The 60,948-nt window shown below is 41.2% G+C and overlaps 2 protein-coding genes across 2 annotated transcripts; both read right to left on the bottom strand.

Annotated features, from left to right (window-relative positions):
- Window positions 1–250: 250 nt before the first annotated feature.
- On the bottom strand, window positions 251–1,545 carry sf3b5 (splicing factor 3b, subunit 5). Its single transcript, XM_046402874.1, has 2 exons — window positions 1,390–1,545; window positions 251–955 (listed from the first exon to the last, which is right to left on the bottom strand). Exon 2 carries the CDS (start codon window positions 925–927, stop codon window positions 667–669), a length of 261 nt encoding a protein of 86 aa, XP_046258830.1. The 5' UTR covers window positions 928–955; window positions 1,390–1,545; the 3' UTR covers window positions 251–666.
- Window positions 1,546–7,723: 6,178 nt separating this feature from the next.
- On the bottom strand, window positions 7,724–33,377 carry oprm1 (opioid receptor, mu 1). The gene is made up of 6 exons (XM_046402572.1): window positions 32,912–33,377; window positions 13,975–14,324; window positions 12,909–13,084; window positions 11,875–12,053; window positions 11,486–11,669; window positions 7,724–11,369 (listed from the first exon to the last, which is right to left on the bottom strand). Exons 1-6 carry the CDS (start codon window positions 33,181–33,183, stop codon window positions 11,364–11,366), a joined length of 1,167 nt encoding a protein of 388 aa, XP_046258528.1. The 5' UTR covers window positions 33,184–33,377; the 3' UTR covers window positions 7,724–11,363.
- Window positions 33,378–60,948: the final 27,571 nt, after the last annotated feature.

Below are 60,948 nucleotides of genomic sequence, written 5' to 3'. Positions count from 1 at the left end.
AAGAGTAGAAGAATCAAAATCATATGCTATGACTTTTACAGTCGCCAGATTTGGAACCACGTCACTGTCATAAACACACCAAATTTGAGAGGGAGTCTTATCTTTAGGGCGAATGATGTTCATCCGTCCTGCAACATTAGACTTTTGAAAATATGAGCCAAAGACCAATGAAGCACTGAATTTTCCCCATCTGTGTGCAGTCTACTGACTACTATGAGAAGTTCCTAGATAACAAACAGTAACACATGAATGACTTGTTGAAGAACTGTCAAAAAGACAAATTTTAATCAAAACAGAAATTTCAATCACATACAGATCCATCAGTTAATGCAGTCACTTCACAAATACGAGGACACCACTCTGTTATCTTCTCCAGCTAATGTTCAGAAAGCCGCAGAATTGAGTGGTGCAGGAAACAATTTTCAATAGCCAGGATGTAAATATGTATAAACACTGTAAATATATTTGTGTCCAGGTAGCTTGTGAAACTGTATAATTTATTCGTTGCTGGCAGGGTAATAAAAGGTTCATATTGTCAAAGGATGTCAAAGGTTGTCAAAGGAAAATAACATTGCATATTGTTAGCAGAAAATAAAAGCTGAATGTCCAAAAAGATCCTACAAAAACATCCATAAAAAAAGCCTCCACAGATCACTCCAGGGTACTCTAGGCATCTTCAGGTTTGTCTGCTGGTGGTCCACATGGCTGAAGCATCTTCTCCATGAGGTTGAATCGGACACGCGCTTTGCTCTCATTCTCGGAGATGGAGAAGTAGTTGAGCAGGTCAAAATGTCCCATGTAGGAGCAATAAGAGTCTCTGTGCTGATTGACCAGCCATTCCCATTTGCTGGTGTCGGCATGTCCTGTGCCGATGTACTTCGATTGAAGATGCTCCAGTTGACTGTGGATGTTGTATCTGTCTGTCATTCTTGCTGCGATGTGAGATCTTGAGGCTCTGGGCAAAGGACGAAAAGTGAGAAGGTGATACAAATGTATGTGTTCATGCAGAGGCACGCAGATGACACTGAGATGACAGAAATGCCGTATAAGTTCTGAGTCAAGTGATTATCTTATTTAAAATAAAAAGCAACATGTCGGACTTGGTTACTCTAATGAAGTAATTTTTCGGTGCTGAAATTGATCACGTAATGAATATAACAGTAATATATAAGCAATTACTCCCTCGCTTCGAATAGCTTTCTGGCGCTTTCTCAACCAGCTAGCATGCTAACGTTTCTTTCAATGGATTTCTAGCTAAGAGTAACGTGTGGCTAGCTAGCTAATGTCAGCCCAAACAAAGTTGTCCCGAACCATAACTTAAGCTCCTCTTTTATTTAAATATCAGCTTCTAACTGGAAAATATAACTCCGAAGTGCAAAAGATACGTACTCAATGAAAGGTAAAGAGCTCAACAGCGAAGGAAGAAGCTGTAAATAATATGTTTGTCCACTCGCACTTCGCCGTACAGCAGCCGGACGATGACTTCCGGTCCTCTTTTAAAATAAACCGTGGAGAAACAAAGGCTGTAACATTTGTTCTCGTTCAAATTCGCCGTCAAATTTGCTTCATACGTGGAAATGTGGGCTAACCAGATTGTTCAAGGCTTAATAACAGAGTGTTTATGATGACACAGAGGAAATAGTTAACTTAAAACTAAAAGAAGGAGGAATCCCTTTTCAAAAGAGCTCGCCACAATTTAATCTGTTTTTTGTCTGCTTTCATTCAGGCTTTTTTTTGAATTTCTGTTATGCTGCTTCTATGGCATTGTGAGTTTGTCCAGTATTATTACATGTTTTTAGTGCTTTCATTTTGGCAAGAGTTTGTTGTTAAACAAGAGTTTGTTTATCATACTTGAGGAGGCTTTATTAAGTAGAGTAAATCTCATAAACTGGTTTTCTGTTCCCACATGTTGAGTATGTTTTCATTGCCAAAGGTTATTTCCAGCTCATATCCCCTGGGAAAACTTTGCACTATAGATAATTATCTGATTTTTGCACTTTTTTTCCCTTTTACAGTTTGAATTTTTTTATGATTAGCACATTGCTTGTTGAGTTGAGTCAGCTCATTTTTCTTGTTGTTTCCTCATTAGAAACAGCAGTGAAGATGATGGAGATGAGAAAGCAGAAGCCAATAGTAATGATATAAATAGCTAGTGGCAGCGCTGTCTTCAGCAGACCACTTAACACTTGAACACCGGAGATGTACTCATCTGCGGTGGTTACATGAACGTCTCATACATAAAATGTTTTATCCTTTCACTGCTTTTACCCAGTAATGTTTCTGCTTTTGTTGGAGCCATGCTGGAAGATTTACTACTATTTTCCAAGACTTTGTTCTGGCAAAAAATTGTACATGGAAAATTGACTTGGGCTTTTGTTCCCATGAGCCACACAAGGAGAAAATAGCCTGAGCATTTACAAGTTAAGCTACATGTGGGTAAAGACATGAACTGTCCATAAATCTATTGTGTTTCAGCTTGTATGTGTTGAGTCTGTGACGACTAGAAAAAACTGGAAATCCAGAAAGAATCAGCAAGGTGTGCCGTGATACTGGAGCCCCTTCACTGTAGATTAGAGTAGCTTCAGAGGTCAACTTCCACTGACGTTCTGAAAACTCAGCATTCAAGGCATTGCAAGAAGCTTATGTATGGACAAAGCATCCATCCAGGTATAAATTCGCTTCTTAAACTAGACAGCACGCCCTTTACAGAGGGGCCCCGTGAGGACTCTGCTTCATGACTATTGATTGTCTGTGTAGCTCACCCACTCTGTAGAAATACCTGATGAGAATAACATGGTATGAAGGGTAACAGTAATAAGGGAAGAAGGTCAATTTATCACACTGCACCACGGAGATCTATGCGGATGAAGATTACATTTATGATGGCACATCCTGGCAGAAGCTGCTGTGTGTGAGGTCAAAGCCATACAACACTTTCACTGCGGTGGAGACGTGATCTTGTCTTTATTTCATTAAAGAGAAGAAAATGGGAGTAGCCAGAGGATCTTGTGAACTTTAATTAGTTTCAGTACCTTCATGCTCTTGGTATAGTGCAACATGATCAGTTCAGTTCAGTGTGGTTTGAGTGATAAAACTGGACTGCAACTTCAATCCTTTGTCATAAGAGAAGCTGATTGTACAATGGGGGTGCAAGACACTTGAAAGGATGTGGAATTTGCATCATAATGAGTCTGAATATAAAATTACACAGTAGGTGTGTAATTAGTCTCCTGACATCCACTTGAAGCAGGAGAAATGAGCAGCTGAGAAGTGCTATTAATACAGCCGGTTACATTGTTCTGCCCCTGTCCATAAAAATTCAACGGCCTTTTCTTGAGTTTCTAATGCTCATGAGTGTAGCACTCTGTATCTTAATATTCAGCAGTTTGAATAACAAGCAGTAGCACATTTTAATTAAAGGATTTTGAGGAGACATTGCTAGGAAAATATGTTGTTTTTTCCTGGACAAATTGGTTGTGGCCTTACTTAAGAAAGTCTAATTTAATGTACAAATATTCCCTAGAAAGGAACTGATATCAAAACTCTAAATTACTCTAAAGATTTGAGGAAATGAAAATCTGATTTAAGCCTAAAATTAAACACAATTAAGGATAAGATTTCCAGTAATAAATGAGTTTTTGATGAATACTTAATCTGGTTGAAGTGGAGCTTTTCTTTCAAGGAAACAACATGTGCTTATGAACTCAACTCAGAGGATTTGGTTTCCGTCTCTCTCTGTTTGTTCCAGGAATTTCATCAAATGTATATTGGAATATTAGTGATTTTCAGTATGGAATAATCAGCTTTAAAGTAATACTCCAACAAATTAGAATCAAACTTCCAAAAGTCTGGGAGAGATACAAGTTTAAGTAAGAGTAGTCAAAACTGAAGCAGCAGAGGTGGATAGAAGCTGATTTACAGTCTGTGGAGTATGGGTAAGCTCCAAGATGCAGCTCAAGAGCATCTTTCACTTGACCAGCCCAGCCTGGTAAAGACCTCCATAAATAAAACCCCACACTACACTTTTGCAGGCTTACTTTTACAAAATGTTGTCTTAAGCACCAATAAAGACATTAAAGAACTGCTTTTACAAGCTGAGTAGTTCTCTCAGTGTCTCACAAACTGATCTTCATTTGTACCTGACATGGTGCACTCTGCACCCAGTATGGTTTTAAGGCTTTTCTTGATATGGCATTTAATTTCTACAGAAACGATCTATTTTAGCGTATTGTGAACGAGACCAATGTGTGTACCAGTGCAGCTGCGCTTGTGCATAATGTTTTAACATTCAAAAGGGGGACCTTCTCAGTGGAAGGTGGCTCATTAATGTAAAAAAGGTGAAGATGAAGCGCATGAAGTGTTTCTTCTGCGCTGAAAAAACACTTCACGCGCTTCACTTGGACGAAAATGTAATTACAACTACTCTGTACCTGCACCTCATGAAAATCCCTTAAGTAAGCAAGTGTGTCACTGCTCCAAGGTCTGCAGAGGACATTCTGGCAGAAAATGTTTGATGCACTGAAGGAGCGCGCGCATGTGTGTGTGTGTGTGTGTACTCTGTAGCCATGAGACATAAGCATATTTTATACTGTAGCATACATTTCTTACCTCTTCCGTTTTGTTTTTGCACTCTGCCACCAACTTGATAGATGTACTTTTATCTCACCTTTTTGCAGAGCTACATGGTAAAATAATAGTCACAGGGGCATGATAATCAAACTTTGATAGCCAATCTTTTAGTGCGAAGACCTGGGAACTGCAAAGCAAAGCACTAGCAGGAGGAAAGGGTAATGAAATCAGGCGGATAGATGGGAATATTGCCTGACTGGATGGCTCCTGTGCCTCACAGTCCTGCTGAGTGATAGCCTAGTAAAAATGGACTCAGCGATATTTCCAGTGATTTAAACTAACTGCCTAAGACGGAACCCATTCCCAACCACCAGGCATCGGAGTTGGATAGAGAGAAGAAGTAAAAACAAACTACACCCCATAGGGTTGTTGGAGGGACGGCTGGTTGGTCGAGGGACAAACTGAAGCGCCTCATTGGTCAGATGTCAAGCTGCCGGCTTTTGCCGGATAGCTGGTTTACTGGCGGATGGAGTAATGAGGTGCATGACAGCTTGGCTGGACTCAGTGGTCTGTTTCACTCATTTGCTTACTGATAGATTAGCTGGTTCTGGGTACTTCCTGTTTGTTTACTGTGGACAATCCATGACTTTAATTTCCTAACCAAACTTGAGATTTTCTCCCTTGCGTCTGCCCCTCACCCTGCCGATGAGCCATGAACCACAGCAGCAAAATGCAATGTTCCTCTTGGTCAGATGATGAGAGCAGCCATTCATCTTGGTGTGAAATAGCCTGAGGAAACTATTTCTCTGTGACAGTGCTGAGTTGCGGGGGTATCAAGGCCTGGAGGACTTAAATTGGATTTGGCATGGCTCTGAGCACACAGTCTCACTCCTTCATGCACTTGATGTTTGGGGTTTCATAAAGGATTTATGTTTATTTGCTGATAAAAACTCATTTTGTCCTCCGCCGATCACATGCTATGATCAGTCAAGAGCCTGTTTGCTTGAAGCTTTTTTTACAACCTGAGGTAAGCCGCTAGCTGTGGCAAAGATAAAACAGAGACTCTTGCCTTTGGCTTTTTCCCTGAAGCCTTCAGAGCAGAACAGCAAGGTACAGTATGAAACAGATAACCACAACATCCAGACCACTGCATGACTACCTTCAATAAATAGGAAACACATTTCCTATACGGACAGACGCAGCACTGAATCTCATTATTTAGACTCTGCCCGTTGCAAACATTGTGACATGATGTACTTGATGTACAAAACATGTGCCTTTAATCAAACATATCAGATCATAAACATATACTGTACATAGTCAGCCTGTGTGCATCATAACAAGTTGATTAACCATCAAATACATCCAATTTAGGCAGAACATTAACAGAATGTGAACATTTAAATAAGTTGTCAGCTGTTAAGGTTCCACACAGGGTAAAGAAATGGGGCCACAGTATCACATTTACGTAGGATTTTTGTTACAGCAAAAATGTAACCTTCAGACCCTGATTTGTTTCCCCTCAAGACAAGAGGTCAATTAATTTTGGTTTGGTTGATTGGCTTTCTCTGCAGACAAGGGCAACTCCACAACATCATGTCTGAGTGAGAGGGAGACGTGACATTCAATGGCACTTGATAATAATCGCTATGACAGGCATAATCGTGCTGCCAACTCCAATAACATAAAGCCGGGCTCCTCAACAACCCCGTATACATGCCGCAAACACACCGACGCGCTTCTGAGACAGCGCTGATGTCATACCCTCGCGACCACCTCATGCACACACACCCAGGCAAAGACACTAAATCCAAATGACTTCACAGACTGTCAGGTTCTCAAAAAAAAATTGTGCTTGAAACAGACAAAATCCAAAGTGAGATTCTCCAACACCGGCAATCCCAGTGCCATTGTGAAAAAATAAAAAGGTGTGGGAACAGGTTTCAGTCCATTCAAATGTCCTCTTTCACTTCCCCTCCACACGTGGCAATACGTATAGCACCATATGTCACGACAGTGGTCACTTGCTGATTGAGGGGGCAGAGGAGAGAGGAGCAGAGGACTGAAAATGAAAAGCACCTGCTCCCAATCAGACCTAACAACTGAGAATAAAAGATGGCAGATGACCCACTTTCATCTACAAGCCCTTTGTAGATTAGATAGCAAATAAATTAACAGACAACATATTCAACATATTGCAGAAAAATGATGAAAGACTGCAGCACATGTGGCCTTTGAGTGTATAGAATTGCATTCCTTCAGTGTGTTAAAACTGGGAAACCACAATGAATAGGACTCAAACGCATGAGTCCAAAACCAGGTCTGAATTCAAAAGAATGACGGTTTTTAATAGTCAAAAAAATAAATTAAAGAAAAGGTTCAGTACGCAAGTGGGCAACGAGAGAAGGCAAAGAGAAATGGCAGAGGCAGCATCAGTATTAAAACAAACCCAAAAAACCCCACATGAGGGATGCTAAGGCTGCAACCCTACACGCAAAGATACTACAATGAACTGGCACAAAGTGGACACACATTAAATACTCTGGTGAAGGGATTCGAGACGAGACACAGGTGGACCCAATCAGAGTGGAGCAGACAATCAAACTGGTGGGATAATACACAAAGACACAAAGGAAGCAGAGAAGTCTGAGAGAACTCCACTTGAGTTTTCACCAGTTTTCCCACAGAGGAAAGCAACAAGGAAAAATTAACTTGCCTCCTCACAGACAGGGTTTACATTTATCATGTTTAATTTATTTGTATTTTGGTTGACTTGTGTCAGGGTCCTGCTGTTGTGCATGCTGGCTCGGTGCTACGTTTCATTTCAATCCACAGCCTAATACAAACACACCCGCTGAGCTGATTCAGCTTCTTCTGGCTGAAATAATCACTTAATCTCACACAAGTTTTTTCCATTAATCAGCTGAGCAATAACTTATAGTTCTAGTAAGCGGTGACTGATGGGCAAAAGCTCCTGCCTCAAAATGACAGTTGTTGGATTTGTTTTACCTCCTCTGACCTTACAAAATATATTCTCATCATAATTCATTTTTATTGTTTGTTGTTTGTACTCGTTATCACTGAGTGCACAGAGATGGAAAGCTTTGTGTTTCAGGTTGAACATGGAAGATGTAATTGTATTTGAAGAAAGGTCAGACCGCAATGCAGATAATGCTTTATTCAGTGAATTAAAAAAAAAAAGAGAAGGCATTCATTGAGACTCAGAGTTACATTTTATTTCATTGCACTTATTAACATGTTAATTATATGTATTGTGTTACAGGGTGTCATCCATAAAATAGAAATTACCGTTTGTACAGGACAAGAAACTTCAAGAACAGAATACAAGTTGAGTCATGATTGGGTCGTGCAAACAAGCAAGTGATATTAAAAAGCCATTATGTAAAGATCATCATATTAATTTTATTTGAATTTACCCTCATGACTATATCCGGCATGATGCACCAAATATTGCGAAATGTGTCTGTAGGTAGCCCACATTAGCGGGTCTCATTAGAGGGACTCGGTCTCAGAACTGACCGCATTTTTACTTGGTCTTGTCTCGATCTCAGACAAAAATGACTCGGGATTAAATTTCAGGACCACAACTGCGGGGATATCACTGCGTTGAATGATCGTTTGATACATCCTGTACTTGTAATGTTTTCTAGGGCAAGACAAGAGTTACCCTGAAACCCTAATGGTTGGACAAAAAATATTGTATTGTGTTACATGGATATTAAAACCTGGAAAAGGATTGTTGAATAAAAGTGATTTCAGCTCCTTAGTGTTTGTTTGTTTGTTCATAGAAAACAAAGGAAAATTCCCTTTTATGATCTTCATGCTATTTTAAATCATTTTATCAAGACATTTCATTTCTTTTTACATTTATACATATGCACATACAGTATAGAATATCCATATTGTGAAAGTGTCCAAATGCTTTATTTGCTTTCTATGGGTGTCTTTCTGGGAATATGGATCTTATGTTTTGCGTGTCCCACATTTTATCATAAGTGGGTCAGGCAGTGTGGGACTTTAAAGTCTTGGTCTTTTCCTCGGTCTCTATCTGGTCTTGGTCAAGACTTGGTTTTGGTTTAAGAGGTCTTGACTCACGTTACTTTAATGCGAAATGTCACCCTTTGTGCCAGACAGTGTGTGTTTGGTTGATATTAGTTTTCCTGGTAAACTTTAAATCTTGTTCACTATTTAAACAACAAATCCTGCTTTTCAGACACTTCCATGCAGACAGCAGTAAACTTCTTATATCTAGCGGTGACTGGTGATTTGGCAGCTGTAGCTACCTACCAGACTATGCTAATGTTAGCTCCGTGAGTTGGCTGAAAACATTTGTTTCTGGCTGACCTTTCAATGTTTCCGGCTGACTCATTCTAGAACGAGCATCTGGTATGGTGGCATGGCAATATGAATACTGTGCTAAAAGACGGAAAATGAAGCCCCAGCTCTCCTTAGCATCCTCACCAGTTTATTATCCATGGAGGTGAAGAAAAAGAACGGTTCTCTTGAGGCATAATTAGCTGGTAGTATAATTTTGTATGCTCAGTAAAAATATAAGATCGGATGGTTCATACCTAACATAACTTTTAACATTAAACTGCTTAGTTACGAGGTGCTTTGTTGTTTTAAACAGTATTAATTTCACCTTTAATGTTGAAAGAGCTTTTAAGATGAGGACTAACCAATGTGTTTGGCAAATATAATGCTGTCTCAGGTAACATTGGCGTTGGCGTTCAAGTCCAAATCCAATTCAGTCCACTGCTTGGACTTGGACATGAAGATTGGCTGTTTCTGTAGAAGGTTAGGTAACCTGACATGCTAATGATGGCTCATTCACGCTCATAGCTATGGGCACTTAAGGGTTTCCAAGACACTTAATCTGCATTTAGGACATTTCAGTGTGCTCACATAAAAGTGGTGAGGAAATAACCTTCTTGTTTGTTAAGTGACAATCTCTCATCTTTAATGGCCTGAAATGCATTACATAGCACAAAAAAGGTGACATTTAGCTCATAAACATTTGTTTTGGTCACATTGCGCAAGCTGAAACATACCATTTTGTTGCACATTAAACACTTTGAGCACGAAATAACCCACGTAACATGACACTCAGTCCCTCATACAAGTCAAACTGTCAAAAAAAAAAAAATTTCTGTTGTGGTATAGCTGGTGGCCTGAAAGACGGGAAATAAAAACACTGACATTATGTACAGCATGACATAGTCACACATAAGTTTTCAGTCAACACAAATTACACATGAAACAGCCCATAAGGTTAAACAGTTACATGGTTAAGGTTTTACACTCATTTTTTTCAGATTAATATACATTTCTTTAGTTAACAAGGCAGATTCAGTATGATGAAAGTTATATCTAGAAGCACAATAACTTGCTGTTCCACCATCATCACCGCAATTCATTTTCAGGCAAATTTCATGGTTGTAAAAAAAAAACAAAACAAAAAAACACTATTTTACATGTTAGATTAACACAGTCATGTTTATCTTTACAGATTGCTAAAAAAAAAAAAAAAATACTGGTACACGGGATATCAAGTACAGCTACTGTAAAGGCAACTGGCAAGTATAGCATACAGCACAACACGTTAAGCACAAGCATTTCTAAAAGATAACAACAGATGTACAATCCGGCTTGGCTCACATGTGACTCCATTTCAGCCCATACCTCGTGTAACGGCTGTTAAATTGTAGTTAATCATACACAGATAGTACCATATGTTCACACTGTATGCAACAATAGCATGCTCTGTGCTCTGTGCAAACACGCCTTCCTTGCAGGTTTCGAGGATCCACGGTTCAGTATAAGGATCCAGTGTGATAAACACGGCTGGTTTTCCTTCTTTACATTCAGAAGTTTGTCAGATTAAGCAGAGAGAACACACAGTGCTCTGCTGTATGTCTACTCAATAATTCAGTCCAACAGAACAAAAGTAAGAAAGGAAAGGAAAGGATGAATGATGAAGAAAGAAGCGGGATTATAAATGATGCAAAGCCCAAAATCAGATTACCTGCCAGTAACTGCCATAAATCCACATTTCCCACAATCTTAAACTGTAGAAAAACATCATGATGAAAAGTGACAGATTGGCATTAAGTCACATGAACTCTACGAAGGACAATTGATCGTTTTTAAACCCAGGAGACTTAGCAATAAGATGAGCAATCGGACAGGAAGCGTAGATCAATGAGGCAGCTTTGCACACGGCAAAGAGAACAAAACAAAATTGCGTCAGTGTCTTGTGTAAATGGCTTTCGTAGATCTGAATACATCTGTCTTTCTTTGTTGCACATATTCAGTCTACACAGTCTTTATTGTCACTCTAATGATAGCAATAATTAAGTTATAACAGCATTAATGCACAAATTAGTGCAACAACTGCTTCATTTAGGAAGCCAAGGCATGGTAAAGATGCTTGGTTTACTTTTCAGTCTAGCCTGTATACATTTCAGAAAGAGTAAAAGCCTTGCACAGCCATGCGGTTAGTGAAAGTCAAACAGGTCGGCAGGTTAATGGCTTCATCTGATGCTGGCAAGTTAAGCTTGCAACACATCATCAAATGGTCTGTGCTGTTGAGTCCCAGACATGCCCTGGATTGTTGATGTGTACACGTGTGTGTGTGTGTGTGTGTGTGTGTGTGTGTGTGTGTGTGCGCGTGGTCAGAGCCCTGTGGTGACCTGTGTGATTTCTGAGTTGGGATCGTCGTTGGCAACGCTGCCACAAAAGCGAGAGTCCACCGACGACCCCTCCAAGGTTAGTCATACCTGCGGAGAAAGTAGGAGATGTGCCCTCACATGAGTGTCTGCTCAGAGCCATATACACAACATGAATCTGGAAGTTATTTTTTTTTTATCTCTGTGAGTTCTTTGACCATTTCTACCTGCTGATTGGACCTTTCTCCTGTGTTTGCAGTGTGGTGTTCGCGCTGTGGGAGCTTGCGGATAGTGATTCCGGTCCGGGACGAGTTCTGCATCTCCAGCACCGAGGGACTGGGGGTGCAGAACTCACGGAAACAACGCTTGAAGTTCTCATCCAGGTAGCCATAGAGAACCGGGTTAAGACTACTGCAGGGGGCAAAGACAAGGTCACAGCTACACAACAGAAAATCAGCTTAAACCTTCATTTTAAACCTTCATTTTCACATTTATATAACAAGGGGTGTGAAAGCAAAGCAAAAAATCTAATATCAGTCAGAAAAAAATGTCAGAAAATCTGATCTGAAAATCAATTTCTAGGACAGACAGTTTCAACATAATGCCAGGAGCGTACCTGTTGGTGTAGCCCAGGGCGATACAGAAGTGCCAGGTGATAGTCTGCAGTGTGGAGCTGGGGATATTGACCAGAGCTGTGATGATGACAAAGATGTGGATAGGCGTCCAGCAAATAATGAAGACGGCAACCACGACCAGAACCATGCGGGTGATCCGACGCAGGTTCCTGTCCTTCTCCTGCGTATGTGTGAAGGAAGTAGGTGGGTTAGTGTTGGACATAAAAGGAAGCAGAAGTGGACAACAGAGGGAAGCAGGAGACGGTGAGGTAATAATGATGGAGGAAGGGCAGAGGAGAGTGGGGGATAAGGAAGGAAGGAAAGTGGAGAGTAGAGAGGTCGAGAGGGTAAGCAGAGGACAGAAGAACTGGAGAAATTATAAGGGAGTGTGTGAGACAGAATGAAAAGAAAATGGTTAGAGGGGAGGTAAAGGGGAGAGAGTGAAGAGCCAGAGAATAAAAGGAAGATGATGAGTATTGAAGTGAGAAGTGCAGCAGTGATTGAAGAGCTATGAGAAGGAATAAATCATATGTCTTTGATTTTCCGTTTGGCTCTACTACAAAGACATCCTTTTAGAGTACGCATGTTTTTGCAACCAACGTTTGTCGAATTTTCTCAGCTTCTGAGTGTATGATTCTTGTAGTTGGAGGGGTCATCTGTGTCATTTCACCTCAGACTGCAATTAATTAAAACTGAGCCACAACCTCACGCTTAAGCTGTTTTCCCCTAATCGTTTTGTATTGAGAGCAACGAAGACGCCTTATTTGTATGCATGCTCAGGGCAGCCTTCTACTTTGCTTTATTATTCCTGAAAGATCAAATCGATCAATTATTCAGAAAATAGCCATGTAGTTAGTAGACCCAAGCTGTAAAAAACAGTTTCACAAATTGCTTGCTAATGCTTACATTCTAAAATTCTCATTTGCATTTAACTGAAAGCCACTGGCACAAAATCTAGAAAAGAAAAACCTCACTGGTCCACTCACTAATTTTAGCTCGTGTTTGTACAGGAATAAAAAAAAAGCTTTTTCTTAACCTGGGAGCCCGAGAGCATGCGCACACTCTTGAGCCGCAGGATCATGAGGCCGTAGCACACGGTGATGATGAGGACGGGCATGATGAAGGCAAAGATGAACACGCAGATCTTCAGCAGGATGTCCCAGTACCAGGAGGGGTGGGGGAAAATCAGCTTGCAGTCCACAATGCTGTTGGCTGTGCAGGGTGGGGAGACACACATGAACACACACACGTTCATGTGTTCACAGACATTCAGCCACTCTGTTTTCACGTGTCCTGTCCTCTTTTTTTAAAGCATCTTTTCTTCCTTCCTTCCTGTGGAATTAGTTTGTTTGATCTGGTTGTACACAATGCAGTCAAATGTAATAATAGTATTTATTATAGTAGTATAGTCGTATTATAATAGTATGGTGTGATAATATCATGGTGGTATAATAATAGTACTTAGCTAACTGTACAGAGATTAAATCTTCACTGTTTTGTGGAGCTTTTAATTACTTTAATTACGAGATCACACTTCAGTGATTTCAGCTTCAGCTACACACAGACGTCCTGTCAGAGAAGTCTGTCACTGCAGGTAGCTCCTTCACAACGCTGACGGTCACATTAGTCACCAGCCAGGCATATAGCGTTAAACAGCTCTTTCGTGCAATTACACACAACAAGCTAAACAACTCTTGTGCGTTGTCTCCTTTTATAGAGTCAGAGTTGCTTTTTATAGCTGAAGAGAATACGCTGAATGAGTTTTCTTTGTGTATTGAGGCTTGTTTCTGAGCCCTTGTTGATCTGATCGCCTACCAGTGACTGATGACGAGAGAGAACTGAGTGCTTTTCATGTCATCCACGGCTGCTGAATGATATATTTTGACTTCATATCGTTTTTTTGTTGGATAAAACATTTTCCCATAAAGATGTTAAGCTTTATCTGTTTGTAGTCACTGACAGTAGTGATGTACAGTACGTCTATCACATTATCATCACACACATTATAAATGTTTCCACAATCCTTCCATAGTAAAAGCCTGTGTGAGGTTGTACAAACTGCAGTCTAGGAATAACAGTGCACATGTGTAGCGTATGCTTACGAGTGACGGCGGTGGAGGCCATGAACATGACGGGCAGCCCGATGGCTGAGGAGAGAATCCAGTTGCAGACGTTGACGATCTTGGCGTTATGAGGCGTCCTGAAGTCCAGCGCTTTGACCGGGTGGCACACTGCGACGTAGCGGTCGACGCTCATGGTGGTGAGCGTGAAGATAGAGGTGAACATGTTGTAGTAGTCGATGGACATGACCATCTTGCACAGTGCGTCCCCGAATGGCCAGGTCCCCATCAGGTAGTTGACACTCTGGAATGGCAGCGTGCTGGTGACCAAAGCATCAGCCAGGGCGAGGTTGAAGATGTAGATGTTGGTGGCGGTCTTCATTTTAGTGTACCTGCACAGAAAGCACAGATTTATAATTAGAGACAACGAGCCCCTTGCACAGACATGCAAAAGGCCTCCCATCACTCCTGCATAGGAGCAAGACATTCAGACTGACTACAAATAATGGCGCTGCATCATTTGCATTTGCTTTGTGTAGTCTTTCTGTTTATCTTCCTAATTGTTTTCAGTCTCTTCACGGTACATTTGAGTCTCACTTAAGACATTTTTTGTCTGCTTGAAGTGTTTATGTCTCTTTATAGTTCTTTTGTATTTCCTCTTCAGTAATTTTCAATATCTTTGTGTCTGTATAACCAACTCTTTGAGCCCCTGAGCCTTTGGGCCCTTTGGTATTCAACAATCCCCTGACGAAAGGAGGGAGAACATAAGGAATAACGAGAATAGGAAGGGATTGAGTTCATTCAGTTTGAGTTTGAAATGTTTGATCTCATCTTGAAATGAACATCTTTGATCAGGTCTCAGTTCAGAATTGTGGCCTTCCCATTAATTCTATTATATGGAGACACATACACCATTTCCATGCAAATTGTACACTTAAGTGAAGTGCCAGTTTGAAACCACCATTGCAGCTTCTTTGCCACATAACACGATAATGATATTATCACTGCTGCAGAATTTCTTTGATTAACTGAAGGACTATGTGTTCTTCAGTGGGCTGAGAAAATTATCCCATTCCTTAAGCTAAATAAACAAATACAAAAACCCTGTGACTTAACTGTAAATGCATTGTCACAAAGCTGAAAACAGGGCTGTTTTTACTGATATGGAAATAGAAGTGCGGCTACTGTTAAGTTACGTATGTGTAAAAACAAAGTAAATAGCAATTTTTAATTTTTTCATCATTTTATGAGTGAATTTCTTATTAAAAACCTCAAAACAAGCCTGGTGAAAAAAAAGCCTCAACCACTGAGCTCCTGCCTTTTGAACATCATTTGCAGCATTTGAATGCACAGTTAAAACACTTCTCTTTCTCCTGCAGGTAAGTTGCAGTCATAAAAAGTAAAACTGCAGCAGCTTTTCCTCATCTGAGCGATGTGTGATCAAAGGACTCTGAGGGACTGTTCTTTTGGAAATACCACATAAAAGTCCCCTCAATCAGTATACTGGGGAGGAGGGGGGGCTGTGGTGCTTCAAAGAGTATGGAGGATAGTGGAGTGTTTACAGAAAGAAAGAAGGAAGAGTGTGGATCCATTAGCAGATGGGATGGAACACAGACGATTGAAATGGCTTGACTGTTTAGAGCACTTGTCAGCAAAGAAATATTCTCTGTTTATCATCTGCTGCTGCTGTCTGCAGGTGTGAGTGAAGCTGGATCATGTCAGAAAGACCTGAAATGATTTACCTCGTATGTCAAAACCTATATTCCAAGTATTTTTAGAATTTGTAGGTGACATCCAGTGTTCATGAGAAAAATGTGGAAAAATATTGATTAAAATGGAGCAAATAGTTCAGCCACAGCCTGCAGCTCTGCAGCCACATGAATGTTTGACAAGGTAGAGTGAAGTATGACATTTTCAACAAGCTGCTTTTGTTTTTCATAATGTTTCCATGTGAGGAGGGATTTCTGCTTTTGCTGAGCCATGCGGTGCCTGCAAGCTATTATAGAGCTCCACAGAGAATCCAAATAAATAAGCTACAATGAAGGACTCTGAAAGGTGGTGAAATTCACTTGCAAATTCTTGAAATATATGTTCAGATTTTATGTTTAGGTTCGTACCATTCTCCTATCTATGAAGCTACAACCAGCAACTGGTTAGCTTAGCTTAGCATAAAATATGGAAACAATTCAACAACAAGCCTGGAACAAAGTCCACCTACCAGCACCTCTGAAGACATGTTATACCTTATTTGGGTTATGTACCAAACTATTTCTTGACTCTGTGGAGGCAAAGGCAACCAGCGGAGACTCTGGTCATAGCCAAGAAACAATCCAAGACCCTGATGAGTGAATTATCATTTTTACACTTGAATTTTTGTCACCTACAGCCTCAACAGAATGGATACAACATGTTAATTCAGGAGAGTCAGAGCTGCTGCTGAGTGCAGCCTTCAAAGACATGTCAGTGGCATCAGTATTTGTATCTCACTCTCATGCCAGAAAGTGAATAAGCACATGTAACTTAATGATGTAATTACCAAAGCAACAGTGTTTGTACTGTTGCTGCACTATTCCACATAAAAGACTACTTAAGACACATCCCCTACCATTATGTTATTCAATTAATCTGGAAGGAAGAAGAACAATGATACATTACACCCTCCAGCTTTCGCTTTATTAAACCCCAACTGTCATTCTACCTGCGAGGTAATTTACTTCTGTTTTGTTCTAGCCCTCTCCTAAACAATCCCAAATCCTCTTAACAGCCAGCGATGACAGTTAGTTCATTAAATTCTGATTAACTTTTAACACTGACAGCTTAAGTGTGTTTGTTATCTCAGGCTTTATTTGCGCGGGGACTGACGAGGCGCCTCCAGATGAAGTCGGAGCTGTCACCCTGCACTGAGTAGTGTGCCGGAGCTGGAGGTAATTTCCAGCAGCCCTCTACTGACTTTGTGCCTGTCGTTAACATGGCTGCAGGTGTTTCACTTGTGTGTTGTATGTCTGAGGTTTATGTACCACCGGCAAGCAGCGCGCGGGTGAACGGCCTCATCCACATTAACTGAATGAGGTGTTTTATTAATGAGTTTTCAGAGCTGATTTATTATTCGCCCTTGAGGTAATGTCACACTGATTACTCATTTATTGGCATAAAATGTCAATTCCAATTCCCACCATAATGGCAAATAAGGGACAAATGACAAAGAAATCTCCCCTTTAGTAAACCTGTTTCTTATCACCTTTAGAATGATGTGTGATCAAAGGACTCTGAAGGACCTTCCCTTTTATAGACATCACACAATATCCCCTCAATAAATATACTGGGAAGCCCCTCCTGAGAGAGCAGCTGACAGTAACAGCAGAGTTTACATGCGTTTAAGTAATCAGGCTACTCACAGAAACCGGATTGAGCAGATTATCGCAGAGCGTTGTTTGTATGCATTATAGGACACTGGCGGGTCAGAGAACAGATTCCTCCTCCACATCTCTCTTATTTTGAAAGCGTGGATCTCTCATTTCAAATATATTTGCAAGGGAAGCGGTAGGTCATCCTGACTCTCTTGTGAGCCGAGGACAACAGTCTGCAGTCCGCTGTTACGCACATGAAACCCTGTGAGGAGAAACATGCCTGAGGAAACCAGATTTCTCAAAGTGCTCTGGCTTGATGATGAGTCTCTTGTTTACGTGATGTTTATGTGATGTTTACTGATGCTTACTGCTTATTGGAGAACTGGATTCCAATCTGTTGTTAGTTTCAGGCTAAAAAGCACTTAGGTCACAATATGTCCCTCTTCAGGTCGCTGTTGACTTCAAAACATTTTTTCAAATTGACGATACGTTCTGTACTCAATACGTTCTCTAAACGTTATCAAAAATATTTTAATAAAAATGAAATTCAGGTGGCACTACATTTTAAAAAATGTAATTTCGCTGTTGCTAATTAGCAGTACATAAAAGTAATTCATAAGAGGTGCACGAGATGTTGCACCCTGGATTGAAAAGGCAACCCACCAGCACGTATATCACCAAAGCTCATAACAGTTTTATGAGCTGCGTCTCTCCTCAATGACTATTGTGTTATATTAATTGACAGCATAGAGTTACAAATTTGATATTTGCACAGGAAATCTAGCACATTATTACTTTATAAAGTGTAAAATTGACCCCCATGCCGGCAACAATCATTTGATAAGTATCATTCATAAAGAGGATACAGATCTCCTGTGGATGGTTCCTCATTTTGGAAGGAAAACTTTGAAAAGAAGCTCTGGATATTGTATCATTATAGGCCAGTAAACAAACAAAAAACGTTTACAGCCTGTTATTGATGGGAAAGTGACAGAAAAGCCACACAGAAATCAGACAGAAGAAACCATCTGCAAAGAGAAGATCTGCATTACTTTTGTGAATGAACCACAGTCGATAACAGGGATCATTTAGTCCGCCTCTAAACGGCCTCGCTTTGTTTTTTTTCTGGACTACTGAAGCACAGTGGCTGGACGTAGATGTGCAGTAATGGACCTTAAAATCTTCCAAAACAGTCCTTTCAGTGAAATCATGTATAATTCATAGCCTTCCATCAACCCATTAGCTGGTTCCCACCTGCGAGAGTGAAGCTTCCTCCCGTTTCTCATCTATCACTGCTTCTGCTTAAATAAGTCCAAATGATTCCCAGTTGAAAGAGAGAGAAACTTCAGCCAAATCTCACAAACCGGGCGTGTTATTCAAACATCCAAATCACCTGACACATCCCATGTTCATTTCCCCAGCCGGATACATTTGCATGAAAATACTCATAAAAGGCAGTTGAAGATTGGTTGCTTTAATAAGCCGAAATTCAACAGAGCTTCATGATTATATGAGCAAATTTGAAACTATGATAAAATATTTTGGTTTTACTCCTGCTTTGATCAAAGAGCTCAAATAATCTTTTATGTACGCTGTGTGACGATTTATTGAAGAAAAAAACCCATAATCACCACTAGCCTGGCTCAGTAACGAGCCTGGTGAAACTGTAATGTAAAAACACAGAAACAGCTATTCAACTGGTAATTATTCTTTTGAATGAGATTTTTTTTTTTTTTGTCTGTTTTGGGCTCACATGATGCAGAGCAGAGTGAAATTTTCGGTGATGATACATTTAGAGTTGGGCATCAGTAAGGGAAATAGAGAAATCATCTTTTTATGATGGTATATGAATGTTTAATGTAATCATCTGCAAGTAAAATTTGGTTTACCATCCATCCATTTTAAGTCTGCCACATGGTGCAGTCAATAAGAAGCACTAGAACCCAAGAACCGAAACCATTTAAAATAAAAAGTACACTTATAAATAACAATTTGCCACAAAATGGCATTTTGTTTTTGTTATAAAGACATTTTTTACAATTTGAGCTGTGCTCAGACCTCTCTTCACATACATGTTTAAACTCTCCACTGGTGCCAATAAATGTTACATGTATTGTGTGTGTATTTGGGGCGAATCAGGCCAACACCAGCTGTTCAATAATAAAGAATCAACACTCACCCCATTATTTATGGCTGCCAATAATGTCCGAGCCTTGTTTCCTTCTTGTTCGATTTACACCACACTGTGACAGTGACTGACGTGAGCATATGTGGGACGACTGCATGATTAGAAAATGCATTCTGCCCACACAGCAAGGCCACGGTTCATGATTATGGTATGCCGCATGGAGCCGTTCAAATGTCCCTGAATTTTAATTAGCTGATAACTGCCTGTTTTTCACGTGTGAGGATCGTGCCTCGCAGCGGCAACAACCGTGACCGAGCCGAGGAGAATCTCACGATGACATAACATCGTAAGAAAACAATGATGCTGAAACATCTCTGTAAGTGAACATTTGTTGTAACAGCCTCTGGCTTCAATGTTTACATTGTTTTTTTACAGTGTGAAGCAGCAACAAGCAGCATTTTACGTTTTTTGTGGCCAAACAAACTGGAAGATGCACCAGGGATGTATGTGTTGTGCTGTTTTGAAGGTTCAATCAATCATTTTTGATGTTTTTACTGTGCTCGTGTGTTCTTTCATGCCCACTGGCTGATGCAGTCTAATGGGTTTTACATCAGCCAGTGAATATTACCTCCACTCCACTTGTATAATTCAGGGGCCACAGCCTCCTTTCAACAGGAGAACAGTGAATCTGGATAGATAAACACAGATATAACTCAGTTTTGTTTAAGTTCAGTAGAGCTAAACTAAAACACGAAAGCAAAGTGATTGACAAAAAATGAGAGAGGAGGACATTTGTGTGAAGAGAAATAGTTTATAAGAGTTTACAAAAACTAAAGTTAAATTAGGATTTATTCTTACAGCTAATCCCAGCTTAAGTTTATTGTCTCAAGTACAAGTCCGAGTTTTTGAGGCATCAAACTGATAATTTTGGAAAGCTGAAAGACATTAAGGGACCAAAAACTTGGCTGGACACTTGAAGCTATCCCAAAAGTACCAGCATGAACTCTGTGTATCTTTGGAACAATCCTAAAGTGTAGTTTTGTCACCATATTTCTACAAAAGTCAAGACGAAACCTACACACTTGTGGTCAACGGTTTGGAACAGAAAGCTGATTAATTTTGCTGCACAGCAAGCTAAACACAGTCCATCATGAACTGGCGACGCTGGCCTGCATATGTGTAGCCTTGTGTATGATTCATGGGCTGCTGCTGGGTGCAGATAAACCATTAAGTCCTGGCTGCAGAAACAGAGGCTGCTCATGTGAACAGACATCTGTATGCCTCTGGCTGCGAACAATAACAGTGTCCATGCTCACTGTGAGGAGCATGATGGATTAGGGTGCACGAGGTGTGACCGGGAGCATGTCTGACCGCTGGGCATGTGTTTCTGTGGCGAGCAGTGACGGGATCTGCGGATTTGTCAGACGTATTTCTGTTCACAGTGTGTGATACAGACTCCTATCAGGGCACATGGAATTTTGTATCAATATATGTACAGTATATATTGTGATGCTGTACTTTGGAAAATCATTTGATGAATTGTATGGACAAGCTAACCTGACTGGTATATTTGTTTTTGATTGATTGCTAATTATAAACCTGACAAATCAAGATAATTTATCACTTCAATAATTATATAAAATCCAATACTGCCATTGATTTGCAGCGTTACCCACAGTGACATCATTCATTTACCCAGCGATATTAAAGGAAGAGTCACCATGGTGAGCACACTATGGCGAAATCTCAAGGCGGCTGACAAGTCTGTAGTTTCCTATCGTTCACCTCTAATTTATTTATTACGTTTGTTACTCTGTACGGCTGCACTGTTTGCTGTACAGCAAAACAAACTGCTGGATAAATAAACCAAAGCATCTGACAAACTGAAATGTTAACCTCACGATGGAGCTCGAGGAAAAATCAGGGGATCACCAAAGACATCAGTATTCATCCTCTGGGGAGCTGTGCATGCTTATGCCAACCCTATGTTATGTAACTAGAGGTTTTTCACTGGATACATAAAAATTTTGACAAAAGGAACAGATGGTTGTTTAGATATTTCACTCAAAACTGTTCACATGAAGCTGCTAGAGGAAAAGCTTGGGGATCACAGCAATCATTTGAAAACAGCAGACGGGAAACATGAAATTCTGTACCAAATTTCATGGCAGTCCAACCAATAGTGTTAGACATTTATTTGAAAGTCTTTGGGTGAGTGTTTGACACCGATGCTTTTCATTTTTAGTGGAGTATTCCTTTAAATTTTGCTCTCCAGAGTATCGTTCAAGTTAAATCATAAAAATGCACAAATGAGCTATGAGATGTTTGATTGAAATATTTTATGCTTTTTTTTTTTTAAACACTTCATGTAGCTTTATAAAACTGTTTGTTGTGAGTTTCACCAGAGCCATAATATGAAGATGTTAACCACCATCTCGGAGTGTTAAGCTCTGACATCAGGTTTTATCATATTTTATCTGATGAATTAGATGTATGAAAGATCCTGAGGGTGACGCAGCTGTGAAAAGAGTGAGTCTGATCATGAATCAGAGAAATCACAGTAATAACACGTTTGTCCCAGTCATGGGCTGGAAAAGACTGATAGAAATGAACATTTACCATCACAGCCAATAAATAAATGACTTGTCAACATGGCAGTGGATATTTGTTTCTTCATTAGAGTTGATATGTTTGCATACCACGTTTCCGGCAATTATTGTTTTCTAAACTCCCTTGGAAATCATTTCATTAAATGGTAGTCATTAGACAGGCACTGTTGGGAATATGCTGCAGGGGAAACAGATCCCAATATAGTTTTGAATGTTGGTAAATGGACCCCCCCCCCACACACACACAGACACGAACACACACACTCTGTCAGCTGCCATGATAAGCTGACTGAGATCCAGCGCTCATTCTGGCGCTGATATAAAGGCTCACAGGGACATTTTAACTGTTTTACAATGAAGGACACTTACTGCTCAAAGTAACAAAAGGCTCACACTTGTAACGAGCTGAAAAGAGAAAGAGCAGTTAACATTAAAGATTCTTTAAAGCAATATTTCACATTGCATCATATCAAGTGATACGTAGTTATGTGAAAAGCTTAGAATAATTAACCCTCTTTACAACTCTTCGCCCGCTGAAAAATCTCATTAAACACCCATAGACCAGCGGGTCCATCCTCTCTGCCTACATGCTTCAGCATTCCCTCCACCCAGAGTAGGGGTCAGTGTAATAACTCCACCTGGTGCTGATGTTGTTACATTCAGTTTTTGTCAATAACTGCAAAATCAGGCGCTTGCAACATGTAAATTTACTGTTACTTCCGTGGATATTCCGTATCGAAGCAAACCAAAATGTCTCAGCCGAGAACAAAAGCAGTGCATCCGCAATGTCGTGAAGCGCTCCCAGCTGTGCTCTCCGAGGACCTAATAGAGAACAGTTCGCTGTGACGCCCCTAGAGGACGTGATAGAAATTGCAGGAAGGGAGTCACTTCATCAATCAGCTTCTCAGTTATTATGGTCTGACGAGAAAAGAAACGTCTCAAATCCATCGTGCAGGATAATTCACTTGGCTGCTCTCCATTTGGACGCTTGGAAACGTATTGTAAGAATGACTACAATTGCATTAGCACTCTGTCATCACAACACACTGTGCTAATGAACTCGACATAAGTGTCTTCTTGAATGAGAAGAGCAATAAAGCAAACAAGGAATAAAATCATATTATTAAATCTGCGAATAGTAAAGTAAAAAAGGCTCTCCTCACAGACCGAAATCAAGTTTTAGAGAAATGTAATTCAACACGGACATGCAGAGAGAGAGATTCATTACTTTTTAATCATCAAACAGCACTTCCTAGTCTGAGTCAGCCACTTCATTAAATATATTTCCACCATTACAAAAACTGTGTGTTGTCACAGAAATTGACGGAGGTGGCTGATAAAATTTCCCTCAGCCCTTGCTTGGTTTGAAATGATTTTGAAATGAGGTTTACATGTGTGTCGGGAGGACAGCATTTAATGATTAATAACTTTATCACATCTGCAGAGCAAACGTGAGGGCGAGCACGACGTGGCATGTGTACACTCAGTGAGAGTGTAGCCAAGCACACCTGCTATTTCCATTGATGTAAGCACCTGCGATATGTGCACAAGGGCTGGTTGAAGTGAGAGGGTGTGGTCATTATTAATTACCCTCTCACACAAAAAGTACAGCGAGAGAAACAAGGAAGCGGCGACCTGCTTTAGTCCTTGCATTCATAAGCAAAGTGATCCGTGCATGAACATCCTACCTATTACATCCTGTCTTTCTCTTTTAAGGTCTGCCTTAAACTTTCCTCTCTCCTCTGCCCTAAATTTACTTCAAGCTTAAGAAAAAAAACGGAGGAATCAAGTTAAACTGACACGAGAGGCAGAGGAGTGTGCGTCTGCATAAGAGGCTGATGTACACAGGTGTACGACAGTTGAAACTACTTTAAGCTGCCTGAATTCAGCTTGACGACATTTCGTGAGCTGTGACTCGCATACACACAGAGACACAGATGTGCAAACACACGCAAACAGGATAGAAAAATTGGTTATGCATCCAAAGATTGGAGACACACAGCTCGGTCAAGTGTGTTTCGGGCTATCAGACAGCCCTGCTGTGACGGATGCGCTGCCGTACACCCTCTCGCCGTGTGTGCCACAGGATGTGTCGAGTGTAGACAGGAAATGCTCAGTGAGAAGAGTAAAAGAGACAGTTTAGCCAATACCTTGAATAAGCACAGTGTAAATGTCAGAAATGGATGAACTGGCAGGCTCAGCTCAGTCAAAACAAAAGCTCACAAACTGAACTCGTTCTGGAATCAGCTTAAGGTCTGTGATGAATGCACACAGATTTTCCATTTCCCAACAAAAGATGTTCTGTTTAAACATAAATTTTGATCACTTGCATGCACTTTCAGGCACGAATGGAGGGATGCACCAGAACTGAGTTGGAACAAAGCTACCATATCGCACACAAACAGGTTGATGCTTGAGTTAAAGCTTTTGTTCTCTAAGAGACATAAATCTTTCAAAGCGCACATGAAGGTGGCAAGAACCGTTACTCTTTTCCTTGTCTTTTGAAGATACACCTTGTACAGAAACTTTCAATCAAAACATCAGTCACCAGTGAGAAGTGACATACTGGAACGCTCCTGATTGGCCCGACTGGAATCGATGCAAGGAGATCAATGTCCACAAAACACCACTGGGATGGAGACTTAGCCGATGTACATATTGATCCACAGTCACTGCCAAAGTGTACCACAATTCTCTCCTGTCACATGTAAACAGAATAATGAAAGAGGTCACAGGAACTGACACAAATCAATTTCAGACACACACAAACACATTTCTATCCTCCATTGTTCGTAGCCACTTCATGGCCTTCTTTCCAGATTAATGCAGCAATGAAATCCACACAAGGATTTTTGTCCTGTGTTACATTTCATCAGTCCGTGTTAGTCAAAGCGATAATCTCTCTGTCATATTAGATTCAGCCTTCAAGCTGTGTCGTATAGCGATGTTTTGTCATTACCAGTGTCTGTAGTACACACATTTTTCCCTCAACCTTGAGTGTAGCAGCTTTGTGAAAGAGATGAGTCTTTAGTTTCACGTCCCTGAAAGTTGACTGCCATATTGTAATGACATGAATTTAAACCACGGATTCAGTCTGTCAAAGAAAAAAAAAAAAAAAAAAAAAAAAGAAAGAATCTGTGAAAACAGCAACAATGTGAAACGAGTCAAATTTGTGTTTGTGTTTAGCTTGCATGCTAGTTTTTGTTTGTTTTTTCATGAGTGGTTGCAGGTATATTCATGTCCAAAGACATTTTGTCCTGTGACTGTTATCGTCCCTGGAAACTGAAAATGAACTAAGAAGTTCCAAACTAGTTTGCAGTTGTGAATTGGTCTGGTGATGCCAGGACAGATGCTTTGTTAACAATTTGTAAGATTTAGAGAATGAATGTTTTAGGACAGAAATCACAACAGTCCAAATGTGGCCTTGTTGAACGATGCTTGAATTTACTTTAAAAAACTCTTCAGACAGCTTCCAAATGGGATTATCAAGACCACAATGACATAAATCACTCTTGCCATCGTGATCAACAACTGCTGTATTGTGTTCTGCTCATGGCTTTGACAAACACTGCCCACTTCATTGTGATTCACTCCTATGACGGTTTCTGTTCTCTGGAAATATGACAAACAAATTTATGGTAAACCTATATCCCTTTAGATGCGCTGGAAACAGGGACCTCAGAATTGATAAGCTTGTTGCTTAGGAACACAATGGTTAATGTACTTGAGATCTCCTACAGAAGGTCACTGTGGTCTTGCCCCCTTTTGAAATCCACATTTAATAAATGCAACCATTGTGGAGAGCAGTGAAAAGGACCATGAGCTCTTGAACCACAAGGACCTTTTACTTTTCATAAGGTCATCAATTTGACCTCTGGACAGAAGACTTCATGTGTTTACAAATAGGGGTGTGTGACTGAATCGTCAAATCGATTTTGAGACCAAAACTGCGATACCCTCTGGTGCTTCTAAATGCCAGCCTTGATGAAGAAAGACATGTTTAACAGTACCTGTCATAAAGTATAAAGAGCAGAATAAGGGTAAGAGAGTGAGTCACTTCGCAAATGACAGATGGATAAAAGAGCCGAGAGCTCCCGTCAATCATCGAGTAGAGAAAGAAAGAAAATCTTCAAAAGGCCTTTTCTGTCCCTTCCTCTTTCGTTCTCTGTGCGTAGCTGTGACTATCACTATAGAAAGACAAAAAAAGAAAAACAGTCTCCACAGTCAAGATTTGACAGCCTTATGCAACTGGTTGTGAACGACTGAACTTTCTTCTCTTCCTTTGTCTGTCGTGTTTTCGGGTTCGGTTTGTTCGTTCGTCTGTTTGTCAGTAGGATTTCGGGAAAACCGCTGGCCTGACGAAACAAGTTGGGAGGCGTAGCACAGGTCAAGGAAAACCCATTAAATTTTTGGTGGGATGTGAATCTTTCTTCTTCTTTTAGTCAATAATAATTACAAGAAGTACAAAATACAGACACACACTGGGTCATAAGTGATGATTCAGAGATGGTGCTTCAGCTACACCCAGCCATATTTTGACATACATCCAATACTTTTGGAAATATATCCAAACATATAGTGATTGCACTTGCAGATTTGCCTTCAGCACAGTAGATTGGACCATCAGCCTTGGCGTTCTCAGAGTGCCCTTCTAGTTTCTTTCTGTCTTTCGTGCTTTCGAGGCTAAACTGAACAGAACACCTCCTGCTGAATCCAGACCGACTCGACCGGGCTCTCTTTCTCCAGCAGCGTCCAGCGACGTTAAGAAGTTCATTACTCATAGACACACACACACACACACATACAGGAAGGACAGCCTAATTACCTCCCCGTAGTCTCGACTCATAACTGTCTCCCTAACAAGAAATTAGACTCTGTACCACCTTGTTGCGTGCAGATACACATTGTAGAAGCAGCATTTCTCCGAGTCTCCCACTGGCCTGTTAAACTCTTTCACGCTGGTAATAATCATAATCATTATTGAAATCCTGGCAGTTTTTTTGGTAAACACACAAGCCAAACAATTAATCGTCATTACCAACTGTTTTATTGCTGCCGGGGCTGCAGGGCCTAGCTCTGACAACATTTTTGTGACTCATTTTGTGCTAGGTGATTTTGTCAGTAATCTAAAGCAAACAAAGTAATTGCAGCACAAAATCCATAGTCGAGCAGCAATTATCGAGCTGTCCGCTCGTCATAGGTTAAGAGTAATCAAGGTCATAGTACACAAAGGCTAGGTGTTCACCGCTGTACAGCTGTTACTAAAAGGTCAGAGAGCCAGATCTCAACTGTGTGCAATGCAGCACTGAGCAACACGTTTTCCTGCTTTGGTAGGATGTTCATAGAGCCTGGAGGTGCGAACGTCTGCTGTCATTTTAGTCGGTTTAACTTCACACCTCCTCCGTTTATACCAGAAAAAATATCCATAAGCTGGATGCACCCGCACCGTCTGAGCCACAGTGTGTTAACAGGCACGTGAGCATGGACTCAAATCTATCATGCATGAGCGTGTTCATGAATACACATGAAAGGCACCTGCACTTGAAAGCAACCAAAGTCTATTCGCAACTCAAGAGAGGAGCATCAAAGAGAGGATTTAAAGAGAAGGCAGTGATTCCCAGGGCTGATTTATGTGTGCAATTTTTCCTTGGTTAAAAAATAAAAAAGGTACTACACACAGCCAATGACTAATTTGTGTCAATAAAGGGTGAAGCCATAGTCTGTCACCCCATCACATCAAGTAGTTGATAATACAGCAATTCTATGAATTTTCTTATGTTTTATTTTGCATAAAACGTGGATGTTTAAATGGATATGTTCACATTTTTCAAGTCAACGCTAACATGCCAGTGAAGCCATTTTGATATCAGCGATGCAAGTTCAATTTTTGTTTGTAAGGCTTTGGCAATCTGAAAACTCCTTATGCTGCATCAACAAATCAAGAAGGTCATTTATGTTTTCCTTGTGCTCCTTGGACAGTGTTTTCCTTCAGAACCACGGCTGAAGGGAATTTGGTACTAAAAAGGCAAAACACCAACTTGATTTGTTTCAGTTCAGACTGTTGAACCCTTAAAATAACCTCAGCTGAACTTCAGAAGTCATTCATGCAGAAAACGTACATACACTACAGTTTAAAACTTTTCTCCTTCTCTTCATTAATGACTATATGAACACACACACAAAAAAACCCAATTTATCAGACATCAAACTGATTGCTTTTTAAAGTTGAAATAGCTTCGGTTCTAAAAGAAGAACATTTAAATTATTAAAACTTCAATTTAACTTGCTATAGGCATTACTGACTGAGACTGAAACAGGAAACTGTCCTTGCTCCTAATTTGCTCCTTTGAATCTGAACAGTTTCAATGCTAAGCTTTGACTGGTCACTACTTCTGAACTGCTGCTGACTACTGTCTCTTTGTCTCTTTCTGCCGTTTCACTTGTCAGCCGAGTTGACTGTGCTTTGTGCTCCACATACAAGACATACTTTTATGGCACGTCCTCTATACAAAATTACACTATTTCCTCTCAGCCACCTGACTGTACCGAACAAAGCTTTTGTGTCAGGCAATTCCGAACGATGACGTACATTGAAATTGCTTTAGGAAGCAGCCGCTGTGGAGAGAAGAAACAATTACAGTGACCAATACCTTCTCAGCATCTCACTTTTGTTTTCAGACTCGAAAAACACAAAACTTGAAGTTCACACAGATTCTTGTCCTTTTAGATCGCTTACAATAAGCACAAGCACTAGGATTGACTCTAAGACTGTAACTTTAACTTCAAAAGACAGCAGGTTAGTTCTTTGAAACTCCAAATAAGACTATTTGTCACGTCAGGCAGCGGGAGCTAAAAAGAAACCCATTAGAGGAACATTAGTGAGGATCTACGACACCAGTCTTGTGAACCAGATTGTGTTGACATTCATCATAACATCATATTTCAAACTCACGCATAAATAGCAGGGACGGGATGTTTAGGAGGCAAGCTGACAACAGAGAGCAGGGTCATGGAAATTTTGCCTTACGTGAAGAGGTATCAGTACTATGATAGGTCGCAGTTGCTGTCAGTAACAGCGCTTCACTGCGTCCACGTCGGCAGGTGCAGACGCACAAAAGCCCCTGAAACAGAAACAAGTTTTAGAAAACCTCTGGCTGTTGAATGTGACCATCCAGGTACAGCTGCCTGCTCATTTAGCTCGATGAGCGGATGGAGGTTTAGAGGAGGTGGTGGAGTCATTTTGCACTCATCATGCTCAAAACGCCTCCCGGTGTTGCCATGGTAACAGGAAACACTCTGCACTGGCGGCGTATCCCTCGTGGAACCCAGCAGTTTCTGCTCAACCGCAATTGATTTTTCCGACTGAGCGTGCAGATCTCTGGTTGTGTTTGTTTGCTCGCAAGAAGTTCTGCGGATGTAAGAGTGGAGCAAACAGACGAGCAAAAGGACAGGGAGATAAAGAATGAGGGAGAAACGTTTTATGGATTTAAGGTCATTACTCAGACAGTGAGGGGGAAAACATTTCTCATCCACCACTGTCTCTATTTAATCTAGCAAAAATGCATGCGGGGACGGAGAGTTCAAGACGACGTTTCCATTTGCAAGTAAATATCCACCGTGTGTCATTAGCTAAATGGCTGTTCACTCTCTATCTGCCGGCAAAGAGAGAAGAGACCACAAGCCCAGCAGCGATGCAGAGAAAGACAAACAGGTTGATAAACGTCAATGACCCTGTGGTTCTCGGAGGAACGAGACACGTCCTTAACCTTCCTCCCAGTTCCCTTAAAGTCTCATTAGCTGAGCTCAAAAAGTTCAGAAATTCACACAACTTTTCTCACACTCCTGGTTGTGTCAGAATGAGAGCTGATGTCCATTTCATTACCTCCGTGAGAAGGCAGGGGACGAATATGTCGTCCTAAATCCGTTCCCACGAAACAGCTAAGGATGAGGGAGCTGAAGCTCAACTAATGCTCTTCACATTAATCATCTGCTTTGTAGAGAAACTACTATGGAATACATAATGCAACTTTGTATACCAACATAACAGTACATCATAACCACTCCTGTACCCCGGCCAGACAGCTGCAGACATACAGTAGAGCCCGTCATTAATATAAAGCTGGGGCATGACAATAATTTCAAATGTTGTTTTTCACATCTGTTTGCCTCGTGCTCACCCTTTGTTTTCCGCTTCACTTTGCTGCTAAGTGCCAGCGATGGAATAAATGAAGTTCATGTACTCTCACTACGGTCACAAAGTCGGCTCTTAAGATCCTGTAACTGCTCTTGCACTGAAGCATCTCTCTTCTCAGGCATTGTCTTTGACCACATGTCAAGTTGCATGCGTTGCACAGCGAGAGCAATAGCGTCACACAGAAAGTCGAAAACAAACGAGCAAAAGAAAGGTGACGAGTCAGCAGCTGCAGCAGAGAAGAATCGGCTGCAGGTGTGCAGAGCTCAGTTCACTGACTGATGCCACTATGAGTCACGGTTAACATTAGCACTACATGGGTTTGGGTTTTAAAAAAAAGGTTGCATCTACTTTAATTAAACACTGATTTAATGTGTGAGCAACAGGCCAGGCTGGCTCTAAAGCCAAAATGCTCGGGGATGTTCTACCTCCAGCGAGGTGTGCGAGGCCTCTCTGCCGTATTTGGTGCCTGTCACAGTTGTGACTGCTGCTCGCTCATTCAGCCCAAAATGTCTGAAAACTCTGAGGAACACAGCGAGGACAGAAAAAAACTGAGATGACTGGTTATATTATGCTTTGTAAACGAACCCAGAACAAGACTGTGGAAGAACTCGCAGAGCGTGAAGCTCACAGAAAGATGTTTTGACAGAAGAGCGCAGCAACAAACTCACTGATGAGTGTAACTGTCTCTCTCTGAGAATGTGCCCAGCAGTGCTGAGCTTATATTGTTTATACATCTCTGTGTTGCCTTAGCGAGGCTTTATTGTGCTGTTAAAGAGGCAGGTGATTTAATTTAAGCATCCTCATATTGCTTGTTGCACCCACTGTATTGTCATGGCTGTTTTTGTTTATCATCAGTCAGATTTGTTTAATTGAAACTTGATTGAGTTTCCTCCTCTTTTCTCATTAATTCTAATGAGGCTGAGGCTGCACACTGAGGAAGATTATTGTATATTTATAATTGGTAATAACTGGTGTGCACAAGCTGCAAATGTCTGTCTATAGAAATGGAATTTATCGCTGGTTTTAACAGACCTACCTTTTTACTTTATTTACATTTTTGAGTAAACGTGAGTTTACTTTTACTCAAGTAAAATATTGTAGTACTCCTCCCATCACTCGGGGCAACTCTGTCATAAATAATTTGGGGTGGAAAACATCCGGCATAGATTTTTCTACAAAACAGGACTATTTGGGGAAGCACTCAGACTGAAGGGGATGATGTGTGCAGTCCAACGTAGGAGCATTTGCTTCATGTTGCATCTGGAAACAACATGAAAGTGTGGAAAATTTTAGGTCTAACGAAGTAATGATGTGGTATGTTATGGCAGTAATGGAGATGTAAATTAAAACGGAGATGTCTCCTCTTCTTTTTACTCTCTAATGTAGCAGGTAAAGTGGTGCCATTTCAGTTTCAAAGACACTTGAGAACCTGTCGGACAAGCTCTGCACAGAAAACCCTCCACTCATGAGACTGCCATCAGACAAAGTGGATAATCACAAGGTGGGAGAATGAAGGTGGAGCACCTTCACGTTTATCTCCGTTCTCCTCAATTTTCTCATGCTCACCATCGCTCTTTCTCTCAGCAACCTTCCACTCGTGTCCTGCCATGTTGCGAGTTCATCTCTCACCTGTTTTGTCCTCGTTTTCCTCCTCCAGCTCACAACCTGGTGACTTTTATCACCTCAAACAGCCTCATCTGGAATGACATAGCATCAGCCGGGGAGCATTTAACCAGCATAAATGTCACATGTGTAATTAAAGGCCACCAATGAAATCCTCCTCTTCACAGTGAAATCCAGTGGGCTGCTGTCATTAGCACAGCAGGTGATTTTAGACGTAACTGTGTCTTAAATTAACACAAAGTTGGATTTATTTTCTGATTAATTCCTTCAGTGAGTGTCAGTTTTCTTAAAATCAATATCAACGTGTCCTTGCACACGTCCTTCGTCAACTGGTCCCTCTAAAACTTATTTTTGTAGAAAACCAGTAATGCTGGAGTTGGGTGTAAAGCAGCTACCTTTCAGCACACCAGCTGTACCCAAAGTGCTTGTCTTAAGAGCGTCTCCAAATGTGCTCAGGGCCTCTCATTTAACTTGACATGAAACATGGAGTGAACACACGCAGGGGAACAGGGGACACTGGAGCCACTGTGGCTTTGAAGACAGCAGCATCTGACACGATTCGTGGTGTGTAATGTTTTTGTTTAGCACCAGAGTGATGTGCAGCACATTGCCAGAGCGATTTTCCAGTTTAGATTAGAAAGAGACAGAGAGAGAGAGCAAGAGCACCGACTGCTGTGTCTTTACATATTAACAACAACATATACATTGTGTCTCTGTTGTTATGGATATCGTGAAGCGAGTTTTGTGCCGCAGCCTTTCCCCTCCATCCCTCGGCTCGGCTCGCTTTTTGCGCGCTGGAGGTCGGAGGCATTTTTACGCACGATCGGCAGCTGAGCTTGCAGCGCTGTTTATAGCGCACACTCTGATAGTCTCACTCGGCCTCATAAGCACACACACACACACCTTTGTGGACGCTATGGTTAACACAGCAACAGGTCTCTGTAGAGTCTGTCACAGTCATGCAGAAGAAGACAGTCTGTCTAATAAAAAGTGTAGAAGGCCTAGTTGTGCGCCACACAGCTGAGAAAACACACCCGCACATGAGTGTTTCTGTGAGGACTTTTCTGTTCTGTCTTACCTGACTATGATGTACATAACGAGCACGTTTCCAACCAGCCCCACCACGCACACTATGGAGTAGAGAGCGGTGATGATAATGGCTATGATGACCGGGTTCGCGTCGTCTTCCAGGCTGCCGGTCAGTCCGCGGTCCCCGTCGCATCGCGCCTCGTAGCTCGCGGTGTTGTTGCCGTCGGTGAAGTTCCGGCAGAAGCTGCTGCTGTTGTTGTTGTAAAGCCCGGGGAGCTGAATGCGGTAGTCCGCGTCCGAGCCGTTGACTGAGCTCTCCATGGTCCCCGGTGTGCTGTCGGTGTTGCGCGCGTCCTTTCGCTTGTGTCCGTGTGCGGACTCGGTGCCCGCGGTGCCCCGCTGGGTGCTTGTGTGTCGTTTGGCCGCAGAGGCGGGATGGACCGCCGCTCACGTTGGACCTCGCGGTGCTGAAGAATGTGGCCGCGTGTGATCAACTGACTGCACTGACGACCCCCTCTGCGCGGCACAGAAGCGAAATAAATGAGTTCGCTCCCTCTTTTCCTTACTTCCTCCCTCCCTAGGTTCCTTCCTCTCTTCTTTCCTGAACTCACATCCCTCCCTTTCGCTCACCTTTCTTTAATCCTTTATTTCCCCTCCATTTTCTCCCTCCTTCATTCCTACCTACCCCGTTTCTTCCTTTCTTGCTTCTTTTCTTCCTCCCCCCGTTGTCCCCTACACTTCCATCCATTCATCTTGTTTCACTCCCTCCTTCTTTCCTTTCCTTTTCTTTGCTCTCATCCATCCATCCTTTCTTCTTTCAGTTTTTCTCCTTCTGTTATTCCCTTCTTTCCTTTCCTTTCCCATTTGCTCAAGTTTCATCCCTTCATTATTTCCTTCTGTTTTTGATCCTCTCCCTCCTTTCTTCCACCCTTCCCCCCTTTTTCATCCTTCATGTTTCTTTTCTTTGTTCTTTCCTTCTTTTATCCTCTTTCTTTTTCTCTTTTCTGCCCGTCCTCGTTCCTTGCCGTCTGTCATTGTCCCAGTCTTCCCTTTCTCTCTTCCTCTTTCCTTGGTTCCTTCCTTGTTTTTGTTGTATTTTATTGTGTGTTGTTTTACATTAAAAACACGTCACATGTCTCAGATTCTTAGAATACACCATGAACATCAAATCAGTTGTAGCATCATCACCTCTTAAGTGACAAAGCAAACTGTACCTTTTCAATTTGAAGAAACAGCCAGTTATGCAGCAGTGGTACACAAGAAAGTAAAACCCGTTGGATAGTTAAACACCATGACAACAGCAAGTACCCTGGATGGATGCATTCAGGAGTCCAGGGATTATCTGTCAAGTTGCGTGTACATGTAGCGCTTTGATGAGTCGTCTCTCTCCTGATTTCTGTTTTCTGTGCTGTACTCTAATCAGTGAAGCCAAGCAGGGGAATGTAGCACCATGTAATCCAATAGGAATTGATTTTAATCAAGATAATGTCCCTGCTTGTCTCATTACAGTCTCACAGAGGCACGAAATGGGCAAAGATCATTTACTAAACGTGCTGGAGGCCTGATTGGAGTAAAACCGCTCCACATGAGGGTAAGTAGCACTCGAGGTCATCATTGAAAGTTTGGTTTTGTTTTTTTTTTTACAGTCGTTGTTATCAGAAAAATCCACACAATCAACAAAACTTGTCGGCTCACTGGATTAGCAAATTATATGAATGAATAGCAGCAGGGATGGAGAGAGCGTTCCTGAACATATCCGTTTCACTTCCGGTGCACCGAGATATTTTATATAAATACTAAAGCAGGGTTTCATTTAGCTGGGATGCAACCACTGTTGATTGAACCAGGACTGCCTTCCTGTTCTGTGCTTGATATTTTGGCGCTTAAATTAACTTCTGTGGCTTACGTCTTGGTATTCTTTTGAATAAGGTCAGTTTCCAGCTTGGCTGTGCTTTGCATATGAACAGGGTCACAGATGGAAAGTAGTTCAGCTTCAAGGATAAGGCTCAGATTTTTCAAGTTTGTCTGATTTTGACGATATTCACTTTCGTTGTCCCATTAGTCACGTTAGCCTTCAGGTCATGTTTCAGGATGCAGGACCGTGTTTTTCATAAAGACATCAAAGACACATAAAGAAGCCATCACTTAATATAGCAGGGCCGCGGTATCTTTAGAGGAAACATAAAGTCATGGTCTTCAGTAACGTTTCCAGGAATTTGGGGGTTTTAGTAATCTGGGACGATTTGCATTCTGTACTTAAAACTCCCAATTTTGAGTTAAATTTCAGTATATTTAAAACCCCTGGTTTATCCACCAGGATTTTGTTGGGAAAGGGCCTTGAAACAGCATTTAGACGCTCATGTTGGGAAATAAATGTGAACCTGTTTTACACTTTACATAATATTTAAAGGGAGGTTTAACGTTTCTGTTGCACAAAGTAAGAATAAAATAACGACCTTTCAGCCTCTGCTACGGTGAGTGGCTCAGATTACACGCTCATCCCCACCGAGACACTTTGAAGAGAGAAGCTGTTTTGAAAAGTGAGATTCTCTTCCTCTCTGCAAACTGTTTGTAATATCATCCTCATTTGCTCTGCAGCCTCTCTCGTGTATCTTGGGCGAGCTGCTTGGAGGCAGGAGCTTCTCCTTGTTGCTATGGTGAGCATGAACATTACATTTCACCGAGGCAATACCTTCACAGGGTCCACGAATGAGTGTGTGTTTGTGTGTGTATGTGCGCATCACAGAGTGCTGTTAACCCTGCAGTCACAGCATATTGGAGGTGATTCCTCTTAGCACTTCACCTGCCAGTGTTAATGGTATATAATCATATAGTGTAGAATCAAACTGATGTAATTTCACACAATTTTTGTCCTTATATTTACAACCAACTGCGGTGAATGCCTGAGCTGCTAATTCCATTTTTCCGTTTATTCATTTTAGTTTATTTTTAAGAAAAACAAGAAAAGTCTGCTTGTCTTGTGAAATGCGTTCAGCAGCGTAAATTTTGGATGTGGTGCAAACGTACGCAAGGGCAGGGTGGGCACGTGTACAGTGAGGATGAAACACAAGCTCAGCACATTTCCGCTTGGACTAAAAATTCACACTAATCCTCAAGAAGAGGACACGACGTAACCCGTCTGCGAAAGGAAATGCAAACGAACGTTTCCGTCCACCGCCGTCGGCGCCGTTAAGCATCACTAGTTTCCATGCAGAGTGGAAAATGCTGGAATTTTGAGTTTACACTTGGCTGAGGTTCAAAAGCTGCTGTATACTGATGGAAATATGAATAAATTACTTAAATGATGCATGTGACTTAACTGACCACCGAGGCTTTGGCTCCACTGAAGAGACTGAACATGGCGGCTGACAGAAATCTGTTTGTACCAATGGGGAGAAAGAAACCTTCCACAGAATACATAAATCCTTTTAACTGTAGAGCACGATTTACATTAACAGGAATAAACGCGTCTTACCTTACATGAAACAAACATAAATGTCATGTTTCCATCATGTTTTCTACGTCTTTTCCTTTCACTCGAGGTTCGGTTCGAGAATCACCACCATCATGACCCAACCTCTGACATCTGGCTTCAGATGCTGGCTCAGGTCTTGGTTACTATAAACAAAGGGAACACCAGAGGATTCACCTGTTTCATCTCATATCTACATGCTGTGACTAAAAAATCCCTGATTCTTTATTACTCCTGTGAAATCAGATTCCTCTTTTTTCTGTGTAGAAACTCACATTTCACTGACAAGCAACCAAAATATTAGTGGAAAATATCCAGCGAGGCACAGCCGTTCTGTGGCTGGTGTCTTGTTACCAAACACAGAAACAGACACATGTATCACCAGAAGTTTTCTCCTAAAAGATATACTCAGACTCATACGTATTAATACAAGACAAATATTTATCCATTCTGGCTGACTTCATCTATTTATCACGTTGTATTTGATGAAATATGTTTAATCCGTGGAAGCTTATGTAACCGTCTTAAGGCTTCAGGCATGTGAATCACACAGCGCGTAGTTATTGTGATGTTATCTCGAGCGACGAGCGTTTTGCATTCAGAACAAAGGCTCAAATTGAAGCGTGTTTGTCCCGAGCGACTACAAAGCAATGAAATTGATGTTTAGACAGAAGAAGATTTCCCTTTAATGTCTGGAACAGGATCGACAACAGATGGAGAGCATTTTAAATGTGGAAGACAAAGAAAAAGAAATACCAGAAATGGTTCAAGAAAAGTGAATTCAACTCCAATTAGCAGCATTTGTCAGCTACATATAAAGAAGAAAGTCAGCATAGCACTTTATATCTCTTATCTGTTTCCAAATTGTGGGTGCATAAGTCAAAAAACCCCAAAAAACTACAGATTTATTTATTAGGTCAAGAGGAGCAGAGCTGAAAATCATGATTGCATCTGACAAACAACACTGGAACAGAGGAACAATTTTCAAACGCTAACCAATCAGCATGAATGAATCAGCTGCTCTTCAATCAACGGAACAGTAAAAGGAAGAAGAGAAAGAAAATACAAACCAAATGCTGTGCTGTATCCCACATGTACATTCATATTAACCATGATGACACTGGTTATCATGCTCTCCATGTTAACGATGCTGCGGGCCAACAGAAGGATTAAAATGATTTTTAAACTGCTGTATTATTTATGTGATAATTCTGCTCAAAATCAGTTATAGATTCAGTAGCTGACACCTGATATGTTGACAGATAATGTTGCTTTTTTTTTATCTTTATCGCCGTCTTTAAAGTCTGGTCTTTCACCAATGCTCAGTTCTTACATCATTTAGAGAAAATACTGCATTTGATTTAAAATATAGATGACGATAAATGCAGAATATCCATAATCACTTTCAATTCCAACTGTTCCACTACAAAATCGTCTGCAGATTTTCCTCTCAGACTGTGTACACCCACAACGATCTCCACCAACCAGAGTCGGTCTGCATGCGAGACCCAGGGCCATAAAAAGTCACAAAGCACTCACTGCTGCTCATATGAAGACCACTGCCGGAGGATTAGCATTTTTATCAGCTGCTCGCTTCTCTCAGCTGAATAATGACAGCAGTTTGGTCACTCAAGTTGTTACCATAAAACTGTGAATTTAGGAAAGAGGGAACACAATGGTTCTTTAATTACATCAAAATGAAGTTTTTCTGTGACCAGCAAAGTTTTTCACACCATTTGCAGAGAATGGCACAAGTATGCAAGTATAGAATAAGAGAGAATGTAAAGTGGGAAAGAACAAATTAAAATGGCAGGAAAAGAAAGAAAACAATACATAATATCATATTAAAACAATTCGAAAAAAACACCCCAACAACCCTTCTTGCTACACTGCAGTGCAGAAAATATAACATGACTACGCACAAACGGTCACAGCTCATCACTCAGAATCATCTTACATGCAAGATTTGACTAAATCCATTTACACAAAGGATTAAACCGGATCAGCAGCTGTTGTCTCATCATTAAATGCTTTTACAGAAAGCTGATATTTCTGAAACAAACAGAGGACGCCCCGACTGCTTAACATATTAACTACGTGAGGCTTTTCTCCTTAAACGATTTCCCAGCTGCAGTCGGGCCACCTTGACAGATTGAGGTCTTTAGCGTTCTCATCAAGTGTTCACATTATGCTCTCAAATCCCCTGAGCTGAAAATAGTCTTCCAACTCAGGTTGATTTCTACAGTTAATTTCCCTTTTGAAAAGCAGTAACAGCTATTGTTGACTTGTTACGATCTATTAAAGCGAATCTCATGGCAGGGAAGATGACGACATCTGTTATAATTCTCACACTGATTGAGCGTCTGTCTGTCTGACTCTTCGGCTCTGGCAGCTCTCGTGCCTCCTCAGCTCCGACAGATTTATGGATCATCACTTCGATGGAATATTTTCCGCCCTTCAAAGAGAGAGTGACAAAACTCTCTGACACTGATGGCCACTCGTGATTAAGTATCTGACAAGCATATTATGAGCAAGGCTTTGATGAAAGAACAGCGGGAGGAAATGTGAAATAGTAAATGTTAATAATAAATTCAAGAATATTGCATTTCATCTAAATGGTTTCTAGAAACCAGAACATTAGCTTTCACTGTTTTAATCACGGTGGTAAAAAATAAATGACTCATTTCGTTTTTTTTCACGTTTTGCTGTTAAAGTTTTTTTTTTAAAGGCTCTTTCTGGCAAAGTGTCAGTCAGGTCTCGCTTTCATGGAAGACTGTCGGCTTTTCGTTGCCTCTTGAATTCCAATTCTTGTCTCTATGAGACGATCATGAGCAGATGATGCAAATATTGCTCTCAGACTCCCAAGAACAACTGATATTTGAAGTTATTTTGACATGAAAGAGTCTACAGCCACACTATGAGGCTGCACTTTCACACAGCGGTGCTTTGGGCACACAATAACCAACATATTGAACAGATGTAATTTTTACCTTGTTCTCTTTCTTAGTTTGTCATACTAGTATTCATTTGGTAACTGGCAGTAAACACCAACAGCTTAATGGAAATGACCGTATGTTGCAGGTCATAAATCAAAATATTTGACCTGACGACGGCGTTAGATGAGCAAAGGTTAGTGACCACCAAAGTTATTATAATTCATCCTTTGTGGAACATGAATGTGAGCACAAAATGTGGGGCATACGAGAAGTTTGAGCTGCTCTTGACTCTAGAAGAAAAATCAGGGCATCACCAAAAGTCATAAGGATTCGTCCTCAGGGTACCATGAACGTCTGTGCAAAATTTCAGGGTTTTCCACCTGATAGTTGTGAGGACGACATATCCATCCCTGAGGCCAGGACTATGCTTAAAAGCACACAAATATCTAAGTAAAAAGAATAACTATAATACTTATAACCCTACATACCACCAGTCTGAAGAACTGCCCCATGGACAGCTTACACCAGACAAAAAAGGTCAAACCGAAGGTATTCATTATTCCTCTTGTGTTTCCTGTGATTTGGGGTTCTGTCATACATAAGAACACCAACTCTGCACTGCTTCCAACCAGTGTAAACAAGTGACTCGCAGGTACTTATTTGTTCCCCAGAGGAAGCTGCCTACATCAGTCTGTATACAGTCTTTGTCTCTGTTGTGTAAATATTGTCAAGCAAAGTGAGCATTACCGGGGGGTGGTGGGGGTGGGGGGGGCACGCAGAGTCGCAAGTTACTCTTAACCCCCTTCCCGTCATTCTAGTGCTGCCAGTGAAAAGCAAGACAGCATCCATCACTTCCTTCCTCCTCAGCTCCTCACGGATTACCTGAGTTCAGTTCAACTCGGTTCACTTTTACATCGTTGCATTCGTCCGCAAATCAGCTCGGTTCGTTTCTCTTTAATGCAGTGTAGTTCACTTTACCACAGTGAAATCATGTTTTCTCCCATTCAGCTCACTTTAAGCTTGCATCGCTTTACTGGTCAACTCAGTCTGCAAGGTGAAAAGGTTCAATGCCGCACTAATCAACTCATTTCAGTATTAACAATGGCTGAATGACTGAATATGAAAGGTGAAAGGAGTCAAACTCAGAGGTTTATCATGTCTGCCTGTGCATCTGATTGCATATGTGCAGCATTTAGGAAATGAATACACAAACACGCTGATATGCACAACACTTTTCCATAATGAGTCATATATAGTATTATAGTATATTTGCATCTCCTTTCCTGAATGCTGCATGAATTGATGAAGATAGTTTCATAATTTGGTTGTGTTTAATCTGTTTGCATGTGTTTTCTTAAGTTGCATTTGTCACCTTTCAGCCCCTTGTTTTTCTTTTACAGCAACCCAACGTTCTCGTTTTGGTTCACTTACCTCCTGTCCAGCTACAGCAGGCAACTGTGCTTATCAAAAAGCTCCCTCAGCGCTCACTCAGCACCAACCAACAGACAAACAAAGTCATAAACTTTGTGGAGCAGTCTAGCAGCTAAAGGGACCAGAGGTCGGTGCATATTTCACATCTTCCTTTTCCTGAAGGTCATACTGGATTCTTCCTGTCTCTAAACAAGTGGAGACACGTGACAGTAATGCAGAGATGTGAGATGTTAAACATGTGCTTTGACATAGGACTGTGAGTTTCCCTTCTAAATCATCTGCAGAAAACACTCTGGGGACAAGAGGTCACCTTGAAGTCGCTTGTTGTGAGTTACGGTTCGCTTTCGCACTAAACTACACACAATGTGCGATCGTCCTGCCTCTTTAAAGTGAAGCCTGTTTTCTTGATAAATGTGTTGAATTTCATCCTGTGAAACTGCCGCAGTCGTTGGTTTTGTTTCGTTTTGGTGTGTGATGAAACAAAAAAACAATTTGGAAGAGCAGCCCCAGCAGCGTCTGCAGTCTGTTGGCTCATATCTCGCTGCTGCTGGTCCAACTAACTCCTTCAGGAGGGAGGAGGCAGCCATGACCACAGAAAACCAGAGGGAACCCTAAGTACGCAGACGAAAAAAAGCTGACTTGCTACCTTTTCTGCTGCTGCAAAGGTTGAAAACAAAGAAAACACACGAAAAGGGAAACTTCAACAGCTATTTTTGGGGTAATTTCTGGTGTGAGATTCAGGTACATGGTGGCAGCAGAGGTGTGAGACATTAATATCAGCAAGTGTGTCCACGTTGTTTTAATCCACAAACTGGTCCTTTGTTGCAAAATGAACCATCCAAAACTGTGTCATCAGTGGCTCCAAGGTGGACAACATGCTGACGGGATCAGAGTGACTCGTCTTCCGAGTCCCTTCGGCGTTGTTTTTGCAGGTACGTCGTGACCTGGTGTCACTATTTGAGCAGCATTTCATTTTTTAATTTCATGTTTAATTATGAGCCTCAGTTCAAAGCTCCACATAACACTGACGGAGTCTTCCTTAATGTGACAGGTGATGATTTGGACAGTGGCAACAGGGGATGGTTCAGTTTTAATTATTTCAGATATCAGCCTCGAGCACCGTCAGTGATTGAGTAAGCAGTGGACGAGCACCACCAGTCTCACTGCTGGCTGGAATCCCACATCTTTTCCAATTACTGCTCCCCTGCGTAACGACCGAGCAATCAATTCTTGGCTCGTCTCTTTTCTAGCTGCACAAGGCGAAAACACATCATCTTACTTAGGTCTTGTTTCGTTTGGAGATTAAGGAGGGCTGACAGCTGTAATTTTAAATATTTTATAGATGTTTTTTGGAGCACAGACAGATAAAGTAATTAAAACCCAACAATGTCTCCTAAAATGATGTTTAAATACCACTAATTTGGTTCAACCAATGCATTGTATGGGGATGTCACTGTTCTCTGCCAGTGCCGAATGTTCACACTGAACATGTCCTCAAACTGTTCACTGTCAGTATATTTTGTTATCGATATTTTGTTATATTTTGTTTTAGAGAGCAGAGGTTTTTGGGAAAGTGTTTTTGTCAAGTATGGATGTGTTGAGGCCAACCTCAGATTGACTTTGAAATTAGTTTATAAATATTCAGCATTCTTGAGAATGCTTTTAAAAATGAGGTTAAAAGAACACAGGATTTGTTGTTTTGTGTTGAAAAAATGGACCTTTTTACCCATTGATGGTTTAGGATGAAATGCTGTATTTGATAAAGAATATTCTGAAAAGATAGTTGAAAATGAATGTGTTTGTTCCTAAAGGATGATTATTTTGGCCTTGAGTGGTTTTCTTTGTGTTTCTTCTCTCCTTCCTTCACTGCCCTCCTCTCCAGCACACCTGTTCGTACTGCACACCTGTCCCGCATTAGCCATAAAGTCAGCTCCTCTTGCTCCCTCACCTCATTCCCCTCCTCCGGTGCTTCCCCACCTGCTCCTCGTTACCTCGTCACTTTAGTTTGTATTTTGGTCCCGTCAGAGTTCAGTTCTTTGTCAAATCATCTGCTCTGTTTTCCTTCCTCTGTAGTTCTGTTTTGTTATTTTAAATAATTGTGGCTGCTGCGTCCTGTGTCTCCGTCCAAACGCTCCACTGGTGACATTTAAGTAGAATAATTAGTTCAGTCTTCTTAAGCTGAATCAACAACCCCTCAGTCTGTTCCTCACACGATAAACAAATCTGATTTCCTTTCACATTTTCTCAGTTTGAAGAGTCAGTTCTTCATTTCAAACAAAGAGCAGCTGCAGCACTGGTGCAGAGATAATGTGTGAAACTGCTCCCAGAGCAGAGACGATGAGTTCACTGAACTCTGCACAATGCAGTCATTCAAGTCATTATTTCAAGTCAAAAGACAAAAGTTCTGAAGTCATGCAGCAGAGCATAAAGTGAAACGTTAGCCACTACTTGTGAGTACAAGTAGCAGAAATACTCTAGTGAAGCAGTAATACCTTGAAATTGTGCAGTACTGCAATTCTCGAGTGAAGGTACTTGGTTACTTTGCACCACTGGAGTTTAATGATGGTACAGTTTATGGATTTGAAATAAAATATATTAAAAAAAAAACTTTTTCAGTGAGAACAACAATTACATTTAATTGCAATGCATTTGGTAAATCACATGACTATCTAGGTACAAAGTATACTTTTTGTATACGTTTTATTTATTCCTGATTTTATAAAAGCATTTTAGGAAGTCCGTTGTTTTCCCTTCTGCCGCAATATTCTGTCCCTCAGAGCATTTTTGACGAGAACAACAGATCAGATCTGACTGTATGCAGCCATTCCAAACGGCTTAGACCTGAAACTGAACCTGATTATAGGAAAAAAGGAAGATCATCCCTCCGTTTCAGTGTTCTCCTTCACCTCAACCGTCCTTCTCTGCATTCATTCATGTCATTGCTGTGGCTTTCAGTATGCTCTCTGTCTCTTCACGCCAGCCCTCTCTTCTTTTAGTGCTCAGTCACTCCAGTGAAACCAAACGCAGAATAAAAGCGAGGATGAGTTATATCTCCATTTACAGGTAAAAGAGGCAGACGTGAGTGGACTTCACTCACCGTTCGCTGTTGGAGGACACCCAGTCAGCACATTTGAGACGCTGCAGTAAATCCTCCTACTGCTCCCGGGACCTGAGTCCTAATTTCGTACCATAAATATGTGAATGTGAGCCCTTGATTCCTTCTGGATTTAAAAAAAAAAAAAAAGTCATTAAACTTCTCTAATGTGCGACAAAATGGCTGCAGGAAGCCCCCAACTTTTAGATCAAGTTTACTAAATGAACCAAATTGGGCTTGCATCTCATTTGACCTCACGGCCTCACACAGTTTTTTCTCGGTTCATTCCAATAGTATGTTCATTGTTTCTTCTCAGTTCATTTGCTCAATATGCTCCCCGGGCGCTTGATGCTGCCCACTGCTCTTGTGTGTGTTTCACTGCATGTAATTTGCCGGGTGTTGCATGTGTGTGTTCAACTAAGGATGGGTCAAATGCAGAAGACGAATTCAGTGTGTGTATGTAAAAATATATATACTGCCAATAAAGCTGATTCTTCTTCTTCTTCTTTCCTTAGAGATGAGATGAGAAAGTCTTTTAGGACTCTTAGACATCAACTTTATTTCCTGCCCTTCATTAAATGTGAGTTTCAGAATTCTTTGTGTGAATTTTATGCACAATACAGTATATTGCCCTCACAAAACCCCCAAATGGAACAAAAGAGTTAGTGTCATGACATTTTATAGACTTGAAAATGAACAGCTTTGTAACTGATGACGATTCATCCACTAAGTGTATGAAATCTCAGTTTACTTGTTCACCGTAGCCTTCCTTATCTCCTCCACCTTGTCAGACCAGCGTTGAAGGAGAACAGAAAAACAGAAAAAGTCACAGGTACCACGAGGCAATATGCAAGAAGAGACAACAAAATTTGTATTTTCTTCAGAGGTTAAATATTTTTAATAACCTAACCTGGACATCTTATTGTCCAAAACAGGAAATAGGCATCATTGTCGAGGCAGCTAAAATCCTTTTATGTCTGGCATCTAAAGCAAACAAATCATACTGAAAGTTGAATTCATCACATCAAGCCATTCCAAGTGATCATCTCCTTCAAGAGTGTAACATCCTGACTTCCTCCCCTGTGCAATAAGGAGGACATTTTTATTCTGTTGCAGCTTATCTTCATCTTCTTCTTCATCATACACTTTGTTTTACTCTGAACTGAGTATGCAAGAAGAAGAAGAAGAAGCTTCATTTGTCACACACAGTCATAACATCCGTGGACCAAATCCAGAGCCAACGCTACGCTTTGTTCAAGGATACTGACTGGAGAGTTTACCCAACATGCATGTTCTGATGGAAAACATGCAGACTCCACACAGACAGAGTCAGCTCCAGCCATAAGTCAAAGCCAGGACCTTCCCTCTCGCAGGAGATGATACCAACCAGCACTAACTTAGTACAGCGTGTGTTTTTATGGTTTAGGTTTGTGTTTTCATGCTGTGAATAGATTTTAGAGAGAAAAAATCGCAAACAGGAGGGAAAGAAGCAATTTACAGTGCAGATAAGTAATGACACCTCATAGTATTACACTCAGAAGTAATGTCATAATACAACATCTAGTTTAATGAGGGTTTGTTTTTTCTTTTTTACATCCGCCCGTCACATTTCTTCACCTTCTCTCCTCCATTTAATCCTTTGTCGATTCTCAGCTCCTTTTAAGAATTCACCGACTGCATTCACTGACTGAGCCAGTCATTCCTCCACCTTCTCCCCTCGTCCCCTCAGTTTCTGTCATAATTTCACCTCTGATGTCAGCATGCCTCGAAGCAGGACAGATCTTTGACCAGCCGGGCTGGATTGACTGCTATTGTTGTCACCTCATTGTTATTATAGTCTGTGATATCTTTACACCAACTGGGCTCAGCATCCATCCTATATTATACTGGTTTTTTACAGTTTAACGCATCTTAACTAGCTTTAATTAATAACCTTTAGAGAGTTTTTGTCCAGACCCGATGCTCGCCTTCTGCACGGCAGGAAGGATTTCATCATCATTTCATTACTGTACATTACATAATTTAGTTCAATGTCGGGCTTGTCATTAGGCATTGCTGGACAATAGCCACGCATCACACAGCACCCCAGAGGGACTTCAGTAAGCCAAACAAGCTTTTATTTGAAAAATGATTCTTTAAATGGTTTTAGAGAACTGGAATCCTCGATGAGCCTTTTAGCCAAGTCAGATCTGTTTATTTATATTCTGGTAGACAACAGCTCTGCCAAAGACCTTCCAAAGTAATTTTCTGACTCAGTGTTATTGATTTTTTTTTTTTTAAAGATAAATAAATAAAAGAATGAATCAGTGTGCTCAAAAACTCCAAAGTCACAAGCCTGCAGATTGAGGTGGCACATGTTTCAATTTGAGGTAATTTGTCATTTGAACCAATTAGATAATGGAGCAGATTGACAGGCTGCAGCCTTTTGCGTACACAAGGTAATCAGATTATTATCCACAACAACAATCAGGCGTCTGGTGCTGATTTTGAGGCTTCCTAATGAAGCCTGAGCATACGGCCTTCACATCCTGCAGACACGCTCCCCACAAGTGTAGCTGATTAAATGATGTCATGCTTCATGCGTCATTTATTCACTTCAACTCCAACTACGATGTGATAATTGAGTCTTGACAGAAAGTCTTTGGCTACAGACGCCGGTGGTGGAGGAGGTGGCTGAGGAAACTGCGATGCCTGGGCGGTGATGGAAAGGTGGAGGCACAACAGCAGCATGAGCTTACTAAAGGCAGAGAGAAAATCATGTTTAAAAAGAACACAAACTCCATTTTCCTCCATTAAAGTCTGATCGAAACCCCAGTCCACATATTCTTGGCGTTGGGTCTGTTTTTCATGGTTTAAAGGCAATGGCTGAAAGTTTTTGGGAACATTTACTCTTGTTCTCTTGTTAGATGAGAAGATTACTCTCAAGTGGTATTGATCCTCTCAGCTAACTCTCAGCAAGAATAAGCGTCATTTCCCACAATGTCAAACAATGCGGCACAGTGTGCAGTGATACTTTAGACCAGAAGAAGGCGCTTTTCTGTCTGTTCAGCGAGGTCCATAAAGATGCTTTTAGTTTGAAGAATTGATGTGAAAACACTTGACTGGCCTGCGCAGAGCTCTGGCCTCAACCTCAAAAATTTAAGAGTAACACTTACGCTTTTCCCGCCACGACAAGTCAGACGTTTGAACACTGAGATAATGAGGTCAGTGCATTTGATTTTAGCTGGGAGCAAATCCCCTGCAGCCAGTATCTTGTGGAAAGCGTCCGTAGAAGAGCGGGAATTGATATGGGAGCATATTAATGAGTGTAATGTTCAGACGACCAAATAATTTTGGCCATGTAGTGCTTGTACAGTAAAAATATAAAAGCAACATACTTAAAATGCACTGTCCTTGTGAGCGCACTGATGTATATTTACATATACTGTGGATAATATTATCACTGCTTTATTCATACGAACCCATTTCATAGAAAAGATGTAAGCACTGGACGCTGTTTTCTGAAAAATGTTTTCCTCGAAATGGCTTTGTTTCGTTGGAGAAAACATTTTCTTGAATTAACGCACCTATTGCATTTTCATTGCCCAAGGTTCAACCTGCACGGTCACTTTATTGTCCTCCGGTAAGCACTTTGTTTTCCTTTGCATCCGCAAATTGAATTTCCTTCTGAATCACGTCTTTGCTCCCTTTTTTGTTTTTTTGTTTTTTTACAAAGGTTAAAGAAGGACAATCAGTTATTCCATCCATTGTGACAGTGTTTATCCTCCAAAGCCTGCTGCACCAGTGCTGAATCACTGTGTTGAATTATAACCACATCTTCTTTCCTTCTAGGAAGTGAAAGGCACCTTTACTGAGCTGAATGACTGAGAACAAATCTATTGTAAGTTGACATGTAACATCAGTTTTAGATGACATCCAGCTTTCTATAGAAAATCGTTTGACAAACAGCAGTATCAAGAAAATCCCCTCTTCTCAGCTCTCTTTACACCAACTGAAATCACCGTGATGCCCTGCGGATTATCACTGGGAACAGCTCTGGGGATAAAATGGAAAAGAGCCAATGATGACTAATGCCTGAGTGTGACGACAAAGTTGTTATATATTTATGGTCATATTAATTTCCTTGTCATAAAAAAAGCAGGGGGAGGGGTGCAAAATAATAAAACACCTGTATAATACGAGTTAAAAGAGTTCAGGCTGCTACATTTGGCGGCGATGGCGTGAATTTTAAGGTGATACGATGAATGCGATCCTGTTTGAGTAACACATTAATGTGCTTAAATGCTCAGACTCCCAAAACACTATTCAACAGTTTGTATTATTCACAGACAGGATTCACTGACACTCGCTCTTCATAGATAAAGTCTGTTCACAGTAACTGAAACGTAACTTATTGGGCCATAAACTCTATACAACTCTATACAAGCTAAAATAGGAGTCGAAACATTTTAATGGCACGCGGTCTGAATTAGCTCTGCGCCATCTGATCCACAAACAAACATTTCAATCACTTATTTAAAGGCCACGCAGAATCCCGGAGGAGCACCGTTTACGTCGCACACGGTCATCAGTCAAGAGCCATCAACTGAGTATCAATTCCAACAATCAATCCATCGATCAGTCTCAGTTCTTAAACTTTGGACAAATACATTTTAAATCATTTTGACCACACAGTCAGAAGTCTACTGTTTTATCACATTTTATGTCAATATACTGCTGCTTCCTCCCACAGCCTAAAGACATGCAGGTTAGTTTAACTGGTGACTTTAAATTGTGTGAATGGTTTGTTTGTCTGCCCTGTGATGAACTGGCAACCTGCCGAGGGTCTAAAGTGTCGGCCTGGACGGACTTCAGCACCGACACAAACATGCAAAAGGACAAGCGTTGACAGACAATGGATGGATGGGCAGATTTTCTAAATCAAAATAATCTAACTCAATCTAACTATCTAACTAACTAACTAACTAACTATCTCTCTTACTTTTTTTTTGTTTTGTTTTTTTTACCTAACTCAAAGGCTCTTATTATGGCTCCTGGGGGCCCCTGCTCTGGCAAACCCTGTGCATGTTTTCCTGCAGGACTTGAGTCTGGATGCAGGCTGTAGGCTTTGCATCCGGGTAAAGATCAGTGATGAATCTGTCCTGCCCATGCAATACGCAGGGTTTATCTTCATCGGAATGACAAGGCGCACTTTTGCAGACTGGTTGGTCTCCCGTGTGCATCAAACTCAATTTTCAGTCCTCTAGGAAGGCTGTAATGAGAGGTCTGTTTTTTCCTTCACTTCAACACCCTGTATTGTCACCAATTACGCTGTGATAACCCACACTGCAATGACTCCTGCATGAATGTTATTTTTCTCAGTGGTGCAGGTGAGCTACAAATGTAGAACACGTGATGCTGTTGTGCTTGTCCTACATAGGAATCATTTTGATTATATAGATGGAAGGTGAATGCCAAGCAGTGAAGGCGACAGTAAAACTACTTCCTGTCAGCTTGTGGCAGATGACAGGATGTGTTGAGGACACATAAAATGTGAAAATAATGAGAGAGAAAAGCTTCACTTGTATGATAAAACCAAAGGCTGCAGTATTGTTTGTAGAAAGAGGACAAAGAAATGGACAAACTGCTGCTTCCCACAAGACTAACCATTAAATTTCACACACTTTAATTTTATGTTAGTGTTTAGTGTTAGATGTGTTAGATGTTTATGTAATAAAATGAATGATGACTGAATTCCACTGACCTGCTTTCAAAGTGCTGAAAGGGAAGAAGCTGCCGGATGTAACCAGTACATGTCGAACACCAAACTAAAACAGCTAATGTCCCATTGTCACGGCGAACTAGAACAGCATTGTCAGCATCATTAGTAACTCTTGGGCTTTTCTTACCACGGCACGTTGAAATGTCAGCTGGGAATACACTGGAGAAAGGTTGACTGGTTGATTTCTGAGTGTACAGTTGATTGCAGATTGCTGTCCCTCAATGCATGCAGGGAATGGAGCAGCTCATAACAGCTGCAAAATGTTGGAAAATAAGTGAATGGTGGTGAGATGGCCACAGACACTTCTTAGAAAGATACAAAACAATAACAGCAAACACTGAAATCTTAAGAAAAACATTTCAGTTCTCTCTGTGCAGCACAATTGGCTGTAGTTTTCCAAGGTTGCGGTTTCACTGACGTGCAGCCACCTTCACATTGTACATTGTGGAAATTGTGTTAGAAAATGACATATAGAGTGTACTGAAAACTTGTAAGATTAATTTTTGGAGGCAAGTTTTTTTTCAAAACTTGCTAACTATACAAAAAAGGTGATTGACATTTGTTGGCACCTAAATGAGGAAATTCCAATCAAAATGGCAGACAGGAACAGTTTGTACTGTGACCAACAAATTAAACTAAACTGCAGCTGGTGAGAAATTCACTGCTTGTGTCTCAGGTAATCAATGAGCAGCATAGGTTAAAATCACAGAGCCCCCCCCCTTCCTTTCTTCTTGGGATATTGATCATTTTTCAAGTATTGGTTTTTGAGTCTGCACCTGATTTCACCATTAGCTCCCAGTCATTCCTCTTTGTTTTCCACCCTCCAACCGCATGCTTATCAATAGGTGACTCAGCTCAGAAACCCTTTATCTCCAACAGAGCTAAAAGGAGAGTGAGGCCCATGTCAGTCGAGTTCCATCTGCACATATACACACATACATAATTGAAAACATCTGTGTGGGTGAGAAGAGCGTGCAGGGCCTTTAATGTTCAGTCACAGGTCTCCAGGGAGAAAACATCTATACAGTAAGTGAAGGTCCTCCTTTGTGTGAAAAGGGCAAATGTGCGTTAACAGGACTGTGTGTGCACAGGTACGTTTTGTCCATGCAGTGAAACCTTCCTTGTTCGAAATGTAGCATGTGTGGCTGCATGTTTCTGTCCACGGCTGTCCATCTAGCAGATAAAGGTTTATGAGTTCATTAGATGACCTTCCCAAATTCTCCTTCCAGCCCTTTGTGATGGTCATCAAAAATGGAAAAAAAAGGAGAATACAGGAAGTGAGAATGTGCATCTGATTGATCCCTGCAATGCCAACTGCTGTTTCAGTGTGAAACTACAAATTACGCATCACACCTTGAGTGTTTGTGGGAGGCTGTTGTAACATACATGTGTGAGTGCATGTGCACGTTAGAATAAGAGCAGTCACACAAAGATCACGAAGTCAGCGAGTTTCACACAGAGTCACACGCTTCCACTGTGTCGTAATGTGTGTGACGCACACAGTGGAGAGATACACTCCCACAGTGCAGCACTGAACAGATGAGTTGAAAAGCTGTATTGTCACAAGCTGGTAATTCTTCTGCAGCAGCACACAAAGGTTTTGGCAGGCTGAATGGTGCATTGTTTAAATGCTTTATCTCAGCTTCGTTCATTTAGCAGCAGAGCTCATCGGAAAACACCATCTTTTCTAATTTATGATGCAGTTAAACAATAAATCAAATTGTATTGCCAGATTAATTTGAGAAAAGCAAACAGGGACGCAGACAGTGTTTTCCATCTCTGAAAAGAATGATTTATTTTTCTTTCTATTCATCCTTTGAGCGAGGTCTCTCAGGAAACTGCTTTCCAGCAGTGCCATCATGCTTGTTACTTTAAACAACTTGAACTCTTACAGAGCTTTCACTGCACCATGCAGCTCCAGACATCGTGTCCACAGGCTGATCAGGAAACAGCCTTAAAAGAAACTTACATTTCTGCAATCTGTCACAGGGGGCAGTCGGGAAAAGTAACTAAGCACATTTATTTGAATGCTGTACTTGTTTCAAACTCCACCAGTTAAACGTCATACTCAACCACAAAGCAGTTAACTGACAACTGATCTCCACCCAAACCAGCTGAAACATTAAGAGCTTTAATGCATCCAGTAATATGATGGTAATGTGACGCTGTAAGGATCAGTCAATGAATGCTTTTATTTTTTGATGTTTTTAAAAAACAGATTAATAAGATGATAATGTGCGCTGTTATATTATATTGATTAGAGACACTTTAATTTAAGGATCTGAATAGATCTTTAACCACCGACGGACAGCCGCCTGCCGTTCAGGTTCAGTCCACAAGCCTCCATGTGGTAAATAAGGCTGCAGAAACAGGCTGTAGGTTACACATGTGTACTCACTGGACTAAAGAAAGACTAAATGTGCCTATGATGACAAATCTGATCGCATACATGATTGTTCACCTGCACATTGCACATGTGCAAAACTTTGCACCTGTATTTGCACCTGAGCAAATACAGTTACAGTCACAACAGCCAGCAGAGCCAATTTGATTTGATTTGTCTTGAGTCCTACACAGATATAACTGCTCTCCTGTGTTATACGGTTTTATTAGATTCTTCACCCAGAACAGAAACCGATCATGAACTCTCCAGATAATGAAACATAAACTTGGGTTTATGTTTGCCCCAAAAATATCCCTTTGAATTTTGCCCGTCCACACACGTTCCCAGACAGCATCTTTCCTCTGCTCAGCACGTCTCATTTTGACGGATCTATCGACACGTCCTGTGGCTGATTGGAGCTGACGCTGAGCTGAGACAGGGCGCCTGATGGAAGATCTGCTTATTTTTCCACCAGGTCCAGAAGTCAGTTTTAACTTCTCTCAGTTGTTCTACTTGTACATGTTATAATTTTTTCCACCTTCTTTCTCTTTCATTCTTTGTTTTGTAGTCTTTCATGCTGCAGTGTCATATATCAGGGTTCAATCATTTTATTATAACCACCATGAGGTAATAATACTGCATTGTCACAAAAAGTTTCTCATTTAAAGCTTTACTTTGAAAGCGTCACTTTCTACTGTATGGTTCTGTTCTGTTTTAGTAGTCTCGCAGCAGCTCTTTTTGTGCCAAATCAAGGGGTTTTTACTCAAAATGTGGCCCAAAATAACAACAGAACTCTTGAGCGCCATGTTTTATCCATCCATCCATTTTCTATACCGCTTATCCGTCAGGGTCACAGGGGAGCTGGAGCCTATCCCAGCTGGCTACGGGCGAGAGGCGGGTTCACCCTGGACTGGTCGCCAGTCAATCGCAGGGCCAACACACAAAGACAAACAACCACACACTCTCTCACACTCACACCTAGGGACAATGTAGAGTAGCCAATTAACCTAATGTGCATGTTTTTGGTATTGTGGGAGGAAGCCAGAGAACTTGGAGAAAACCCACGCAGGCACAGGGAGAACATGCAAACTCCACATAGAAGGGCCCAGACCGGGATTCGAACCTGGAACCCTCTTGCTATGAGGCGACAGTGCTAACCACTGCAGCACCGTGCCGCCGCCATGTTTTAACTTAATAAAATGATTAGACTTATTTTGAGCACATTTTCAAAAATTATTATTATTATTATTATTATTATTATTATTAATAATAATAATAATATTAATGTTATTATTATTATTATTGTTATTATTGGTGGCATAAAAGTAATCCAACAAATCACCCTCTTTCATTTTTAGGAGGAAACCATGTAAACCAGGGAGGACAGCAGGATAAATGGGCTTGTGTCTGTATCACAAGGGCACACGGACACATTTGCATGAAGATTTATGGGCGCATCTATAAAGTCTTTTAAGCCCGCAGCCAAACTGAAACTAATTGCCTTTTTTTTTGTTCAACTCTTAACATTTGGGATACATTATGATGATGGATGGTGAATCATTTTCACTGCTAATCCTAAGACAAAGTGAATTGGTAATATTGTCACAACCTTCTTTAATATTTGAAAACCATTTGGCATCCACAACCAACGCCGCAAAACTTCCATCAAAACTGCAGGCAAATCAGATTTGTCTCTTAAATCATGTCATTAAGACAGACGGTCATAAGATACGCTGCTAATTAAAAATGATAAGATCTGATTTTTTTGTGTGTCCAGACATCAGTAACTCATCTGCATGGGTTGCTGTGGTAACAGGCCTCAGAAACAAGGATGCATCAGAAACAGAGATCCAACATCTCGCCCTCCAAACAATCACACTGTGAAGTCACAAAGAGGACAGTTTAGTTCAGTGTCTGTTGGTCTGCTATTAGTGCGTCTGGACTGTAAGGCATCCGGAGAAAAACAATTTGAATAACATTTCAAATCACGATGTGTTAGTCGGCAACCGCTCGTCTCAAAGTCTTTATATCGTGATAATATGTCCGTGTTGTGTTTATTGCTGTGCTGCCCCCAGTTGGTTAAAAAAATATCAGCACAGGCTAAAGTATTAATACACTATTATCAACTTAATTTTATCTCAGACATGTGTTAGAAAATCAAAAAGACGTGAAAGATAAAGAAATAAGAAGGTGGACACAGATAAAGATATATACGTGTAGCATTCAGCATTAGATTAAAAAAACATTGGAAAAAAAACAGTAGAAAGTAAAGGTCATCTTCTGTTTCCCAGACCACTTACTGTGAGTGCCTCAGCTATAAGACATGTTGGCGGTACATGATGCAGAGTCGAGAGCCAGTGTGACTTTTGGGTCAGCTTATGGGCTGCAGCCATCAGTCATACAGTCATCAGGTGCAGAGTCATTTTGTGCAAAACAACCATCACACGGTGTGTGAGGAACGACAGCAAAAAAAAAAGGGAGAAGAAGAGCACTCAGTGAATATAATGACGGACACAAAGTGAGAGAGGCTGACGTTTCATTGAGCTAATAGAGTTTTCTTGGCACCCGCAACAATGTCGTCCCTATATGGACAAACAACAATCCTCCATAGTAGATTTGTGTCCACACACACACACAGTCGTGTTTCCATCACTTTTGGGGACATTACATAGACTTACATTCACATCCTGCAGGCTTAACCACCATCTCACCATAACAATAAGCATTACTTGCCCAATGCTAACACTTTCCTTAACCTCACCTTAAAGCGAGTCTGCACTCTAATATTTAATGATTTGCAGTGTTTTGTCCCCATAAGTAAGGCAGGTCCTCAGTGTGATTGTGTAAAGTTGTCCTCACAACTGCAGGAATACATGTCCCCACACGTACACACACACACATGCACACACACACACACACTGAGAGAGACTGACTGTGTTCCAGGAAAACAGCTTCAGGGAGCCTCTCCAAATCACCTATGCAGCCAAGCCGAAGAAATGAGGGGTAATAAACCCCAAAGGATGCTGACTCATTTTATTGATAAGCATGCACAGGCAGACACACACTTACACACATACTCACACACAGACAAGCAATAGTAAAAGCTTCTGTATTTGCTTCTGCTGCTGATGGTCTTTAAACAAAAGGTCTTTGCTTCCTCATCCAAACACAAGGTGTGCAGGTGATTTTCATCGTTGTTCCTGCAGAATGATTTGTGAACACACATTACATTAACCATCCGTAGTAACAACCCGGCAATAATCTGCTTTGTGCCTTCAATGTTAAATCTAAATCAGAGGTGATCAAAACCAAAATCCTGTTGACTGTTGGTGAATCAGGTACACTGGGTCTCTGCAGCACCATTATTATATCAGAAAGGTGGAGGTAAAGAAAACAGGATTTGGTACCTGGGCCTTCAGTGGGGGACATACCTGACTTAGTCCACATCTTAATACAACCACTATCACGTTACAATTATAAAAAAACATCAATACTATCCATAAACGCACTATGACAAGGCCTGGCATTAGAGAGAGAGCATGTTGAGGATAATTACCACTATTAATACAACAAAAAACACAGTTAAGACAACTCCAAACCTCTACGCTGCAACCACAACTGTGCCATGTACATCATCAGGAGCAGTTCAGAACGGTTAGTCACACTTGACTGTGACTTTTGCTCTGACCGACCAATCAGCTAGCTGGTCCTGGGAAGCGTCACAGTGAGGATTCTGAAATCTGATTGGTTAAAGAAACAGTCAGTGGCTAATACAGTCTAAATTGCATGGGCCAGCACTACTGATTCTGAAGGCCCTGGGCAGATTAGACTGACGTGGCAACACACAAAGGTTGAAATCTGATTGGGCAAAAATCGAACATCCACATACACGTACTGGAAGCGGTGCAGCCGGGAGAAATGCTACGAAATGAAGAGAATGAAGTGTTGGGAATAAATTAATACAGTTTCATGGAACAAATATTAGAATTTAGGTTGTAAATGTAGGTCAGTGCGGACACATCAACGCACAAAAATAAACATTCTTGGTGACAAAAAAGTGTGTTTGGGACAAAAAAAAAAGCTTTTTTTTTTATGACTTCCTGTGTGCGTTATCACAGCTGCGAGGATGTTTTCCGCATTCGTCGTCTCTTGTCTGTGTTTAACTTTCATTGTGTTGATGTACTGTGGCCACATGGGCATCCTGTTACGACAGCTAATCTGTACAGATTTTAAACCTGATCTTAAATAATGCAGAAGCAGTTCCTGATTCATTTTATCAATGTAATGTGATATTGATAGAACAGTTAGCAGGTGAACACATTAATCCTGCTCCAGTGTTGCTTTTTAGCTTTTTATCTACTTTGTGTCTTTTTCTGCTGCAGGATATGTTGCTATGTTATGTTATTTTATGATCTAAGTAAATGTGCATAGAACACAACTATGCAGTGAACAATTTTATTTATTTATTTATTTTTTTAAAGAAGATTTATGCTGTGATTTTTAATTATTTTCTAGTGCCTGTCTGATTTAGTGCCACACAGCCCACAGAGGGGGGTTGATATTTAGGCTTTTGATATCACTTTTTATTATAAAAACAAAAACAAATAAACAATATATTGGCTCAGTCAGTTGAAACAATATAGTTTTAAGACACACATAAAATGTCAGGTGGGAGAAAAGAAATGCCACTGCTGTGTGTGTTGTGTGTATGCATCGTGGGACAAAGTGCTATGCTGAGATACTGGAGAAATACATCAAGCAGCTCAGTGCAAACAGATCCTGCATTAATGTTTGACAGTAACGACTGCTGAGACTTCAGTTTTCAGGACAGCTTGATACCCGCCTGTTTAGACTGTCATTATAAATACTGAAGAGTCATTAATAATTCAGGTTTTCTGCAGTTCAACATGTTAATAAAAAGGCCTTGGATTTTTCACTTTGCAGCATGCCATTAGTCTCTCAGAGGCAGACTTTTCTCCAGCACTGACACAGAGCTGGGCAGCTTTCTGGTGGACGGGAAGAAATACTCTGGTTTGTCTGCTGAGTCCTGAGATTGAAATGTTTAAATCTGCGTAAAAGAAAAAGTAACAGCTGCTACCTTGTTTGGTTTCATACCATTGGCGACCTGGTTAGGACAACTTGCCCCTTTCAGGTAGCATGCAGAAGCCTTATAACTGCAGTCTACCTGCAGTGAGTCAGGCTGGTATGACATTAACAAATGAATCATCTCTGTTGAATTAAGTAAGTCGTTAATGAGAAATTCTTTTAATTATCCATCCAGTATGCAGCTATGAGTGTTAAAGGGATAATTTCAGTCTTTATAAAGACTCCCATGATTGGTAACTATTTCTTGGCTGGGTGCAATGATCAGAATTCTTGTGGTGTGGCCCCCACCACCACCACCACCACCACCAACACCTCCACCACCCTCACACCCCAGCAGCTCAGTCTCAGAAGTGTGAAGGCTCTAATATACGCATGGGGTTCTGACTGATTGGGCCTGTGGGGGTTTCTGTGCTGAGGGGGCTGCAGCTGGTTTCTGTGAACGATTTACTCATTTCCATCTCCCATTGCAGGAAGATGTTTTCCCTCATGAAGTAGCTGATTGGTTTGTTAGGATCTAAAGAGGCTGATTTAGTGAACGCTGAGGCGGTCACGTTGGCGTCCCGCCTCGGCTCAGACTCCCAGTGGAAACGTCAGTCTGTCGCACCCGTCAGCCTCGCCACGAGAGGTTTCTCACGACTGCGTCTCCCTGCCTCACCCATATCTCCCTCTGCTCCGAGTGGGCAGACAGTACTCAGAGGAAGATCATCCCTCCATCCCTCTGGTTTTAATTAGGCTTTTTAATTACACAGTGGAGATGATTTTCACAGAGGCTCGCGCTGAGGCAACAGATGAGCAGAGGCGATGACAAACCATGTCACTAAACTGATCGACAGATAGCTTGTTTTGTTTTGACGAAAGAAAGGCATGAAGGAAGTGGAGAGGGTTTTCAGCTTCCTGGAAAGATGTTTGAAAAAAGCAGAAAAACATATTTACTGCAGTGGAGGATGAATTAGTCATCAAAAAGATGGAAAGGTAAAAGGTAAAAGAAAGGATTTTTGAGAATTTTTGTGTGGGTTTTTTTTTCTTTAGCAATTGTCTGTTTTAAAATGAAAATCCAGATCCCCGAGCCAGAAAACCAAACTAAATGACCCCACCGATCGTAGTCTCAAGGGCTTTTAATAATGAATGAGTCATATCACATTCTTGTACAATTTGTTCTAATCACAGGCAACACATTGCACCTGTAATGGGATGTAGTAACTGAGCGTCCACAGGTCAGAAATTGTGGCTATTACCGACAGATTTTCACAAATTGCTCTGTGACAAAAAATAAAAAAATCCCTTCATTTCCTGGAATAATAAGCATATATCTTTTATTATCATCTTTAAGTCTTGTTCTTGTTTTTCTGCAGTGCTACCATTACGGTCTTGTCACAAGACTTGTGGTGCTTGTGGCGCTGCTTTCTGTCACGCAATTACATGTCTCAGTAGTAGCTATCACTGTAAAACATGGTTGTCAGTCAGAAAAATTGCCAGATGCAGTCCTGCAGTTCCATCCATCCATCCATTTTCTATACCGCTTATCCGTCAGGGTCGCGGGGGAGCTGGAGCCTATCCCAGCTGACTACGGGCGAGAGGCGGGGTTCACCCTGGACTGGTCGCCAGTCAATCGCAGGGCCAACACACAAAGACAAACAACCACACACTCTCACACTCACACCTAGGGGCAATTTAGAGTAGCCAATTAACCTAATGTGCATGTTTTTGGTATTGTGGGAGGAAGCCGGAGAACCCGGAGAAAACCCACGCAGGCACAGGGAGAACATGCAAACTCCACATAGAAGGGCCCAGACCGGGATTCAAACCTGGAACCCTCTTGCTATGAGGCGACAGTGCTAACCACTGCACCACTGTGCCGCCCCTCCTGCAGTTCCACGTGGGAAAAGATGTTTGAGAAATTGGTCCAGCACTTCATCTCCAGCACACTGGGGCCTGCTGGCTGCTGCTGTTATTCATGTGTCAACTGTGTGCTTTTCATTTTTTCGTGATTTGCTTGTCATTTCTACCAGCCTAAATGCATGCCAGCTAGTTAAATTTGTGCATATGTGTTATTTTTCACACATATTTCAACACAGTGAATCGATCTGAATTTTACACTTTATTCTGCAGCTGTTTGGTTGTTTAGGCTCGATGGAAAACAGTCACCTCCCGCTTGTTTTGTTTTCCCCCACCTACTTGGTTTTCACTCTTTTTTGACAAACTCTAATGTGTGTGAGCTGTGCCGTCTGAGTAACATTAACACGAATTACCTCACAGTTTGAAGTAATTCTTGATGGGCACATTGATGGAAGTGAGAGAAGATGAGCAGTAATTAGTGCTTGCTTGCAAAGTGATCAGGAGCAAATCCAGATATGGAGAAATCGGGCTGGAAAAAGAGGAGGCGGTTAAAGCTGCCTTGCAGGAAGTTAGAAAGGGACAGATGAGCATTTGGGTGGGGGACAAGGCAAAGGAGAGGGGAGAAGATGAATAGGACGTGGAAGTCATACAACAATGAATGCAAACCTGTCTGCAAGAAGAAAAAAAAACCTCAAATGAGACCAGGACGTTGGGTTAGGGGGTTTCAGGTAAGGACGAGTGGACCTGAACCGAAGAGAAAACGGGGAGACATGAGAGGAGGGAGGTGAAAGGATAGTGGGCAGGAAGAGAGGATGGAAAAAAGAGGAAGGAGACAGTTAACGGTTTACTGATGTGTTGTACCCTCCAGTGGATGAGGTGTACATGAGTGTAACCATGGAAACCAACACAGCAGTAGCAACATCAGCACGGGGGTTGGGCAGAGATTAAATGAGGAACTAATTATTGTCAAAGGCACAATAAAGACAAGGCGGAGGAAAACTTTAATGCATTTTTCACACATCCTCTAACTGTGCCTGTATTTTTCAGCATTTTCTTCCCGCTTGATGCAGCATCTCATTTAAATGTTGATGCGAGGGAATTAAAAAATCTAAGACTCTCTCAAAAAGTGAATCCTGATGGGAAGAAGGCAGCCGGTACTTCAAGACTTTTCTTAACTGAATGAGAATCACTAGTGAACGTGGTCTTATACTGGCGACATGCTTCAGAGGTTTTCTATACAGAAAACCATTCATGACTTCTTTTTGATTAAATGTGATGGATTTTCACATGATCGAAACTGCAGATTCTACCCGTCCCAATTCATGTTATTCCAGTTTTATTACAGACCTTTTGACACGAACTACAAGATAAACACAGGTGCGACTATCACATTAAGTCACTTTAAATAGAACAGACAGTTTAATGTCTTTACACACCTGTGTTACCCACTACTGCTTCATGTCTTGCTGCTGTGAAAGACGTCCACAGCGGATTCGTGGTCTTTTACTGGCAGACCTAGCGGACCTCTCTGACAGCAAGATTTATTTGTGTGATTTGTTGTGTGGTCTCACTGGCTGTTGTCAGAGCTGCTGAACTGGCAATGAGAAACTCAAGTATTGTCAAACAGACAGCAGAGCCATAGGACCACTTCTTCACCACGGCCAACCTGAAGAGAATGGACTACACGAGGGCAAAGCTGAAGTACAGCATACACACAGTTAGGAGAATGAAGAACGCTCAGAGGGAGGGAAATAAAACCCTAAACAGCCGATGGTCCAGCAGAGAGGAATGAAAAGGGAGGACAATGAGGAGTGAATAAGGAGAGCCCAAGAGATACAGGCGCACAGCTGTGCAACAGAGGATCAGACACATGTTTTCATAACACTGACAGTATTCTTGTCAGCACTACAAACAAAGACTAGAAGTACTGGGATTAAATGAGACTGAGACTGAACTGCCTGATGGATTATGGTAAAGGAACAAGGTCATCAGCATTAATGAGCTAACTGAAAGGTCAGTGGTCCTTTCATGGGATTTGATGCTGACCATAAGAAGCAGCCTTATCCT

The sequence above is a fragment of the Scatophagus argus genome, chromosome 10, assembly GCF_020382885.2.
Source record: "Scatophagus argus isolate fScaArg1 chromosome 10, fScaArg1.pri, whole genome shotgun sequence".
In the NCBI taxonomy this organism is placed as follows: domain Eukaryota; kingdom Metazoa; phylum Chordata; class Actinopteri; family Scatophagidae; genus Scatophagus; species Scatophagus argus.
The sequence above is the reverse complement of the archived record's forward strand: the minus strand, read 5'-3'. Positions and strand labels throughout refer to the sequence as shown.

What these genes read in the sequence shown, in the direction of transcription:
- sf3b5 (XM_046402874.1), bottom strand. Translation starts at nt 927, where the DNA reads ATGACAGACAGATACAACATCCACAGTCAACTGGAGCATCTTCAATCG.
- oprm1 (XM_046402572.1), bottom strand. Translation starts at nt 33,183, where the DNA reads ATGGAGAGCTCAGTCAACGGCTCGGACGCGGACTACCGCATTCAGCTC. An exon ending in GGCCTCCACCGCCGTCACTC is followed by an intron (nt 13,085 to 13,974) that starts GTAAGCATACGC and finishes CACCCTGCACAG; the next exon opens with CCAACAGCATTGTGGACTGC. An exon ending in GCCCTGGGCTACACCAACAG is followed by an intron (nt 11,670 to 11,874) that starts GTACGCTCCTGG and finishes TGCCCCCTGCAG; the next exon opens with TAGTCTTAACCCGGTTCTCT.